The 72,089-nt window shown below is 38.5% G+C and overlaps 1 protein-coding gene across 2 annotated transcripts; it reads left to right on the top strand.

Moving 5' to 3' along the window:
* The first annotated feature begins 3,764 nt into the window (after positions 1-3,764).
* LOC133608566 (para-nitrobenzyl esterase) lies at positions 3,765-59,534 on the top strand. Of its 2 annotated transcripts, none has more exons than XM_061963877.2 (10): positions 3,765-3,902; positions 4,867-5,137; positions 17,782-18,202; positions 23,211-23,318; positions 23,888-24,084; positions 29,135-29,334; positions 29,408-29,466; positions 35,472-35,639; positions 40,467-40,694; positions 55,071-59,534. In XM_061963877.2, exons 2-10 carry the CDS (start codon positions 4,874-4,876, stop codon positions 55,211-55,213), a joined length of 1,788 nt encoding a protein of 595 aa, XP_061819861.1. In that variant the 5' UTR covers positions 3,765-3,902; positions 4,867-4,873; the 3' UTR covers positions 55,214-59,534. The 2 variants fall into 2 exon arrangements, with proteins under 2 accessions (XP_061819861.1, XP_061819860.1); XM_061963876.2 differs by having other exon boundaries at positions 3,819-3,960.
* The last annotated feature ends 12,555 nt before the right edge of the window (positions 59,535-72,089 follow it).

Consider the following 72,089-nt stretch of genomic DNA (forward strand, 5'->3'; position numbering starts at 1 on the left):
TCTGCCTCAGATCGCCCTCTCTGGAGGCAACTCTGCCATGCAGGCCTTCAACATTTTGAAGAGGAGAGAAGCGCAGCGAGGGAAGGGAAACGCCAGAGGAGGAAGATGGGCCCTGCAGCCAACACCACAACAAACACTAACTTCATATGCCCCCATTGCAATAGACCATGTGGCTCTCGTATTGGACTTTTTAGTCACCTCAAAACTCACCAATAGAAGAAGTGGAAGTCATCATCGGATACGATGGACTACCATAAGCAAGTAAGCAAGTATGTTACTCATCAGTTACTCAGTACTTGAGTAGTTTTTTCACAACATACTTTTTACTTTTACTCAAGTAAATATTTGGGTGACTACTCCTTACTTTTACTTGAGTAATAAATCTCTAAAGTAACAGTACTCTTACTTGAGTACAATTTCTGGCTACTCTACCCACCTCTGCAAATATGTCGATGTCGTCACTTTGCAGGAAGGAAACACATTATCTAGTCAACAACAGCTGCAGTTGCTCCTTCTGGAGACACTGCCACCTAGTGTTTTGGAAGAGAAATACGAGTCTGGCGCCACACCCCACTGAGGAACTATAAGGTATCTAAAGTATCATTATTGTAGCATGTTAAGTAAGTATAATATTTTGGATTTAGATCATTATCAGATATTCATGGATGCTTGCCTCATCTTTAGAGTTCTAAATAAACTTGCTCCCCCTCCCTTGATAGATGTTATTAATAAAAAAAAAAATAGCAGTCAAGTAAGTAAACACCAGAGCAGTGACCAGAGGGGACTGCAACGTACAAAGGCGCAGGTCTAAATTTGGCCAAATGGTGGAGTATATCAGAGGCATACAGTCATGGAACAGGCTGCCAGCCCATGTCAGAAACTGTGACACCTATTTAACATTTAAAACTGCACTGAAACAGTGGTTGAAAACTAATCAGACATGCGCGCACAATTAGATTATTCACTTGTTTTTGTTTTGTTTGTTGTTTGTTTGATTTTGTTGTCCTTGGTCTGTGCTTATGGTATGCTTGTAATGTCTAATGTCTTGTGATTTATGTATTCTTTTGTATCATGACCTGTTGAATGTTTACTGTATTAACCTGCCTTAGGACAACGGATGAAAATGAGCTATTGTGCTAATAACTCCGGCATATTTACATTGTTGCTCTATGTTGATGAATATGCATTGTCCTAATTCAAATAAATAAAAAATCAAACAAGACACTGTGGGCGGGAACGCAGGCTACGCCACGCAAGAGTATATTACACCTGAACAAATTATACCATGCACCAAACCAATGCAGACATAGAAAAGCAAGGCTTCCAGCTCAAATGCAGCATATACATGACAACAACTCACATTGTTTGACCCGCCACATCAATCTATGTGGCCCGCGAAAGCCTGGAAAAAATAATATACTTTTATTACTAAATGCATTCGTTCTTTCACTTTTGACCGAAAAAAATGCATATTTTGAACTTCAATATTATCTGATCATGCCAATTATATTATTATATACTGTATTGCAAAACCATTTTTGAGAGACAAAAACAAATCGATAAATATATGCTTGTCACCTTTATTTATGATTTCAAAGCAAGTTATACATAAAAAAAAATGTAATAATCAAATGCATGTGCATTTTGATTATTCGTGATTAACCACAGGTTATTGCCCGCATGCATAATGTAAATTAATTTTTAAAAAGCGACCCTCTGAAAGCAGCTATTACTGCGATGTGGCCCTCAATGAAAATTAGTTTGACACCCCTGATTCAGAAGAAGACTTGCCCCAGGGGGAAATGTTGTCACGTATCGAAACACCCAAACAAAAGCACAGAAACATTACTGGAACAAGTCACTGCAAACAATAGGTTTTCGTACAATAATGCATAGACTGGGCAGGGGGTCAAACTTTGTGCCTCCAAAGGCCAAATTGAAAATGTGCCGATGGGCTGCGGTTTATGACTGATAGGCTGGGCTCAAAAAGTTGGTAATCACTGGACAGTATAAACACTTAGTTTATATAACAAAGACAAGACTGGTACATTCAACTTCATGGCAAAGACTTCTTTCTGACTATGGCAAGAAAACAAGATACATGACAGCACAGTTATAATTATCAACTCACTGTTAAATGTTACATAAACTGTTTTTTTATTTATCTATTTATTTATCTAATTATCTATATATGTATTTATTTTCTTTCATTAACACATGAACACACACAAAGTGGCCAAAATTGGTACCGATGAGTACCGGTATCAGTTGGCATGCTCTCCCCGGACTGCGTGGGTTCTCTCCAAGTACTCCAGCTACCCACCTCCAAAGACATGCAACTGGGGATAGGCTGACTGGCAACACTAAATTGGCTCTAGTGTGTGAATCTGAGAGTAAATAGTTGTGTGTCTATCTCTGTTGGCCCTGCGATGAGTTGGTGACGTGTCCAGGGTGTACTGTGCCTTCCGCCCAAATACAGCTGGGATAGGCTCTATTTTGGGGAAGTTAAGCTTCACTTACAGTCTTAGAGCAATCGCCACTGTCTTACACGGAAAGTACTTGAGATAACTCTCCGGTGTCTAGCAATGCAGCTAATGGGAGCAATCAATTCTACCACTAAATCACTCTAAGAATGTATCCAATACTTCATTTACGTTTCGTAGCCTGTATCGTAACCAAACTGTAGAGACATTGTTATCGTAAAAGCGAACACTGAGGAACTCTTTTTCCAGCGGTGTAACACATCGGTGTGCTTCGGTATTAGCCGTGAAAGCTCACCGGAGAGTGAGCTTTCACAAAGAGATATCAAAGAGATAAGCTAGTTTCTACTACAGCACAAATTGTGTTTTAGTTTGTAATGCACAGCACTGCGATAGGACACAAATCAGTACTGACATATTACAGTATATGTGAAGTACTAGCCTACATTTTATGTTTTGTTTGTACACAGCTAGCCAGACAGCGTATGTACTGTAGTTTTAATAATTTGCTGTGTGTATCATGATTGATATTGAAGTTTGACTCACTCGATGGACAGTTGAGCGTTTCTCAGCTGGCCAGGGATGTTTTTTCCAGTTTATTTGGGGAAGCACTCCATTTATGTCGAAATGGCATGGCTCTAAATGTCCCATTTATCGCATCAAAGTCACTTTCACCTCACTCTCTCAGCTTCTGTCTGCTCCAACGTCTCACCCTTCTTTCATGCTCACTTCTATAAGCAGCAGTTCATCCTCCAGATGTACAGCTTCAAAAAGATTAGGTTGTGAAACCTCATTTGTCCAAAAATTGGCGTCTTCGTTGTCTGTTATCGATTCTGTCATGATTAAAAGACACACGCGCGTTTGTTTCCGGAAGTAGGAACTCACATTTGTTGCCAGAAGTTGGACGTGTGCTGCTATGAAAAAATCAATGCACAAAGGAAATCAGTCCCAGCAATGATTAAAATGATCAATATACGGTAAATACTGTACATATTGTTATGAACCTGTCTGTCGTTACTAGATTATATATATACTTGCAGTGTGTATAAAAAAGGTAGATGGAGGGTTTTGACGTTGTTTTAGAGGGCTTTGAGGCTTACAACGGTGACTCCTATTAGCCGTTTTTTCACCATCTTTAAAATAAATTAAAAAAAAAAAAGACGTGTGTTCTTGTCTCTCATGATGATTGTTTACGATAGGCAACATTCCCGAAAAATTGCAGTTTCCCTTTAAGTGTGCATGCTAAGAGCGTCCGCCTTCCCCTCAAGGGGGCAGTATAATACACTATCCACGTCTTATCTACCGGAAATGTAGAAGAAGGTTAACTTTTCGGCCTGTCTTGTCTTCCAGTAGTTTGTCCTAAACTTTAAAAAAAACGTGTTTACTAACAAACCTCCTGCTATTTTCAAGTCCTTTTCAATGGTGAGCATGAAATATACGAAGATAATTATGACCTTTGTGGACTATAGACATGGAATGAGTAAGTGCGTGCAAGAGCGTGGCTCAAAATGTTGACGTTGTAAACAACGTATTTTTGTATAGATGTCGCAGCAATGAAGCTACGCGAATTAACAGCAAACTCGGACTTTTAAATTTTACGAGGTATATTTTCATGTTAACCATTATTTTGTGCTAGTTTTTTGGGAACATGTTCATAAAGTATTTCAAATGTACTTTGGCTTCAAGGGTAAGGGTTCACAACATAACAATTATGAGTCAGAATGTAAGCAGATTCACTACGCCATACTTTTGTTTTCATGTTAACTTACATACTTTTTTTCCACACACATATTTTTATTATTTAACTTTCTGCTTAAATTACTTATACATTCTGTACCTCAGTTATTATTTAAGTTATAAATATACAGTGTAACTGTGTGGACCCTATCATGTCATTAATTTAATTTGTTTGATGTTTTACTGCTGGTATGATGTCATTTATGCAGATTGTAAAATTTTTAAACTAGTGACATGTATATAATGTCAATAATGCAGCTTTTGTTACATTTAATTGATGCATTTTTACAACAAGTAACATACACAATGTATATTATGCAGTGATTAAAAAATAAATAAATTAACAAAATAAGAAAGTGTTGCTACAACCTAAGAGTAAAAATGTGTAAGTGAATAAAATGAGAATACAAAATGAATACATTCGTAATAAACGCATTTGAAATAAAGATTTTAGAGATAAATGCATGCATAATAAATGTAGGATTAAATAACTGAGAGAACCATTGTATCATGCATGATATAAACGGAACAATTCATCAATAATGAATTTATTAAGTGAATTTGAAATTGGCTTACAATGTCCTGCAGTTGACATAATTTATGGGGACAGAAAGATAGTGATGTTGTGTTTTGTTATATTGTGTCCTAGATTGAAGATGAGTGAGGACGTATATGAAGTCCCAGAAAGGACAGAGTACCGCTACCTGGTGCAAGAGGAAGATGAAGAAGAAGTGCAGTATGTTCGACACAGACATTACATCAGCCCCTTCTTGGTGCTGTCCAGACGTTGCATTGTCCTCATCTGCATCGGTGTGCTCACTCTCCTGGTTCTGGCCACCTACCTGGGCTACCTTGCCCAAACACTCCCACCTGGCCTAGCCCAAGTCACCACTGACTGTGGTGACTACCGAGGAAGACGTGTGAGTTTTTCACGTGCCTTCTATCTGTCTCTCTATCTGTCTATTTTCTAATAAACTATTGTGACATGTTAGCCATTTGGTTTAGTATAATTCCAAGTCGCTGTGTTATGAAAGAAAACATTCATGTTAGCTACATGGTTGTGAAAAGTTTTGTTGATTGACAGTTAGTTGTTTTGCAACCTACATTCCATCATAGCCGTGGAGAAATTAAATACTAATTGGAGGCCATGCTCATTCTAAACCAAAGCACACAGGATTTTGCGCTTAGCTTTTTTACTAACAGCACTTGTGGTACTAAATGAAAAAAAAATAGTAGCACAGACTATTTTTCAGTTTCACTGAAAACATTTAAAACTATGAAGTGTCCTAGCTTACACAATTGTATAATTAACACTCAAAAAACGTACAAAGTGACACACATGTGCACCCTTACAGATAAACGCAGTGCTATCATAAGCCCTAATGCAACCCTCAATTAAAGATCCCTGTCCTACAGCTTTTTGTAGTCAAGTCATACTACGTCATGCAGTACACACATGTACTAAGCTACACAAACAGTTATACAACATGACTGACAGCGCATCACATGCATTACATTACAGATCATATTGTTACTTATATATGCCAGAGTGACCAGTGATGTTAATACAAACCCCGTTCCATGAGTTGGGAAATTGTGTTAGATGTAAATATAAACGGAATACAATGATTTGCAAATCCCTTTCAACCCATATTCAATTGAATGCAATACAAAAACAAGATATTTGATGTTCAAACTCATAAACTTTAATTTTTTTTTGCAAATAATAATTAACTTAGAATTTCATGGCTGCAACACGTGCCAAAGTAGTTGGGAAAGGGCATGTTCACCACTGTGTTACATGGCCTTTCCTTTTAACAACATTCAGTAAACGTTTGGGAACTGAGGAGACACATTTTTGAAGCTTCTCAGGTGGAATTCTTTCCCATTCTTGCTTGATGTAAAGCTTAAGTTGTTCAACAGTCCGGGGGTCTCCGTTGTGGTATTTTAGGCTTCATAATGCGCCACACATTTTCAATGGGAGACAAGTCTGGACTACAGGCAGGCCAGTCTAGTACCCGCACTCTTTTACTATGAAGCCACGTTGATGTAACACGTAGCTTGGCATTGTCTTGCTGAAATAAGCAGGGGCGTCCATGGTAACGTTGCTTGGATGTCAACATATGTTGCTCCAAAACCTGTATGTACCTTTCAGCCTTAATGGCGCCTTCACAGATGTGTAAGTTACCCATGTCTTGGGCACTAATACACCCCCATACCATCACAGATGCTGGCTTTTCAACTTTGCGCCTATAGCAATCCGAATGGTTCTTTTCCTCTTTGGTCCGGAGGACACAACGTCCACAGTTTCCAAAAACAATTTGAAACGTGGACTCGTCAGACCACAGAACACTTTTCCACTTTGTATCAGTCCATCTTAGATGGGCTCAGGCCCAGCGAAGCCGATGGCGTCTCTGGGTGTTGTTGATAAACGGTTTTCGCCTTGCATAGGAGAGTTTTAACTTGCACTTACAGATGTAGCGACCAACTGTAGTTACTGACAGTGGGTTTCTGAAGTGTTCTTGAGCCCATGTGGTGATATCCTTTACACACTAATGTCGCTTGTTGATGCAGTACAGCCTGAGGGATCGAAGGTCACAGGCTTAGCTGCTTACGTGCAGTGATTTCTCTAGATTCTCTGAACCCTTTGATGATATTACGGACCGTAGATGGTGAAATCCCTAAATTCCTTGCAATAGCTGGTTGAGAAAGGTTTTTCTTAAACTGTTCAACAATTTGCTCACGCATTTGTTGACAAAGTGGTGACCCTCGCCCCATCTTTGTTTGTGAATGACTCAGCATTTCATGGAATCTACTTTTATACCCAATCATGGCACCCACCTGTTCCCAATTTGCCTGTTCACCTGTGGGATGTTCCAAAAAGGTGTTTGATGAGCATTCCTCAACTTTATCAGTATTTATTGCCACCTTTCCCAACTTCTTTGTCACGTGTTGCTGGCATCAAATTCTAAAGTTAATGATTATTTGCAAAAAAAAAAAGTTCATCAGTTTGAACATCAAATATGTTGTCTTTGTAGCATATTCAACTGAATATGGGTTGAAAATGATTTGCAAATCATTGTATTCCATTTATATTTACATCTAACACAATTTCCCAACTCATATGGAAACGGGGTTTGTAGATTTTTAATATAGTGAGTCCCGAGGACCCACAGGTGGTGATTTTAGTTGGTCCTGGGAAAATTCAGTGGTTTCCACTAAAAGGGGCTGTTTGCTACCTTTACGCAGATGCCTTTGGAGTGATAACTTTCCAAATGATTTTAAGCATTATATTCTGACCACTTACAGCGCTTAGCATGTATTGACGTATTTACTGTTGGTAAAATGGGCTAGTTAGTGGTATTCTTGTTATTATTTGTGTTTGAAAAATATAACTGAGAGCAAGTTGCAAACAGCTGTGCCCTTTTAAAAATATGTATTTCTTTTTAGTTCTTATATACTACTTGAATAAATTAGTAGAATTCAAAAGAAAACAAGTACCAAAAAATATCAATAGAAGTGCAGATTTTTACACAAACAAAATATTATCAACCGCAATCGATGTGCCTGTTTTGTTGAGAGTCAATCAATCAATCTTTATTTATATAGCCCTAAATCACTAAATCACAGAGTGGTGCAATTGTTGCAGTACACAAAAGTTGTCACCTGAAAGGTGCAGATGCCTGCGTACAGCAGCATGTACACGCAGACCCTGTCTTAGTGTAACATAACAGCAACTGTCATTCCAAGTATTGTAACATTCCAAGGAATGAAGGCACGGACACATTCCCAGTATGTCTTTCTTTATATCACAAAAATGCAGCGTTCCACCCCAACAAGTGAAAATTCTGGGTCTCTTATTTTCCTGGCAACTCTCAAACAACCTTTAACCCCCACAACACACATCACTTCGCATCCACGTCTCTGAAGTCCCAGCTCCAGTCAAAGCCATGTAGCCCCGTAGCCAACCGCTACAAGGCCAACGAAGTATGTTTACTTATTTCATTACAATATGTCCCCTAAACGTTAAATCCCTATCAACATGAATGAGCACAACATTTAGTATTGGAAACTTAGGTTTATTTACTATCAAGTTTGTATCTTTAGGGATTGAAAGGAAATCCTCGGTGACTGGCTAGTTGTTTTACTAGCAGCTAAACTAGCATGTCGCGAGAGCAACGATGCTGTGTACACGTGACCAGGGCTGCGCTGAACAGATGATCAGAGAGTTGATATAATGCTAGCATGGTCTGCTGACAACAATGTTTCTTTCCCCTAAATCTTACTCTATTTGATTCACTTTCTATGGATTTATTTTAAGGGTTGAAATCCGGATTTACACAAGTGCTACTGTTTTATTTTTCTTGTCCTACAATCTATTTTTAGTCGCAAATGCGAGTAAATTGGTCTCACTGTAGAACCCTGGCTTATTATGCAGTCTCACAAAATCTACCCCTGTATTGAAAGTTGTTTATATTAGGGCTGCAACTAACGATTCATTTGATAATCATTTGGGGCGGTATAGCTCGGTTGGTAGAGCGGCCGTGCTAGCAACTTGAGGGTTGCAGGTTTGATCCCCGCTTCCGCCATCCTAGTCACTGCCGTTGTGTCCTTGGGCAAGACACTTTACCTAGCCTCCATCCATTGGAGGCTAGGCCCAGTGCCACTCACACTGGTTTAAATGTAACTTAGATATTGGGTTTCACAATGTAAAGCGCTTTGAGTCACTTGAGAAAAAGCGCTATATAAATGTAATTCACTTCACTTCATAATTGATTAATCTGTCAATTATTACTTCGATTAATAATCGGATAAAAGAGACAAACTACATTTCTATCCTTTCCAGTATTTTATTGGAAAAAACCAGCATACTGGCGCCATGTTCTTTCAACTTGCCAAATAAAACAAGGAAAATGTTACAAAAATGCACACTTTTGATACCCCTGCTATAGATAATAAAAAATTAAATCTGATAAATCTATCGATAAAAAGCAGAGCCTGATGACGCATGCGCGTTTATCACAACTCTCTCGCTCTCTCTGTCTCGCCCCCTCCCTCACGAATGCTGCTGCGCGCACAATTTGTTGTGTTTTTAACCTTCTTAACCCTGAACGTACATTGAAAATACACGCAACCCTAACTCAAAATGCCAGACATTTGAGGCATTTAAGAAACACCGCCCGACAGCCCCGCAAAAGAGGACATGTCCGGTGAAAAGAGGACGTATGGTCAGGACCTAGCCCGGTCGCTGCTAGTGACATGTTCTCTTTTGCTAGCATGCTAGCAGCTAACAGGCTACGATTGACTGACCATACGTCTTTTCACCGGACATGTCCTCTTTTGCGGAGCTGTCAGGGCGGAGTTTCATAAATGCCTCAAATGTCCGGCATTTTGAGTATTGTTTACACAACGTGCAGTACGCTACTTAATATGTCCGTGTGGAAACTCGTTCGGTACACCTCTGCACCGAACCGAAACGGTTTGATACAAATACACATACTGTTATACCCCTATTATTTTGATTATTGTTTCTCAGCTGTTTGTAAATGTTGCAGTTTATAAATAAAGGTTAAAAAAAATAATAAAAATGTAGCCTCAGCGCATGCGCATAGCATAGATCCAACAAATCGATGACTAAATTAATCGCCAACTATTTTTATAATCGATTTTAATCGATTTAATCGATTAGTTGTTGCAGCCCTAGTTTATATATGTACAGTCGTGGTCAAAAGTTTACATACACTTGTGAAGGAGATAATATCATGGCTGTCTTGAGTTTCCAAACATTTCTACAACTCTTATTTTTTTGTGATAGAGTGTTTGAAGCACATACTTGTTTGTCACAAAAAACATTCATGAAGTTTGGTTCTTTTATGAATTTATTATGGGTCTACTGAAAATGTGACCAAACCTGCTGGGTCACAAGTACAGGTATACCTACAGCAACATACATTATCAATTTTGGTGATGTAGAAAATTTACAATCAAATCAAATTAGCTTCATAGCATGGCCTCTTAACTTCATGTGAGTGATTATGATTGACGACATCTGTTGACTTCTCTAAACCCATTTAAATGGGGCTCATGTGATGCAGTCATTTGACTCCGTTACAAACGCGACTATGGGAAGGAAACTCAGCACAGATCTGAAAAAACGAATCATTGACTTGAACAAGTCAGGAAAGTCACTTGGAGCCATTTCAAAGCAGCTTAAGGTCCCAAGAACAACTGTGCAGACAATTGTTCGTAAGTCTAAAGTGCATGGCACAGTTTTGTCACTGCCATGATCAGGAAGAAAACGCAAGCTATCACCTGCTGCAGAGATAAAATTTGTCAGGATGGTCAAGAGTCAACTGAGAACCACCAAAAAGCAGGTCTGCAATTAATTGGAAGCTGCTGGAACACAGGTGTCAGTGTCCACAGTCAAGCGTGTTTTGCATCGCCATGGACTGAGAGGCTACCATGCAAAAAGGAAGCCCTTGCTCCTGAAACGACACCTTAAGGCTCGTCTAAAGTTTGCTGCTGATCACATGGACAGAGATAAGACCTTCTGGAGGAAAATTCTGTGGTCAGATGAAACAAAAATTGAGCTGTTTGACCACAATACCCAGCAATATGTTTGGAGGAGAAAGGGTGAGGCCTTTAATCCCAGAAACACCAATCCTACCGTCAAGCATGGTGGTGGTAGTGTTATGCTCTGGGCCTGTTTTGCTGCCAATGGAACTGGTGCTTTACAGAGAGTAATGGGACAATGAAAAAGGAGGATTACCTCTAAAATCATCAGCCCGGAGTTGGGGTCTTGAGTGCAGTTGGGTGTTCCAACAGGACAATGACCCCAAACACATGTCAAAAGTGGTAAAGGAATGGCGAAATCAGGCTAGAATTAAGGTTTTAGAATGGCCTTCCCAAAGTCCTGACTTAAACCCCATTGAGAACATGTGGACAATGCTGAAGAAACAAGTCCATGTCAGAAAACCAACAAATTTAGCTGAACTGCACCAATTTTGTCAAGAGGAGTGGTCAAAAATTCAACCAGAAGCTTTCCAGAAGCTTGTGGATGGCTACCAAAAGCGCCGTATTGCAGTGAAACTTGCCAAGGGACATGTAACCAAATATTAACATTGCTGTATGTATACTTTTGACCCAGCAGATTTGGTCTATTTAAAACGTCGATTTATACCTTAAGACTGTTGTCCTCACCTCCATCGTCTTTCACTGTATTCTGTATTAAATATAGGTGAGGAAAATATAGATGCATTGCAATTCAGACATAGGCGGTTGTAAAATTGATTAGTAAACATCAATAATCAAATATTTATTCATTGTAAATAAAGTAATGCAGACAGTTCTAAAATTTGGCTGACTGCAGCGAACCACCTCATCAAGAGATCCGACCAGCTCCTTACTGCATTTAAGGGCACTTATGTTCCAGTTTTGCACACATTTCCATTAATTTGATATATGTCATGGAAATTATTCAGCTGTATCTTATTGCAAATGCACTGTTTTTAAAAGTTGCAAGTGATGAATGCTTATTTAGTAAAACAAAAAGAAATGTAAAACGGCATCAATAAACATAAATCAAAGATGCATCAATAATCGATTTTTAATCGAATCCTAGCTCCTGAATTGTAACCGCAATCAAATTGTGAGGTGGCCAAAAATTCCCACCTCTACGATTACCGGTACACATTTTCTATTGGATGACAATAATCACACAAGCCTGCGTTACGTTTCCCTATTAATTTCAATGAACTATTTAGATATTTGGCATAACCTCATTCTAGTAACAATATCTTCCTCTTTCCTAGTTCTATTACCTCCTCTTATTACTCCTACACTCGTCTGGACTTTGTAATACTGCTTACCTTTTCTTTCTTTATTACAATTATCCTGCCATTTTTTTAAATCGATTTTACCACACTTCCAGCTTTATATGTTCTAAAGATTTCCGATTCTATTTCATATATTAAATCCTGTCTTGTTTCTGAAGCTATATTTTATGCTGTTTAAATGCACTGCTACAGTCTGAGCACACAACTTATATATAGCTCGGTTGGTAGAGTGGCCGTGCCAGCAACTTGAGGGTTACAGGTTCGATACCCGCTTCAGCCATCCTAGTCACTGCCGTTGTGTCCTTGGGCAAGACACTTTACCCACCTGCTCCCAGTGCCACCCACACTGGTTTAAATGTAACTTAGATATTGGGTTTCACTATGTAAAAGCGCTTTGAGTCACTAGAGAAAAAGCGCTATATAAATATAATTCACTTCACTTCACTTCACAACTGTATTTACTTTATTTTCCACTGTTCATTTAACTGCTATGTAAATTGTAATTAATTTCTACCTAAAAAACGATAACTTGTCACTAATTATTGTATTCAATACTATGTTTTCTTGTGTAATAACCGCTGAAGCTCCCACCTTTTTTTTTTTTTTTTTTTTTTAAAGTTTTAGGCATCTGTGTACATTTTCACAAATTCTGAATGATTATAATAAATTCACTTTTCTATCTGATAATGATTTAAACTTCTATTCTTTAATAATTGTATATCCACATCTGGAATGCCGTATATCCACTGCGGTATGCCAGGATTTGGTAAATTTTCATCAATTAGATTTTTTTAATACATATCTCGTGTTATCCATTCAATCCAATCCTTGTCCTTTTTTTCCTTGCAATTTAGTAGTACTTGAAGAAATTCGCCACTATCCTCTTCCTCCATCTCGATCCAGTCACAAGTCAGATTATGCCTTACCGCCAAAAGAGTCAAGTTGATTCGCTCACAGATCGTAGCAATGATGATTGGTTTATATTGTGTGGTGCCTTTCATGGTTTGTTAGATTTAGGCTCAAGGGACTAATAAGATTGGTCAGCTCAGTCAGTGACGGCAAGCCACGAAAGCCAAAGTTTATGTTAATGAAAAAAATACATATAGAGTAATGAATGGGGAAATACATGCGTGAGAAATGTCAAGTGTGGCGTGTGGTGTGAGAGAGTGTTAAATTGCGTGAATTTCCAAGTGTGGGGCTTGGCAGCCCTGGTATTACCGGTATGTAATTTCCCTTTTCATCTCTTGATCCACCAACCTGGTATGCTGTATTTGACCGGCACCTTATCCAGATAGGATGATGAGGAAGAATTGGGTGAACGGGTCTTTGAATGCTCTCATTCATGCAGGTCATTGTAATCTCCGGGCATTCAATCGATCGCAACTGTACTGTTTGGTTTGTCTTAGAAGACGTTTTGCCTCTCATCCGAGTATGCTCAAAGACTTGGTCAGATCTAGTCTTAGACTTAGATTGGTCAAATCTAGTCTAACCCTGGTGCCAATACCTCAGTAGGCTTCATCAGTTCATGCTCATAGACAGATTGGTCAGATCTATGATCTGACCAATCTAATGTAATTCACACATATTTCCAATAGAAAGTCTTAAAAATGATCCAAAGTCAAAATAAATAATCGGACATTGATCCCTCCTCCTCCATCCATTGGAGGCTAGGCCCGACTGAAGTTACAAATCTACTGGATCTAATGTATATAAAATACAGTGGTACTTCAACTTTCGAGCACTATTTGTTTCACGACGGACCTCGTGCCTCCGAACATTTGTACTTGCATCTTATTTGTCCAGTGTTGCCTACTCCGCTTATTATCCGCTTATAATAAGCAAACGGTTCTCGTAGAGCTGATTGCTTGTTTCTTTCGTGAGCTCTGGCCATACTGTCTGTGTAGGAACTAGGAAATCGCTGTTTATCTTGCACACACACATATTTGAATGGCAGACCGGAGAAGTCAGCTAAATTATATGTTTGTCTCTATACCAAAGGTAAAGGCCGATCGTCCATTTTGTTAAGTCAAGATGATACAAAACTAATTGAAACATATGAAACACAGCATCTGCAGCTCCTCAATATATGTATGGATAAATGTTTGTTGTTTTGATGTTTGTGGTTGCATGCTGAAGACTTACTGCAGCTTGTGTGATGTAGACAGACAGCACCGCGGGGCTGACTCGCCGTGTAGGCCGTTTACAGGTAGGACATATTTTTGATAGTTAGTTTCTCTGATTTGGTCGTTCACTTTTCCTCCTTTGCACTAACTTTCTTTGTTCGAATGGTTGGAGGGCAGGATGTCGATCTTGTGTGGTGCTCACGCGCACACTTCAACTGTCTAATCAAAGCTTGTTTGTTTGTTGTGTAAAAAAAAAGCAGGAACAACGTGTAACACTATATTAATTCTTTGTCGCTCAAATGACAAAACTCTGTTACAAATATTACCGACAGTGAAAATGCTTATAACAGAAGGTATGCTCGCTATTTGAGGCATAACCAAAAGCTGAGACAGATCATATTTCAAATTACTCGTAAGTTAAAGGGCTCATATCACAATTTGTTTCCCTATTTTTAAAACACTGAAAGGCTAACACGTTTGTGTAGTGACTTGTGCTGGTTACGGCAAACAAACAACAGAGCATTTTCCTTCATTTGGTTTCATCGTTGACATGATATTGTAGCACAGCCAGTTTTAGATTGGCTGACTCGCTCCAGGATGTTTGGGTAAATGTCTACCGTATATGGATAATCCGCTGAGGTCACACTTGAACAAAATTCCAAACGGACTGTTTAGAGGAAGTGAGAAGAAAAGCAAGATTGTTTTATAAATATCTCTGCAATGCCTTCACGGCTTGATTTCAGGTTTTCGGGACTTATGCAGATCCCAAATGCACAGGTACTACCAGGTAAAAAAAATGTTGGTTTTGCAAAGGTGGCCCCTTTATAAATTAAGGTACTTGTAAATTGGGATACCACTGTATAGTATGAACGTTTGTGTAATTTGCATGACATTAAGTTTGTAAACTTGTAACAGCAGCACCACACGGTGACGTTATAGTTTTTCTACAAGACAGCGGTCTGTTTTCAGTAAACGTAATATATGAATGAAAAGGAACAAAAACTAGAATTTCGCTAGATGTCTACATTTCTGGCCAATGTTGACTTATGTGACATGATAATATGTTAATATTAATTTGATTTACATGACGTCATGTCCGACTCATTAAGTATGTGTGGTGGTCCAGTTAGCGTCTGTTTTTCAACTACGCGGGGCCATTTAGCCTTTCTCGAAGAAAAATGCCCTATGCTTGTGTTGTTTTCAGCTGTACAAACCTTTCAAGTCATGAAAAGGATAACGTTTCTTCAGAGTTCCTCGACAGGTAATCAAGAAGGGTGAAAGAGTACAATATTATATGAAAAATGACGAGAAATTGGCATTCATTACAGTCCAACCGAGCAGAGGCCAATAATGCACAAGTTTGCAATGATCACGTCATTAAAGGTTTGTTTGATATACTTTTTGCATTTAGTATTTACTGTTTAATATTTGTATTTCTTAAAACACATTTCGTAAAACACCAACTGGGCGAGTCTAAATAAAAGAAAGCAAATGTGAGCAAAACCTTAAAGAGTTAAGTTTTTACCAAAGGCAACAATCATAAATGAAGCTTTGAACAATGTTGAGGTGTAAAGTTATGTTTTGATAAAGACGAAAAAAACGTGCGTACTCGTAAACGGCACAGTCAACAGAAAGGCAACAAACGTGGCAGTAGACGGGAAGTTAAATCTTGAAATGCAACCTTACCCAAGCAAAAACGATGCATGATTTATCCGGGAGAGTATTGATACCAATTTCCTTGATACACAAGGAAGTTGTAGGTCTCCATGCTTTTGCAAGTTTTTATCTATTTTGTCATGTACAATGAGGTCTGGAGTACAGGATATAGTTCAATATGGCTGGGAACTCCACTGACAGGTAATACTTGACATCACTTAACAAATCTTTTTTTGATAATGTATGGGGATCTATTCCATTGCATAGTTCAATTTATTGCTCATATCTGCATTTTACAGGAAGATCTGGGCCACTTGCGTACTCAAATAGTTTGCACGCTGCATGCTGCACAACTTCCGGGAAGAAGTCACGTGACGGAATAGAAGCAATTACCGGTAACAGACGTGCCAATGAAAGTTACTTTTATAAAGCTCCAACAAGCATTGTGCAGGCATGTGATTTTTCCGTATATAGTCGGAAATCCGTCTTTTTTATCTCTGTAAAAATATAAACAATTATTTTCCATTTTTCTTCGTTTTTTGCCGACCTACAATGTGTGTTAAAATCTTTATCCGTCTCTTTGCCATACCTGCCAACAACTACGGTTTTCCCGTAATGAGTACGGTTTTTGATAATCCAGTGGTAAAAACTACGGTTTTCCATTAAAAATTATTAACTTAAAAATCATATTCAAGCAGGCGATTTATATATTAAAAAAAGTAGTGGAAGATGGCAGAAAGATTATCTTTCCTAGGTTTTTCTTTTAGCGATGTAGACGACATTTAGGAAACCCACAATGCGTCTACTTGGCCACATTTGGAAAATGTATGCGTCTGGTTAAAACATTAATTTGATTGTTTACCATCCATCCATCCATTTTCTACCGCGTATTCCCTTCGGGGTCGCGGGGGGCGCTGGAGCCTATCTCAGCTACAATCGGGCGGAAGGCAGGGTAAACCCTGGACAAGTCGCCACCTCATCACAGGGCCAACACAGATAGACAGACAACATTCACACTCACATTCAGACACTAGGGCCAATTTTTAGTGTTGCCAATCAACCTATCCCCAGGTGCATGTCTTTGGAGGTGGGAGGAAGCCGGAGTACCCGGAGGGAACCCACGCAGTCACAGGGAGAACATGCAAACTCCACACAGAAAGATCCCGAGGCCGGGATTGAACTCACGACTACTCAGGACCTTCGTATTGTGAGGCAGACGCACTAACCCCTCTTCCACTGTGCTGTTTACCATGTAAGCCCAAATCAAAACTAACTCGACATGGAAGACGTGGAATACACATTTAAGAACACACATGATTGTGGCAGACGTGATGACTTTTACTACAGAATAGCCTGTCTAAATGCTACATTTCATTTTCATTAGTGTTTTAGAACAAGACAGTAGCTGACATGTTGTTCTACTGTTTATATTTTGACATTGAATAGTTCAATCATTTTGAAACATAAACAACATGACTGAAATATATTTGTTATTTCATGCTATAAATCACAAATGGCTATTCAGATAAAGGAACTTAGCTAATAGAATAAACATTGTTTGTACTCTTTATGATTTTTGCATTTGTAGCAGTTAGAAGTGGAGAGGGAGTCGAAGAGACAGAAATTGGCTATAAAATCCAAGGCAGAATCCACTAAAGCAGAAACAAAAAGGAAAATGCAAGCTGCTTAGAACTTTGCCAGGAAGGCTCATGTCAGAGCCAAAAATGCCAAAGTAATGTGTGAATGAACCACTCCCTTGTCCCCCCACCCTGGACTTGGCCCACAGTTTATTTTCATTGTTTTTCATTAAGTTCAAATCACATGCCTGATTGTGGTCTCTGGTGCTAACGTAAGTCGTGTCCGCAGGGTCTGTTGGCTGATTGATTGTCTCAGCTCTAAACTATTCATGTAATGACTGAATTAATTGTGTTTTAATCTTTTGTTTGACAGAAAAATGGCGCCTACTCCTTTAAAGGCATTCCATATGCTGCTCCACCAGTTGGTAATCTGCGCTGGGCACCTCCAGCTGACCCGGTGTGTCCGGATGGAGTCACTGACGCCAGCCGCTTTCGTAGCATGTGTACCCAGGTGCGGCCTTTATCAAGTGAAGGCAAGCTGATGGGCCAGGAAGACTGCCTCTTCATCAACGTGTGGACTCCAACGCTGCAGGCCAACTCAAAGCTGCCAGTCATGGTCTGGATCCATGGAGGCTACCTGCACATGTTAAGTGGTGGAGAACATGGCTACTCACCGACAGAGAAGCTTGCAGCAGAAACACAGATGGTGTATGTCAGCTTTAACTACAGACTCAATGCATTTGGCTTCATGGCACTGGAGATACTAAGGGAAGGTTCTCTCAAAAACACTTCAGGTGAGTTTGATTTATGTGCTTCGTACTTTAAATATGTGACAGGGTTTCCCCTTAATGTAATTGAATGTGGCAGATCGCCACGGCTCTTTTTTTACCGCCACACCATGAAAATATATATATTTTTTTTTTTTACTTGAAAACGAATTAAAGTAATATATTGTAGCCCCTCAGAAGAAATCAAGACGCACGTCATTGTCTGGAGCGTTGTCAGCATGTCTGCGATGTGGACGTAACCAGATATACCCGTGGACAGCAATATACAAAATGTGCAAATATAAGGATGACAGTGGCGGCTTCTAAGAAGTGAAAGGTCAACTGGAGCAGCGAGAAGCAAGTGTGATGTCATGCTTGCCATAGCTCGCCTCTTTCGTCAGGGACATCGAGGGACAGAAGTTAGGATTCTCTAAACACAACTGCATTTTATAATAACATCATAAGATTAGATTTGTTGCTAGCAGTTTTTGATTTAAAAAAGTCATTATAAGTCTCAAGAATGACACTTGAAAAATTCTCAAACTACATTGCACATTAGCAACAATGTAAAAAAATATGGCGCCAAAAATATATATCTTAATGTTAATTAATACCAGATTTGTTTTTAAATGTATGTATACATTTTTTTGCCTATTTTAATCCTATCCGTTGTATTTATATAGCACATTCTATAAAACAAAAGTTTCACAAAGAGCTACACAGGAGTTAAAACACACATTTAGAAGCAGGATAAAAATAAGGAGTCAATTGTAAAATAGACTAGTAAAAAAAATGTTTTTAATGAAAATCATAGCAGTTAAGGCAAATTACTCGATGATGTCATGGTTACCATGCCCCTAACCATGCCCCTTTTTTGGATGTTTTGGAATGAAAAGCGCGTATCACTGTAATTCTGTATTCTCTTTGTCTATTTACATTCTCAAAGCTGAAATGACCACAATCACCCCCTATTGTATGAAAAGCCCACGGGGTACGGCCAGTCGAATTAGGGAGAGAGCATGGACTTCACATGTAAGTGTAAAAATAGAAGAAACCAAATTCCTTGAGAAATCAGACTAATTTAGTGCATGGAAACGTACTGAGTGTGATGATGCAGTTCTGTATTACTGCTGTCTTTGACTAAGGAGTTAATTCTAATTTGTGGTATTAATATTTTTATGAGCACAGCTAATGGGGATACCCACAAATAAACAGATTGTGATGATATCTCATAATACACACTGGTCGCTAGGTGTCAGTAATGTCACATGGATGTATCAATCAATCAGCTAATCAACCAATCAAATCTTTGATTGATTGATGTACGGTAGTTATTACAGGAAAAAGGACTGATTGATGATATGATCGTGATCTTAGACTGTGATGAAATCCAGATTGATTATGGTGGATCAGCTGTGAGCATATTAATCTGATCAAACATGGCAGAAATTTCCTTGACAACAACCAATCAAAATTGACCTTTCACATTCAACTTGCGGTGATAAGGTACCGCAAAAGTGAACAGAGTGAGCAAATTTGGGGTTGAACGCGCAGCTAAGGGCAACAAATTAAATGTGAGTCGGGACACTTGTAGTCCATCCATCCATTTCCTACCGCTTATTCCCTTTGGGGTCGCGGGGGGCGCTGGAGCCTATCTCAGCTGCAATCGGGCGGAAGGTGGGGTACACCCTGGACAAGTCGCCACCTCATCGCAGGGCCAACACAGATAGACAGACAACATTCACACTCACATCTACACACTAGGGCCAATTTAGTGTTGCCAATCAACTTATCCCCAGGTGCATGTCTTTGGATGTGGGAGGAAGCCGGAGTACCCGGAGGGAACCCACACAGTCACAGGGAGAACATGCAAACTCCACACAGAAAGATCCCGAGCCCGGGATTGAACCCAAGACTACTCAGGACCTTCGTATTGTGAGGCAGATGCACTAACCCCTCTGCCACTGTGTAGTTGGCCTCAAAAATGAGGCTATTGTTAAGAAAAATGATATATAACTCAACGTCGGTTGTGTGATGGTGGTTCTGGTTGCCAAAGTTATGTGGAGTAAATCAAGCCGATGTACAAGGTATGTGAAACGCAGCCGGCAACACAACAAATGAGTTCATTCACTTTAGAAAGTACCACCCAAGTGAATATACGAAATGCGTAAAAATGTCTATGATTTATTGCTCATATCTGCATTTTACAGGAAGATCTAGGCCATTTGCGTACTCAAATAGTTTGCACGCTGCTTGCTGCACAACTTCCGGGAAGAAGTCAGTCACGTGACGGAATAGAAGCAATTAACAGATGTGCCAATGTATTTACTTTTATAAAGCTCCAACAAGCATTGTGCAGGCGTGGGATTTTTCCGTCTATAGTCGGAAATCCATCTTTTTTTATCTCTGTAAAAATATAAACAATTATTTTCCATTTTTCTTCGTTTTTTGCCGACCTACAATGTTTGTTAAAATCTTCATCTGTCTCTTTGCCATACCTGCCAACAACTACGGTTTTCCGGTAATGAGTACGGTTTTTGATAATCTAGTGGTAAAAACTACGGTTTTCCATTAAAAATTAGTAACTTAAAAATCAAAGCTACGTAGCGAAGCAACTCCACGGGTAGGGGACAAAATATACCGGAAACATAAATGATGATTCGTTGGTTTACGTATAAGAACATCCATGATTGGTTGGTTGGTTTACTATGATGAGTCACGATTGGTTAAGACTAGGGCAAAACATTACGGACAGGCCAATCAGAGGCAAAATAGGGCGGGTCATCGAACCACAAAGGGAAATCACAATAGACGCGCTCATCCCATATGGACCTGGAATCCAGGCTGGACCGCTCGCCTGTGCATCGGTTGGGGACATCTCTGCGCTGCTGACCCGTCTCCGCTCGAGATGGTCTCCTGCTGGCCCCACTATGGACTGGACTCTCTCATGTTAGATCTACTATGGACTGTACTTTCACAATATTATTTCAGACCCACTCGACGTCCATTGTATCCGGTCTCCCCTGGGGGGGGGGGGGGGTCACCCACATATGCGATCCTCTCCAAGTTTTATCATAGTCATTCACATCGATGTCCCATTTTTCCTTGCCCTTATGTGGGCTCTGTACCACAGATGTCGTTGTGGCTTGTGCAGCCCTTTGAGACACTTGTGATTTAGGGCTATATAAATAAACATTGATTGATTGATATGACGACAAAAGAGTCGGAGAAGAGAAGAGGGAATATTCAAGCGGGCGATTTATATATTAAAAAAAGTAGCGGAAGATGGCAGAAAGATTATCTTCCTTAGATTTTTCATTTAGCGATGTAGACGACATCCAGGAAACTCACAATGCATCTACTTGGCCACATTTGGAAAATGTATGCGTCTGGATAAAACATTAATTTGAGTTGTGAGGCAAGTGAATACACGGAATGCGTAAAAATGCAAGTGGAGTATGCACAGCTCGATACTGCTGACAGCACACATAACATGAGCAGTTTAGTAGCTACTAGCAGTGTGACCCCCGGTTTTAACTTGAAAACTATCTAATCTGTATTGGTATCAAAGATGATACATGTTTGCAAGTACCGAGTTAACAGGTTATAACTTTTTGGTCTTCATTCAATTTGTTTATTTTGGGTCTTGCTCCCCTGCCCAAACATTCAGGAGTCAGGACTGTAAATTAGTTTTGTGCAGTGTTAATTTTGTTGACTTAAAAAGTTTTTCTTAATTATCGTAAAAAATATTTTCCCTGACTAAAACAGGTCTTGTTGTGAATTTCGTTTTTGAGATGCTCTGCAATATCCTTAATAAAAGTGGTTTCAAGACAACTTCAAATATATGTTAATTTGTATACTTAAAGGAGCCAGATCTAGGATTGTGGCCAGAAATGGTACTGCAATCACAGTCAAAATTCTGTTGTCCCCTCCCACTCCTCATGACTGAGGTTGCCAGATACACAGTCGAATCCAAATCCTACTCCAAGGAACTTCAAATGGCAATTGACGAGTCCTACGCTGTAAGTTTATCTTGTTTATGCTTCTTGCAAGATTGTTTACTAAGTAATTACGGTACGGCGTGGCGAAGTTGGTAAAGTGTCCGTGCCAGCAATCGGAGTGTTGCTGGTTACTGGGGTTCAATCCCCACCTTCTACCATCCTAGTCACGTCCGTTGTGTCCTTGGGCAAGACACTTCACCCCTTGCTCCTGATGGCTGCTGGTTAGCGCCTTGCATGGCAGCTCCCGCCATCAGTGTGTGAATGTGTGTGTGAATGGGTGAATGTGGTAATACTGTTAAATCGCTTTGAGTACCTTGAAGGTAGAAAAGCGCTATACAATTATAACCCATTTATCATTATTTATAAATCTGTCGTCATGTCAGTGATTGTAAACGATAGGTAAAATGTAAAACAATTGCAGTTCCCCTTTATTAAAAGAAAAGTATACAAAGAAAACAAGGCAAGGTTTTTGTATCACTACCCCTGTCTTCCACATGTGGGGTCAAATATGACCTCAAGCAGTTTCTATTCAATCTTCTATGAACATTTTATTCTTAGAAACTCTGGCTGTCCCACTTTCTTAAAATGAATTAAAAAATAAATACAAATGCAAGTGGTCGCATGTCACAAACATGTTTTATGAGAAATACCTGGAATATGAAAATATTACAACTCTTCGTTTAAAGATTTTGAAAAAATTACCCAGTTATTGTGTTGAATTGAGTTTAATTGGGGTAATTTTTGACCCCACTCCTGGAACAGTGTAGGTATTGGTAGGTTGTGCAACCAATGTTAATATATATTTTGAGCTGAAAAGAGCTGTTTTTGTGAGCTCTGACTTGGAAACGGTTATGGTTTAAGAATAGGTTGGATGTAGAGACGCATGTACAAAATACTAGTAGCATTTGAATGATTTGCTCACACAGAACAGCAATATTCAGAACACAAAGTAAACCTTAGGGAAGAAGTAGTTACAAGAATAAAACAATAGTTATGCAGAACATTACAAACTAATTGCTCTAATTGTTTCTTAGGAAACTATGGCTTCATGGACCAAATTGCTGCATTAAAGTGGGTCCAAAGAAACATCCAAGGTTTTGGAGGGGATCCTGAAAAAGTCACCATCTTTGGGCAGAGTTCAGGTATGAAAATAAATGATGGCTTTTATTTGACCACAACATTGACTTTGGGCACCTCACGATTGGATTACAATTCAGAGGCTACGATTCGATTATAAATCAATGTATGCATCTTTCATTATTATATTGTATTATTACTATTATTACTAGGGATGTCAAAAAAATAGATTTTCTAATAAATCTCAATTCTTATTTGTAACAATTTTTAACTGATCAAATTTTTGATTGATTTATTTTTTATCAGTCCTGTCCAGCCTCTCAGGTAAATCATATTGTTGATGTAGATGCCCATATCTGCTTTACTTTACAGATTTACTTTAGAAAAGAGACGTGTTGCATACTTCTCTTGTTGCCTTATTTGTATTTGACTTTATTAAATGTGCATACTGCCACATAGTAAGGTATTTTTGATCTGTTGATCTGTTAGCTTACGAGGGTCACACATCCATGCAAGCGATTGTAACTGTGGCTTTCACTGCATTATAAATCAACCCAGGCCACTGGTCAAAGTTTGTTTTTGACATATTTCTTTCAAGAACACAGCACTGAATGAAATATGATTTTTTTCCAAGGTGGCACGTCTGTATGGACCCTGATGATGTCTGCGCTTGCAAAGGGTCTTTTCCAGGCGGCCGTGGATATGAGTGGCTCGTACATCTACAATTCAACACTGGAACAGGCTGAGTCTGCCAATCTGGTCTTCCTGAAGAACACAGGCTGCAAAGACCTCTTGTGCCTTAGACAACTCCCTGTTAAACAGATACTACAGGTAGCAACATTATCATATGAGCATGGAGGTGTTCTCTTTTATTTGGAAGTATAGTCAAACCTGTGTTAGCGGCCACATGTCTATGGCGGCTACTTACCGATAGCTGCCAGAACTTCCCTCGCAGAGACAAATAGTGTTATAAAATTCATATTTCTTGGACATTTATTTAATATCCAGATTTTTTTTACTCTGTGTAGAGGCCACTAATATCAAAATTTGTAGCGATGATACATGATGTTGATTGATTGGCAGGGCGATATGGCAAAAAAATTATTGCGATTAATTTTTTTAACATCATCTGATCTTGAATAATCTCACATTTTTTGATATTGTTTTAACCTGTCAGTTTTAATACATCTGTACAAAAAACAAACTGTAGCGATTAGTTTAAAATGATATCAATATAAAGTAAACAACAAAGCAAATAAAATAAAATGAACATATTATTTAATTTAAAAAAAAGTCCTTAGTCAACAGTTAAACAAATATAAAATAACACAGTAAATTATTTTACACGTGCAGTGATGCAAAACCCAAAATTAACAAATTACCCCACTGGGGATAATAAAGATGTTTTAAATTGTAAACATTACCATTTTCAAATTATGATGCTACATACACTAAGCTGTTAACATTCCTACTTGCAAATCATCTTTAATAACAATACAGATTAGTTTAAAGTAAAATATCAGTCCTATGGTTAGAGTTGGGAAAAATTATCGATTAAGGATCACAATTAGAACGTGGGCGATTCATGAATTGATGGACAAATGTCTAAACATATGTTATTCACATATGTTAAATAAAGTAATACAGACGGTTCTAAACGGTTCTAAAATGCGGTATTACTGCTAATGTTCTCTAAACGTTAAATGTAGGTTTGGTTCTAGCTAACCGTATGAGAACCATGAGCTAACTTTCTTTTATTGTTATGTGTTAGCTTGGTTAGCGCAGACACACACAGAGTGAGGAGGAGAGGACAAGTTATGCTAGCCTTTGCTGTTTCTCCTGACTTATATTCTACTTTTTAATTTCCTTTTCTTAGCTGGTTATTCTTTGCTTTAACACGGGTTCAGTTAGCCTTTTGTTAAATGTACTAATAATTTATTATTAGTACATTATTAGCCCTCTCTTTTGTGTCCGCGCTAACACACAACGTTATAAGAATGTTAGCTAATGGTTCTCCTATGGTTAGATAAAACCGAATCTAGAACTAACGTTTGAAGAACGTTAGCATTAATACTACATTTTAAAACCATCTCTATTCCTTTATTCAACATACGTAAATAATCAACATTTGGACATTTGTCCATCGATTCAGAATCATCCACATTCTAATCTTGATGCATCAGAGAACTGATACTTTTTCATACCTCGAGTAATCGACTTGAAATGTATCATAATCATCAATCTTAATCATATCATTCCCCAGCCCTTCCTGCTTGTATGAGCTTTGGAGTATTAGAGATGTGACGACATACACATGCAACACAGCTGAGCTGTTGGAAGTTGACAAATGACTAGAGTGGAAATGTATAGTATCGGCTCCAAAGCCGCAACGCAAGCACACTTGGTAGAATCTAGAGGTCAATTATTATTATTCAATGTTTTACTCTTTTTTTAGGATAAACTTGCTTTGATACGAATTGTTTTATGTTTTCTTCCATATTGTTTCGCATGTGAGTTTGTATATAGTAGCTGTTTCCCTTGAGTGGTCTCTCTAGACGTTTGACTGTACTCATGTGTCAGTGGCGGCTGCTGGTTTTTCAAGTAGAGGGAGTTTATTTCAAGGTAATTTCTAAACTCAAGTACAGTGTCCATTAACAAATAAAAGTTATAAAGATGCACGATATTACAAATAAAACGCCACTTAGAGGATTTTAAAATCCTCCTATCGAAAATGGATGGATGGAACTTGGAACAACGGAATGAAACTTGAAAAATGTTTTTGCAGTGTTTTATATTTCAAGATCACTGATTCGCTCATTTTGCTGTCATTCAAAAATGAATTCAGCCTCAGACAGATCATCTAATCATGCAGCAGTAAAGTCCAGGCCAGCTGAAGCCAAGCCAACTTTTCATTTATTTTCAGGGATGCTGAGCGTCCGGTGGGCAGGACAAAGACGAGTATTTAGCCAACGACTGTCTAATTTGGCTGCAGTGGAACAACCCACTCTATGCACCCCCGTTAAAGTCAATGGACGTTCAGCTTCAACACTGTTTAATGCACTGTGACGCTGCCACAATGAATGAGAAGTCGCATCAGCTGTCGTGAAAGTAGCTGATTCTGAACAAAAGTTGAGCGCATTCTAGTGCATATATATTCAATGAAATGTAAACAAAAAATACATATTTGACCACTTAGTGTCATTTTTGACATTTTAGGGAAAGCTTAGCTTCCCTTGTAGTCTTACATCAATCGCCATCGATATGTGTATGTGACATTAATTCATTAATAAAGTAATAATTAATAAATTGCTGTTATTTATAATAATTATCATTTGAAATGATTATGTAGTACAATATTATTATCATTATTATTCTGTTTGCACATGAAAACATATTTGAAATACATTAAGATAAAAAGATCATAACTAAAGCTGCAATAAAAATCACCATCTCAATTTACACTAACATGCGATCTAATTTCCTTATAACAAATGTTTTATCTGTATGACGGACAACACTTCCTCGCTCTTTTCGTGCTCCAGCAAGTCTTTCCAGCTAGGGCGAGTTGGCCCTAATGCTTGGTTTCACTCGCTGACGACGACTGATCATTCATCTACTCAAGGGAGGAAGGATTGCAATAATTTGTTTTTCTTGACTTGTGTTCACTGTTAAGTGATTGTGCCATGTTTGTGACTTAATGGGTTATTTTTAGTCTTTCTATTCATTTTTGTTAAGAAAGTCCCCCATCAACTGTCTTTTCAGGACTTCCTATGAAGAGCGACAGAAGACAAAATGCCTTATGCTTGTGTTGTTTTCGTCTGGACGACTTGTTCAAATCATAGAAAGGATAACCGCTTCTTCAGAGTTCCTTGAGAGATTATCAAAAAGGGCGGAAAAGATTTGTGGAAACAACGGATGACAAAATCATGCAGCTCACACTCTAGTTCAAGGGAGCAGAGTTGTAGAATGCAATCATAAACGAAGCTTTCAGCACATACACAATGTTGACATCTATATCAAGGGTGATGGGTCAAATGCAGAGAATAATTTCGCCACACCTAGTGTGTGTGTGTGTGACAACCATTGGTACTTTAACTTTATAGCTATATTTTGATAAAGACGGGAAAAAACACACTACTCTTAAACAGCGTGTGCAACAGCAACAAACATGGCAGCTTAGATGCAAAGTTAAATCATGAAATGCAACCTTACCCGAGCAAAAACGAAGCATATTTACTGTATCCAGGAGAGTCTCGATACCAATTTTTTTGACCCAGCCACACACAAAGAAGTTGTAGGCGCCTGGAGCACAATAGTTTGATTTGTCTATGAACGCGTCCGACGTGTAATCCCTGATATCAGTCGACCAATCTTTTTTTGATAAAGTATAGATATCTATTCCATTGCATAGTTAGATTTTTTTGCTTGTATCTGCTTTTTGCAGAAAGGTTTAAGCCCACTTTGTAATCAGATAGTTTGCGCGCTGCTTGCTGTAGAACAGCCATCTTGCTTGGTCGACCACCACTGGTTTTCACTTACGGGAAGAAGTCACGTGTCCAGCTATACTGGAGGCTATAGGATAGGCTGCTGCTGTTCTTTTTTTAATGTTTGAAAAAGTCGTCGATAAAGTAGTGAATTTAAAAGTACATTGGTCCATTTTTTTTTACTTTTATTGTGTTATTCAATAAATATTGAACATCGTGAGAATTCACAGGTGTCAGTATTAACAACTTAGACTACGTTTACACTGCAGGACAAATTGGCCCAAATTGGATATTTTTTAAATCAAATTTTTTTCCAGCTGACTCTTTACTCTGCAAGTAAACTGCGATCTTTATCAGACTCCAGTGTAAACGCGCACAGGCCCCAATTTGGCCCCAATGTGGCCTCGACGTCACTTGCATGTACACTTGAAAACAAAGGTACTTGACCGGGAGGAATCAAAATATATATTCATATATTACATATAGCCTATTATTTGTGCACTATTGACAAGTGATGCACCAAAAATTAGATCGTCTTAAATAGACTTTGCTCTCCGAAACCGGATGTTGTGATAAAATATGAAATGGAATCAAGACAATAAAAATACATTGAATACCCTTAATAGACTATGTTTAATAATGTCTGATTACAATAGTCTAATACTAATGTTAATAATTAAAAAAAAACTTGATTAGATATGTTGTTAGATCACAATCTTGTCCTAGAGCAAAACTTGTCTTGAGCTAAAGTGCAATGCAGCTGCATTACAAAAATACAAGGATATAAACATTGTCATAAAAACACACAACACTGTTAAAGTGCAGCAAGTGCAATACAACAAGACATGACAAAACACACACAATAACTTAAAAATAATAATTTTAAAGCAACATTCCAGAGGTTTATGTTTGTTCAGTAGATAATACATAGGAAAAAAGAGTTTTCAAGTCTATTGGTTTGAATTTAGCAGCTCTGTAGCGCTGCCCGGAGAAAGGGTGTGAGAGGGGTGTCATTAGTTACTTATAAATGCACTGAAAGATTGCATTTCTTGTGTGTCTATTATCTTCATAGCACCTTTACCATCTTAACCAGTTTGGTTTTATGCTGGTGCAAATAAACTGCACTAACATCAGACCATTATGGATACATTGTCAAGCTTCTGCTTTGCTAAAACCATGAATGCTTTACTAAATCTACATTGAATACAAATGTAGAAATAGTTTCTGACTGCTGTGTCTCGCCATTATTGTAGACTGTGTAGATCTATAGTTAAGCTTAGTTGTAAAATGTTAGCCGCCGATTGCTTTGTTACATTATGGAAACCAGATTTTCCTCTTTGCATTCATCTACTGCTTTTAGCTCTAAGGGTATACATCTGCTCTTTACCACTTCCTAGGCAATCCCATGGCAGAAGTACCCTTCTTGGGCTGCTGATGATCTGGTGGACCTTCCCACCTTAGGGCACTTCTGTGGCCCTGTTGCAGTGGTGGACGGCTATGTCCTGCAAGCGTCACCCTTTGAGATTTGGGAAAAAAAAGGAGCCTATAATGATGTCCCCTTGGTCATCGGTACAACCGAGCAGGAGGTGGACTTCAGGTGAAATTTTACCTGCTTCGCATGAATTATTCACACCTTTGTTATCGTAATCAATCTCCTGCTTCTTCTGCAGCCCTCAAGCTGAAAACATCTCCATGTGGACATGGGAGGATTATAGGTGGTTTGTGACAGGTAACTACACCTCAACAGCTGCTTGTTAGATTGAGCATGTATACAAATGTCAAATAGGAACATGGAGGTGGATACATTTTACAAATGCACATTCACAATCAAGTCTAATGCCACGTGCATGTGTCCAGTGTGTGTGTGTGTGTGTGTGTGGCATGTGTTGAATTAGCTCAGTCCTTCTCAAATAGTGGGGCGGGCCCCGCTGGGGGGGGCGCAGTGCCATGTGCGTGTGACCTCGGGGAACATGCTTTTTTTGCCGTACCAGAATATGATGAAGCATATTTAGCACTTGACTTTACTGACGTGATTGTATCTTTAAAATCAATGTCATTATATACTGTATTAGATGTACAATGACGTAAGGGTGTAACGGTACACAAAAATTTCGGTTCGGTACGTACCTCGGTTTAGAGGTCACGGTTCGGTTAATTTTCGGTACAGTAAGAAAACAACAAAATATAAATTTTCTGGTTATTTATTTACCAAAATTTGTAAACAATGGCTTTATCCTCTTAACATTGCTTTAAAATAGCTCTGTGTGTGATGGATGTGAGCCACCACTAGGCTGATCAGTGCAACATCAGGCAGTCATGAATGCTAAGCATAACAATAACAAAAATATACACACAGGGTCGATTGCCAGGGTTAATTCAGTCAACATATATTAAATAAAAATTAAATAAGATAAGGCTCAGAATTGGTTTCGTAACAAAACCTTTCTACAAATAAAGTGCAACATTTCCACATATAAAGTGCAACATTAAACTGCTTAAAGTTGTTGCTCTGATTAAATAAAATGACAAAACGTTTCTTCTACATACAAAAAGTGCAACATTAAACAGTTTCAAGTCAACTCAGCCTCAGGTTAACTTTTCTTTTCACCCCCCAGCCTTTAACCCTGGTGACTTTCACTCAATTTTCATGTTTTCTGCCAGAAAAATCAGTTTATCCACATAGTCTGCAGAAAGAGCAGACCTGCTTGCAGATAAAATGTCTCCAGCTGTGGAAAATACCCTTTCACTGGGCACGGAGCTAGCAGGTATGGCGAGGTAGTGCCTGGCTAACTTGACAGTAAGAGGATATATGGGCTCATTGTTCTTCCACCATAGAAGTGGGTCAAAATCTAGTTTTTAATGCAATATGGTCTCAAATCTGCTGCTATAAAAACACCAACGGCATTTGTTATTGCTTTAACCCTGCCTGACTCGCCGAGGAGAGACTGCTTGAATGCGGTGTTTGCACGACGCTTGTCTTTATCTTCGTTGAAGCGATGTTATCCATTGTTGTATCGCACCGCGAAGCCAAAATGTTCCCAAACGGGAGATCTTTACGAGGCAGGAGGGTCTTCCAGCTCTGGCTTTTTGCATTTTGTAGTAGCCCGGTCATTGCTAGCATGCCGTGTGTTGTGCCTCGGTGTGCATTGTTTACACAACGTGCATTGCGCTACTTAATATGTCCGTGTGGAAACTCATTCGGTGCACCTCCGTTCCGAACCGAACCCCCCTGTACCAAAATGGTTCAATAAAAATACACGTATAGTTACACCCTTACAATGACATGTATATTATCTTTAAAATTAATACAGTGAAACCTTGATTTACAAACTTAATTGGTTCTTAAACTGGGTTCATAAATCGAAAAGTGCGTATAGAAACAATGTAAATATGATAAATGGATTCCAGCCTTGACAAAAGTCCATATTTTAGTTAAGATTTGTACACTTTGAACACAATATAACGTGCTGTACAGTACTGTCTATCAAACAAACATAACAAGGGGGTGATGAGTCAATGATCTCTGTATGAGCAAGCCAAAACAAAAACACCAAGCTGCTGTCCTATATGCATTGCTCTGCCAACAAGCGCACACACTCAGATTTCCCTTTGGTGCCCTCACAAACGGTCACAAATCACAAACATCCTTAACTTAAACAGTCATATTGCTACAATAATAAACATTGTAAAAGGTAAAATCCCCCTACATTAATATCGGCAAATGAGCAGCAAACGAAAGGAGAGAAAGGAAAAAGGAGCAGACAGAAGCAAAAGGAAGGGGGCTGAGGGAAGGGCCGAGTGTGTATGTGTGCTCTTGGAAAAGGCCCTGCTGAATGAGAGGAAGTCTTCTCTTTCACTGTGAAATACACTATATTGGCAAAAGTATTTGGCCACCCATCCAAATGATGAGAATCAGGTGTCCTAATCACTTGGCCCGACCACAGGTGTATAAAATCAAGCACCCAGGGGGTGATCAAGGATGATGGTTCAAATGCAGAGAATAATTTCACCACACCTAGTGTGTGTGTGACAATCATTGGTACTTTTACTTTAACTTAGGCATAGAGACTGTTTCTACAAACATTTGTGAAAGATTGGGCCGCTCTCAGGAGCTCAGTGATTTCCAGCGTGGAACTGTCATAGGATGCCACCTGAGCAACAAATCCAGTCGTGAAGTTTCCTCGCTCCTAAATATTCCAAAGTCAACTGTCAGCTTTATTATAAGAAAATGGAAGAGTTTGGGAACAACAGAAACTCAGCCACCAAGTGGTAGGCTACGTAAACTGACAGAAAGAGGTCGCCGACTTTCTGCACAGTGAGTTGCTAAAGAGTTCCAAACTTCATGTGATCTTCCAATTATCCCACGTACAGTACGCAGAGAGCTTCATGGAATAGGTTTCCATGGCAGCTGTACCAAAGCCATACATCACCAAGTCCAATGCAAAGCGTGGGATGCAGTGGTGTAAAACACGTCGCCACTGGACTGTAGAGCAGTGGTGACGTGTTCTCAGGAGTGATAAAATCACACTTTTCCATCTGGTAATCTGATGGACCAGTCTGGGTTTGGAGGTTGCCAGGAGAACGGTACATTTGGGACTGCATTGTGCCCAGTGTGAAATTTGGTGGAAGAGGAATTATAGTGTGGGGTTGTTTTTCTGGAGTTGGGCTTGGCCCCTTAGTTCCAGTGAAAGGAACTTTGAATGGTCCAGGATACCAAAACATTTTGTACAATTCCATGCTCCGAACCTTGTGGGAACAGTTTGGAGCGGGCCCTTTCCTCTTGCAATATGACTGTGCACCAGTGCACAAAGCAAGGTCCATAAAGACATGGATGACAGAGTCTGGTGTGGATGAACTTGACTGGCCTGCACAGAGTCCTGACCTGAACCGATAGAACACCTTTGGGATGAATTACAACGGAGACTGAGAGCGAGGCCTTCTCGATCAACTTGTGTGACCTCACCAATGTGCTTTTGGAAGAATGGTGGAAAATTCCTATAAACACACCCCGCAACCTTGTGGACAGCATTCACAGAAGAGTTGAAGCTGTAATAGCTGAAAAAGGTGGACCGACATCATATTGAACCTAAGGTTTAGGAATGGCATGGCACTTCAATTTCATATGTGAGTCAAGGCAGGTGGCCAAATACTTTTGGCAATATAGTGTAAATCCACTTTGGCATATTTTTCCAGAAAAGTCCGTTTTCATCCAAAACCTGCTGTAATCTGAAGCGTGCTTTGTCAGTCTCTTCAATACAAGCAAGCACAAAATGGCTGCAAGCAGGACACAAAATGAATGAATGAAGTGTTCGTACACAGAGACATGGTTCGCACACAGAGGCATACTAGGCTCGATCAAATAGTTGGTAAATCAAAAAGTTAGCAAACTTAGGGTTTAATAATTTAAGGTTCCACTGTATACTGATGATATATTAAATGTACAATGACATGTACAGTATATTATCTTTAAAATCAATATTTTGATTACATTGATGGGCTAATGTTGTCTATATTATCTTTAAAATCAATATAGTGAGATATTAGATGTATGATGCTGTGTATATTATCTTTAAAATCAATAGAGTGATATAGTATGTGTACAATATATGAATCATCTTTAAAATCAGCATATACCGTACTTACTTGCATATTTTTTTAAAGGATGGATTAAATATATATATTATTTTCTGTTTGGCCTTTGATGAAAAGTGTGCTTTGAGTGAAACTGTCTAGTAACCGTGTTTAGCTGAGTGTGCCTTTTTGTTTGAGGTGGAAAAAGTGGCACTTTAAATTTCTCTTTTGTTTTTTCAATGAAACTGTTCCATTTATATGTTTATTTTTTCAACTTTTGTTTAATACCATGGATTTTCTCCTTTCTTTAGTGGCTAGATGTACAGTACATCCATGTGAGGTTATGACACATAGTGGATGTATAAATGGAGATTGCAGTCTTTTTCACAGCTTATACATTATTTTCATTATCTTTTGATTATTGATTTGACAATTAATGCTTCTGTATTGAGCCGAGGAGATCTTGCCCGAGGTGGAGGACTTCAAGTATCTCGGAGGGAGTGTTGGAAAAGTGTGGATCGTGAGATCAACAGGTGCATCGGTGTAGCGTCTGCAGTAATGCGGACACTATCAATCCGTTGTGGTAAAGCATGAGCTTAGCCGCAAGGCACAGCTCTCAAATTTAACGGTCGATCTAGTTTCCCATCCTCACCTATGGTCGTGAGCTTTGGGTTATGACAGAAAGGACAAGATCAAAATTAGCTTTCTTCGTCGTCTGTTGGGGCTCTCCCTTAGAGATAGAGTGAGAAGCTCTGTCTTTCAGGAGGAGCTCAAAGTAAAGCCGCTGGTCCTCCACATTCAGAGGAGACAGATGAGGTACTTCGGGCATCTGGTCAGGATGCCGCACGGACACCTCCCATGGCAGGCTTATAGGGCATGTCTGACCGGTAGGAGGCCACGGGGAAGACCAAAGACAAGTTGGGGAGACTGGCCCCGTAACGCCTCGGGATCCCCCGGGAGGAGCTGGACAAAGTGGCTAGAGAAAGAGAAGCCTGGGCTTCTCGCTTAGGCTGCTGCCCTCGCAATCCGACCTTGATTAAGCGGAAGAAGATTGATAAATGGATGGGCTCCTGTATGTCACAGTTAGTTAGATGCTTAGAGGGTGCTGTTACCTGCCCTCATCCTCATTCAAACCTTCACAATATGCACAGGCACAGAAAAAAAGTACACCACGGCACAGGGGTGGCGTTTTGAGTAATTTATGGTCTCGCTCCGTGATTAAAACACTGCCCGGCGGAAATTGCATCCATTGTTTAATCCTTTCATATGTGGCGATCTCTCTTGTGGTTTGGCACGTGCCGCAGGTATTCCCGCATGTACGGACACGAAAGATGAAAGCCAATCAAAACCAACATTTCATTGAATCTTTGCGGTAAAGTTCTACAACGTTAAACTTATAATTGTGACAATTATAGACATCTATTTATTAAATTTGTTATCTTAAACCACTAATGGTTCGTCTGGTATTTTTTTATTTGAAAAAATTACCTTGTGAGCAAGTTGAAAATAGCCCCTTTGCCTGGACAAATGAACATTTAACATCACTTGTACCTTCATTAAAGACTCTTGTTTACAAACGCAGTGATGAGTGAAGAAAGAAGTGGAGGGGTGACTTCGTATTTGGCTACGAGTTCTTTCTTGAATTGAATAATGTTTCTAACCTTCTTTACCAAAGTGCTGGCAACCACAAATTTCTTTGGCCCCATGGTGGGTTATTTCAAAATTGTACTCAATGAAAAACATGTAGGGGATTGAAACATGGGCAAACAAATGTTACGCCGTTTGACAACCTAGAAGGTACACAAAGTTGGAGCAAAATTTGGCAAGCGTTTTTGTCAAAAACTGAATCATCCGCAAAGTCGGCCTCTGAAAATCGAGGTACAAATTTGTATTTAGTTTGTTTAATAAAATAACAATGTATGGCACAAAAAAGCAATAGAAAATGGATGGAAGGATGGATGGTATGGATGCATTTTCTATTTGAAAATGATCTATATAACTTCTGTTGTGTTCTAACATTATATAAAAAATACAATTCAAATAAATAAACCTGACCCTCTTCGGGGACTGGAGGGTACCCTTGCAATGTAAAGGTAGGAAACACACTGAAACGTGTAGTGTATTAGTGAATGTTTTAATTTATGTTTTTTTGTCTTCTCTCAGAAAAACTGAAGACTTTTAGTGTAAATCTTCCTAAAGAGGCGTTGGATCTGTATCCATCTTCTTCCCCCTGCCCCACCAAAGACCGCTGTCCAGAGAGAGCATACACTACAATGGTTTCTGACTTGAGAATCACTTGTCCCAATAATGATCTGGCTCAGAGGGCTGCAGGTAACTTCCCTGTCACTGCTTTGACCTGCTGGAGTTTTGTCTTGTCAGGTATAGGGGATGGGTACCGAATTTGTATAGGTACTGACAGTATTCCGTCAGTGCTACTGAGTACCGATTCATGTTAAATCAAACAGTACCATATTTCGATACCTCTGTTGAACGTGACATCACATCAGGTTGCAGACTCAGTACCAGTTTAAGTAATTGGCGGGCATGTACTTTACGTAGAGGATTGCCACTCGGTAATGGTGCAATTTTCCATGCCAATAACACTAACATGCCTGATAGAAAGCACTCAAAAGTAATGCTCCACTTTCCTAAATGTGCTAGCTCGATGCTAAATGACATTGGATATGTCATATACATGCTAAAGATTAGCATTAATGATTATACATGGTGATTTCAACACCTCCAAAGTTGGTAATCAAAACTACAACTGAGATGCACTCTACAATCAAACAGCGTGTGTGTAATAAACATTGTGCTTTTTTAAACAGCTCAACAAAAAATGGCCACTCTTTTACACGCACACACACAAACACACTATTTCTCACACAAACAAACATGCTTTATCACAGAAGCTGGCGACAGGATTAACAATACTATTTTTAAACTATTATAAGTCTGAAACAATTTACTCTATCAAAATAGTTTGATAGTTTAATGGTTTTTGAATTGCTGTAACCCAAATGTTTGGAAAACCGCTTTTACATAATATATTTTTTTTCTCTAGTAATGAGTAATCTAATTTATTACGATTGTGTACGTTACAACACTGTTACCGATATGTTTGATGTAACATGACACACTGACCACTGTATGTCAACAAGACAGTGTCAGAAGCACAACAAGTTTCCTTTAGGAATTCGTTTTTTACAAGTGTAAGCAACAGCCACCACCACACTCCAAATTAACTTGATATTATATAGGAAAAGGCAATACCACTCATAAAATTTAACACACAACATGGTTTCCCCGATACTCGTGGCGGTGGCATGGTCAGGGGAGTGGTTATGGGTGTGGCCACTATGATGTCATCGAATAATTTGCCTAATCTGCTTTGATGATATGATTTTCTTATTAAAAAAAAAAATGTTACGAGGGTTTTTTACAATTGACTCCTTATTTTATATCCTGCTTCTAAATGTGTGTTTTAACTCCTGTGCTGCACTTTGTGAAACTTATTGTTTTCCAAACTGTGCTATATAAATACAGTCGATTGGATTGGATAAAAAGGCAAAAAAAAAATGTATACATACATTTAAAAACTAATCTGTTATTATTAAATAATATTATATACTTTTATATTGTTTTGCCGTATTTCAATTGTTGTTGCTTATTGTACAATGTACTTTGAGAATTTTTCAAGTGTCATTCTAGAGACTTTTAATGACTTTTTTTTTTTTAATTTTAATTCAAAACTACTAGCAACAAATCTAATCTTCTTCTGGTGTTATTATAAAATGCAGTCGTGTTTAGAGACTCTTAACTTCTGTCCCTCGATATCCCTGACGAAAGAGGTGAGCTACCGCAAGCATGACATCACACTTGCTTCGGGATGCTCCAGTTGAATTTTCTCTTCTAAAAAGCCACCACTGTCCTCTTAATATTTGCACATTTTGTAGATTGCTGTCCACGGGAATATCTGGTTACGTCCACATAGCATCTTGTTTACATCCGGGTCTGGTAACACTGTTTTCGGTAATCAAAGTCTTCTTTCGGTGGTCGAGTTTTCGCTACATCACTTGTCAATAGTGCGCAAATAATAGGCTATATATATATCAATTCATACTGTAACGTCCTGCTGGTGGTAATGTTTAATGTTTGTGTGGTTTGAATTTAATGTCAGTTTTTCCCATGTGTGCCAAACACCGTCCGTGCCTGAAAGATGGATGATTGGCGTAGAATGAGGAAGTGTTGTTGTGTGTACGGGAGAACACGGACACACAGAGATGGAAGTGTTTTACGGGAGGTAAAACCTGTTGGAATTGTGCCATTTTTCTATCATAAGATTGGTAATAAAAGTTGAAAATAGCGTCGGACGTTGTGTAATTTATTCTGGGGGCTACAATATATTATATTACTTTAATTTGTTTTCAAGTTAAAAAAATAAAATTTTCAATGTGTGGCGGAAATAAAAATGCAGTGGCGGTCCGCCACATTCAATTACATTAAGGGGAAACCCTGCACAACATGCACGCCTAACTACTACTACGGGGGGAAAATTAACAACAATTCAATGTTTTGTTAGCCACGTAATCCTACAATGCCTCATTTGTGGACAATAAGCAACACCGCCACCAAAGCACATTCAACCGTTTTATTAACGAGCGCTAACAATTGAGTAAACAAATTCAACAGGAACGGAGCTGCTGACACTCCCGCGGACTGCCAATGCTGACATAACACATCCACTGCTAATACTCTGCTCTGACGCGTCACTTGGCAACAGGCACAGCCTTTGAGAGCACACACTCACGCATTCTGACCTAGGAGATTTTCAAAGGGGTCTTATTATGTAAAACCACCTTTTCTTACCTGTTGGTACCTGTTTTTGTGTATATGGGATACCCATAAGTGCAGAAAATTTTACACTAAACCATGGAGACATGGCGGAGATATTTGTAAAACAATTTTGCTTTCTTCCAAAAGAGGCGTTAGGACTTTGAGACTTTATTGGCTTATTTTGCCTTTGTTACGTCAAAGGATATCTCCATATACAGGACTGTCTCAGAAAATTTGAATATTGTGATGAAGTTCTTTATTTTCTGTAATGCAATTAAAAACATGAACATGTCATACATTCTGGATTCATTACACATCAACTGAAATATTGCAAGCCTTTTATTATTTTAATATTGCTGATTATGGCATACAGCTTAAGAAAACTAAAAAATCTGAATATTTCCTCAGACCAAGTAAAAAAAAAAGAAAGATTTATAACAGCAAAACAAAATCAAACATTTGAAAATGTCAATTAATGCACTCAATACTTGGTTGGGAATCCTTTTGCACGGATTACTGCATCAATGCGGCGTGGCATGGAGGCAATCAGCCTGTGGCATTGCTGAGGTGTTATGGATGCCCAGGATGCTTCAATAGCGGCCTTTAGCTCATTTGCATTATTGGGTCTGGTGTCTTTCAGCTTCTTCTTCACAATACCCCACAAATTCTCTATGGGGTTCAGGTCAGGGGAGTTGGCAGGCTAATCAAGGACAGTATTGCCATGGTCAGTACACCAGTGGTTTTGGCACTGAGCAGGACCCAGATCATGCTGGAAAATTAAATCATCATCTCCATAGAGCTTTTCAACAGATGGAAGCATGTAGTGCTCTAAAATCTCTTGATACACAGCTGCATTGACTCTGGACTTGATGAAACACAGTGGACCAACCCCAGCAGCTGAAATGGCTCCCCAAACCATTGCTGACTGTGGGAACTTCACACTGGATTTCAAGCAAATTGGATTTTGCTCCTCTAGCGCCTCAACTTCCAAATAAAATACAAAATTTGCTTTCGTCTGAAAACAGGACTCTGAACCACTCTGCAACTGTCCAGTGCTTCTTTTCCATAACCCAAGTCAGACGCTTCTTCCGTTGTCTTGAGTTCAGGAGTGGCTTGACCATGGGAATATGGCTATTGTAGCTGTATCTGTTGAAAAGCTCTATGGAGATGATGATTTAATTTTCAAGCATTATCTGGCACCTGCCCACAGTGCCAAAACCACCAGTAACTGGTGTACTGACCATGGCATTACTGTCCTCGATTGGCCTGCCAACTCCCCTGACCTGAACCCCATAGAGAATTTGTGGGGTATTGTGAAGAAGAAACTGAAATACACCAGACCCAATAATGCAAATGCGCTAAAGGCCGCTATTGAAGCATCCTGGGCATCCATAACATCTCAGAAATGCCACAGGCTGATTGCCTCCATGCCACGCCGCATTGATGCAGTAATCCGTGCAAAAGGATTCCCAACCAAGTGCTGAGTGCATTCATTCACATTTTCAAATGTTTGATTTTGTTTTGCTGTTATAAATCTTTTTTGTTTACTTGGTCTGAGGAAATATTGAAATTTTTTGAGATGGAATTTTTGAGTTTTCTTAAACTGCATGCCATAATCAGCAATATTAAAATAATAAAAGGCTTGCAATATTTCAGTTGATGTGTAATGAATCCAGAATGTATGACATTTTCATGTTTTTAGTTGCATTACAGAAAATAAAGGACTTTATCACAATATTATAATTTTCTGAGACAATCCTGTATAGTCGAGGTTTACCCAAACAGCTTTGCGCAATTCCAACATATTTCTTCAGTTGTAGTCAATAAGTTTCTTTTTTTCATCCTTTTGTTGTGGGGCAGACTGTCTTCATACATCTAAAATCCTCGCCGTTGCCATTTCTAATTAAAGTAGCATATAGTTATAACTTATATCTGTCAGTAGACTTAATAGGGAAGTAGAAAAAATACAAAAGGGCTGTCGAAGGGGGCTGGGCCTGGAGGAGGGCTTTGGCATGTAAATAAGACCTCCCACAAAATGGCGCATTCTGAAGAGGCCATCGGAAGAGACAGTCAGAAAGCGACTTGAAGGTGATCTGTAAAACATAATCCATGCAAAATTTTGACCAAAGAATCACCATTACATTTTATGTAGTGGAAAGTGTTTGTAGAAAAAAAATCCTAATATGACCCATTTAAGTGTAATAAACTAGGAGCACCAGTATGTACATCTTTGTATATGATTTAATCTTTACTTTGTATGATTTGGGATTTTTGCCTCACATTAAAATCAAAATCACTGACTTTAGTTTTTCTTGTCTGCAGTGGCCCTTCAGAGTCCTGTTTATCGCTATGTGGTCACACACACACCTTCTGGACCAGTCAATGCATCTGCTGGGCTGATTCCTTTTAATAGCCGCTTCTCTTTCCACTGCTTGGACATTGTGGCCTTCTTTGGTGGACTCGACTTCATTTTGGAGACACCACCATCTGATCAGGACAAGCAATTCCAGGACCTCATAACAAGACACCTTGTGCACTTCGCCAGAACAGGTGTGTGTTTACGTAAACCGCAAGTGAGTGTCATCGTCAGTTAATGTTTTTTATACAATTATTAAACTTTAAATATTATGGAAGATAACAATTCATAACAAGAAAATAGAGCTGAAACGATTCCTAGAGTAACTCGAGTAATTCGATTACAAAATATATTCGAGGAATTTTCGCTGCAACGAGGCGTCATTAAGTAATTGTATTTTTTTTTAACGGCATTTTGCCTCGTTTAGTAGTCAAAGCTTACGTTTAGGCCTCTTGTCCACACGCAGACGCATACTTTTGTCTTTAAAAAGGCAGACTTACAAACGTTGGCCCAAGTGTTGAGATCCAAAACTCGCTTAGCGTATGGCGTGTACACGGCACAAACTGAGACTTGTGATGACGTCACGGTTGTGCGCTGTCATTTCCAAACTCAATAACACTGCCTTGCTGGCTTTAAACACACTATACGATGACTTTAGTGTATGTTTGAACGTAAACATGCTGCTCTTTTCACTCAACATTAATAAAAAAAGACACATCAAAATGGGCTTTGTGCAAATGACAGCCAGCTGTTTTGGATATGATCGCTGACAGACCTTCACCTGATGGAACAACTTTGACAAGCAAGACTTTTTGCTCTGTATCATAAGAAAGATGCAACATTATCTTATGTTTTTTGTCCTTGTTTAACGACAAATCTTGTAGTTAACTTACGTGTCTTGCTTCCACGAGCCGGGCGCGACCCTGCTCGCGCGTAAAAAGCAACCAAGCAAATACAAACCCTGTTTCCATATGAGTTGGGAAATTGTGTTAAAAACGGAATACAATGATTTGCAAATCCTTTTCAACCCATATTCAATTGAATGAACTACAAAGACAAGACATTTGATGTTCAAACTCATAAACTTTTTTTTTTTTTTGCAAATAATAATTAACAGAATTTCATGGCTGCAACACGTGCCAAAGTAGTTGGGAAAGGGCATGTTCACCATTGTGTTACATGGCCTTTCCTTTTAACAACACTCAGTAAACGTTTGGGAACTGAGGAGACACATTTTTTAAGCTTCTCAGGTGGAATTCTTTCCCATTCTTGCTTGATGTACAGCTTAAGTTGTTCAAAAGTCCGGGGGTCTACCTTGTGGTATTTTAGGCTTCATAATGCACATGTTCAATGGGAGACAGGTCTGGACTACAGGCAGGCCAGTCTTGTACCCGCACTCTTTTACTATGAAGCCACGTTGATGTAACACGTGGCTTGGCATTGTCTTGCTGAAATAAGCAGGGGTGTCCATGGTAACATTGCTTGGATGGCAACATATGTTGCTCCAAAACCTGTATGTACCATTCAGCATTAATGGCGCCTTCACAGATGTGTAAGTTACCCATGTCTTGGGCACTAATACACCCCCATACCATCACAGATGCTGGCTTTTCAACTTTGCGCCTATAACAATCCGGATGGTTCTTTTCCTCTTTGGTCCGGAGGACACGACGTCCACAGTTTCCAAAAACAATTTGAAATCTGGACTCGTCAGACCACAGAACACTTTTCCACTTTGTATCAGTCCATCTTAGATGAGCTCAGGCCCAGCGAAGGCGACAGCGTTTCTGGGTGTTGTTGATAAACGGTTTTCGCCTTGCATAGAGTTTTAACTTGCACTTACAGATGTAGCGACCAACTGTAGTTACTGACAGTGGGTTTCTGAAGTGTTCCTGAGCCCATGTGGTGATATCCTTTACACACTGATGTCGCTTGTTGATGCAGTACAGCCTGAGGGATCGAAGGTCACGGGCTTAGCTGCTTACGTGCAGTGATTTCTCTAGATTCTCTGAACCCTTTGATGATATTACGGACCGTAGATGGTGAAATCCCTAAATTCCTTGCAATAGCTGGTTGAGAAAGGTTTTTCTTAAACTGTTCAACAATTTGCTCACGCATTTGTTGACAAAGTGGTGACCCTCGCCCCATCTTTGTTTGTGAATGACTGAGCATTTCATGGAATCTACTTTTATACCCAATCATGGCACCCACCTGTTCCCAATTTGCCTGTTCACCTGTGGGATGTTTCAAATAAGTGTTTGATGAGCATTCCTCAACTTTATCAGTATTTATTGCCACCTTTCCCAACTTCTTTGTCACGTGTTGCTGGCATCAAATTCTAAAGTTAATGATTATTTGCAAAAAAAAAAAATGTTTCAGTTTGAACATCAAATATCTTGTCTTTGTAGCATATTCAACTGAATATGGGTTGAACATTATTTGCAAATCATTGTATTCCGTTTATATTTACATCTAACACAAATTCCCAACTCATATGGAAACGGGGTTTGTAAAAAAAACATAATGTAGCCTCCTCCTTGTAGTTTGTACTGATGTTAAAGACAATATACACTTCATTACACATGTACCATATCACTATATCCATGATTAAATGCTTTATAATTCCATAAGAGTTTTGCAGCGGCACACACACGTCTGTGCACTTTATATGGGCACTTAAATATACAAAATGGTTTCCTTGGCTCGTTAGTGCGTGCTGATTTTAGAAATAATGTACACTTCACTGCACATGTAATACATCACCATGTTGCTGAACATGTTATAATTCTATGAGTGTAGGGTTTCAGCAGCAAAGGCGTGCATTCACTCTTTAATAATGTTCCCAGGATTCTGTGTACGTGCAGGCAGGTTTTAAAGATAATGTACATGTCATTTTACATCTAAAGTATATCAAAATAAACATTATATGAGGTGTAATGCTGCACCAAGTCAGCTATTGCTGCTTTTTTCAGGCTTCTGATTGGACAAAATGTGCATGACAGCAGGTGTATGCGTTTGTGTGTAGACATAGACCCCCAGGGATCAATAAAGTACTTTCTATTCTATTCCATTCTATTTTAAAACTACACTTGTGTGGATGGAGATTGATTTAACCCCAAATGTGTTTTTGAAACTCTCCGTGTTTGTGTGGACATGGCCTTAAAGGCACTACCTAATCCACTTTATATGTTTGATATAATGGAGACTGTTCTTATTGTTTTATTTTTGATACTAAGAATATCGTTTTATTTTAACTTTCTCAGGGAATATTAATTTTGAACTAATTTTATATATATGTGTTTTCATCTCAAACATGTTATGATGGCAAAATGAACATTGATTACTATTTTGCATGCAAAGAATGCAATGAACTCTATTGCATTCTTAAAATTTTAAACTGTTGTCGTCATTATTAAGTGGTTTGTCTTTTTATATTGTTTATGTTGGCAGGTTGAAAACAGCTCAGCGGATTTGCGTGGAGAAACCACCATTTAAACACCGTATAATAATCATCAAAAACGCACTTTGTTTATGCGGTCACACCACACAGCACATAGGGCTGTGAGCGCACCTGTTTTTATTAGCACACACAAATTGGCATGATCAACCACGAACGCATTTCAGCTGTGCGTGTCAGCCTTCAATAACGAAAACAGGCGTTTAGGAAATAAAAGACAATTAGGCCAAACGCAATAATTGAGGGCACATCTTTACATGTATAATTAAACCTTACTTAAACAAAAATATTGCTGCACCAAACAATAATATAAATCCATTTAATAAAGTCAAAATACAATAAGGCAACAAGAGAAGTATCCCACACTTCTCCTTTGTAAAGTAAATTTGTACAGCCGATATGGGCATCTACATCAACAATATGATTTGCCTGAAAAGCTGCAAAGGACCAAAAAATTAAATATTATTATGATTTTTTTTTAAAGCACAAATATGATTTATTCGATTACTCGGTGCACGGTGGAAGAGGGGTTAGTGCGTCTGCCTCACAATACGAAGGTCCTGAGCAGTCCTGGGTTCAATCCCGGGCTCGGGATCTTTCTGTGTGGAGTTTGCATGATCTCCCCGTGACTGCGTGGGTTCCCTCCGGGTACTCCGGCTTCCTCCCACCTCCAAAAACATGCACCTGGGGATAGGTTGATTGGCAACACTAAATTGGCCCTAGTGTGTGAGTGTGAGTGTGAATGTTGTCTGTCTTTCTGTGTTGGCCCTGTGATGAGGTGGCGACTTGTCCAGGGTGTACCCCGCCTTCCGCCCGATTGTAGCTGAGATAGGCTCCAGCGCCCCCCCGCCACCCCGAAGGGATTAAGCGGTAGAAAATGGATGGATGGATGGATACTCGATTAATCGATCTGGATATTCGATAGAATACTCGATTACTAAAATATTCGATAGCTGCAGCTCTTTAAGAAAACAATTATATAAGTTTATCCTAAAAAAGACTAAACAAATAATACCAACACCTGAAACTTCATCTATCAACAACACCATGCATTATTGCAGAAACCTTTGATATTAGTGGCTGCAATACACGGTGTAAAAAAAACATTTTGGGAAGCTAAATAAGTGGCCCTGGGCTGCATTATACAGGTGGCCGTTATAGATAAAGTTTATAATACTACTTTTCTGTGTAGTGGAAATGTTTGTGGCCACTATAGACAAACAGCCGCTAACATAGGTTTGAGTGTATGTGTGTGTGTGTGTGTGTGTGTGTGTGTGTGTGTATTAGGGCTGCATCTAACGATTATTTAGATAGTCGATTACTCAACGATTATCTTAACGATTAGTCTGATAATAAAGCGTACACATTTAATGGCTCTAATTTTTCCATCAATTTATAAATGCAGCTTAAGTTATTTTCAGGCATGTGCTTATGAACAACAAAGATGACTAATTCATTTATAAATATGTATTTATACTGTAACTGTGCTGCTCATTCAGCTGTTACAAAAATGTAAATGACTTAAAATGTTGTCCATTTAAAAGAAAGGAACGGCAAAGTGTTAAAAAAAATAAAAACATAACCTTGTGTATGTATTTAAAAAACCCAGTTTAAATATCAGCAATGAAAACAAACAACAAAAGACAAAATCTAACTTTTTACCTAGCGATCAAGGCATAAGCTAACAATCTTACCAAAGTTGAGACCGCATTCTCCCTCCAAATGTCTGACATCATGTCTCCGCTTTAAATGCGCGTTTATCACAGATGTACTGCCATAAAAACAAGGTTTTCTTTGCAAAATGAGCAAGGTATTCATGTTTTTAACAAGAATAAGAGGAAATATCCTCAAACTTATCCCTAGCAATGTTTTGGCGAGTGACCCACTTCTGCCCGGAAAAACATGAGTGATGACGTCACGACTATTGTCGACAAATATAATTGTCAGCGGAAAATTTTACTGTCAACATTTGTCGACAGTGTCAACTAATAGTTGCAGCCCTAATTTATATAAGGGATGAACAATTTAAACAAATTTAAGAATTTTGCACAGTGGAAGAGGGGTTAGTGCGTCTGCCTCACAATACGAAGGTCCTGAGTAGTCTTGGGTTCAATCCTGGGCTCGGGATCTTTCTGTGTGGAGTTTGCATGTTTTCCCCGTGACTGCGTGGGTTCCCTCCGGGTACTCCGGCTTCCTCCCACCTCTAAAGACATGCACCTGGGGATAGGTTGATTGGCAACACTAAATTGGCCCTAGTGTGTGAATGTGAGTGTGAATGTTGTCTGTCTATCTGTGTTGGCCCTGCAATGAGGTGGCGACTTGTCCAGGGTGTACCCCGCCTTCCGCCCGATTGTAGCTGAGATAGGCTCCAGCGCCCCCCACAACCCCAAATGGAATAAGCGGTAGAAAATGGATGGATGGATCGTTAAGAATTTTGCAAGATGGCACCTGATGGCCATGAGCACTTTTTGTCTATATAGATAAAATTAGTGTTCATATATGAGATCTAGTCGTACACATAGAACTGCACAATTATGGCCAAAATAATAATTGTGATTATATTATGTTAGGTAAATTAGTGTTGGGGTGGGTTGTGAACGCGACACCATCATCAGGTTTACCCTAGATTGACACCGTCTATGTCGTGCCAGGAACTTAAGGGTTCCAGGTTCAATCCCCGCTTCCGTCATCTTCGTCACTGCCGTTGTGCTACCTGCTCCCAGTGCCACTCACACTGGTTTAAATGTAACTTAGATATTGGGTTTCACTATGTAAAGCGCTTTAAATCACTAGAAAAAAAAACGCTATATAAATATACTTAACTTCACTTCATCACATATATGACATGATAATTTTGATTTGCAATGATGCAAATATTTTCTTTAAAAAGGCAACAAATGTTTTGTGTTAATTACAAAATATTAGTGATATTAGTTATTAATAATACCATTAATAATATTAATTAAAAAAAATTCTTACATCATCAGAATCATCTTTAACACAATGAATTTGACTTGGTAGACTGTGCTGTCTTTGGTCAATGCTTTTTCCATTGTTGCTGCTTATTGTAAAAGGTAACAGAGGCTACACTAGATTCCTCCCTCTGTTGCAATTTAGCGAATGAGGTGTTTTGTTAATATTCTTCACAATGAAGTCACTGTAAAACTAACCACACTAAAGAAAGTACATTATATATACACATGAAGTGCACATACAGTCATGGTCAAAAGTTTACATACACTGGTAATGAACATAATGTCATGGCTGTCTTGAGTTTCCTATAATTTCTACAATTCTTATTTTTTTGTGTTAGGGTGACTGGAGCAAAAACATTCATGTAGTTTGGTTCTTTTATGAATTTATTATGGGTCTACTGAAAATGTGACCAAATCTGCTGGGTCAAAAGTATACATACAGCAATGTTAATATTTGGTTACATGTCCTTTGTCAAGTTTCACTGCAATAAGGCGCTTTTCTTTTGGTAGCCATCCACAAGCTTCTGGCAAGCTTCTGGTTGAATTTTTTACCACTTCTCTTGACAAAATTGGTGCAGTTCAGCTAAATTTGTTGGTTTTCTGACATGGACTTGTTTCTTCAGCATTGTCCACATGTTCTCAATGGGGTTTAAGTCAAGACTTTGGGAAGGCCATTCTAAAACATTAATTCTAGCCTGATTTAGCCATTCCTTTACCACTTTTGACGTATGTTTGGGGTCATTGTCCTGTTGGAACACCCAACTGTGCCCAAGACCCAACCTCCGGGCTGATGATTTTAGGTTGTCCTGAAGAATTTGGAGGTAATCCTCCTTTTTCATTGTCCCATTTACTCTCTGTAAAGCACCAGTTCCATTGGCAGCAAAACAGGCCCAGAGCATATTACTACCACCACCATGCTTGACGGTAGGATTGGTGTTTCTGGGATTAAAGGCCTCACCTTTTCTCCTCTAAATATATTGCTGGGTATTGTGGCCAAACAGCTCATTTTTTGTTTCATCTGACAATGGAACTTTCCCTCAGAAGGTCTTATCTTTGTCCATGTGATCAGCAGAAAACTTTAGACGAGCCTTAAGGTGTCGCTTCTGGAGCAAGGGCTTCCTTCTTGCATGGTAGCCTCTCAGTCCATGGCGATGCAAAACACACTTGACTGTGGACACTGACACCTGTGTTCCAGCAGCTTTCAATTCATTGCAGACCTGCTTTTTGGTGGTTCTCAGTTGACTCTTGATCATCCTGACCAATTTTCTCTCAGCAGCAGGTGATAGCTTGCGTTTTCTTCCTGATCGTGGCAGTGACAAAACTGTGCCATGCACTTTACACTTACGAACAATTGTCTGCACAGTTGCTCTTGGGACCTTAAGCTGCTTTGAAATGGCTACAAGTGACTTTCTTAGTTTTTTCAGATCTGTGCTGAGTTCCTTTGACTTTCCCATTGTCGCGTTTGTAACCGAGTGTAATGACTGCATCAAATGAGCCCTATTTAAATGGTCTCAGAGAAGTCAACAGGTGTCGTCAATCATAATCACTCACATGACGTTAAGAGGCCATGCCATGAAGCTAATTTGATTTGATTGTAACTTTTCTACATCACCAACATTGATAATGTACAGTATGTTGCTGTATGATTTAGATTTGGTCACATTTTCAGTAGACCCATAATACATTCATAAAAGAACCAAACTTTATGAATGTTTTTTGTGACAAACAAGTATGTGCTCCAATCACTCTATCACAAAAAAATAAGAGTTGTAGAAATTATTGGAAACTCAAGACAGCCATGACATTATGTCCTTCACAAGTGTACTGTATGTAAACTTTTGACCACGACTATCATGTAGGAATCACGTTAGATTAATAACATAATCTGGAATAAACTGAAAAAAGCAATACAATTACGCAGGATGAAGGTTGAGCTCTAATGCCGCTAGCTTAATGCTAACGTACAATAGACTACCTCTTAGACAAGCCAAGTCAAATTAGCCCTGGTCAATCACAGGGACACATAACAATCCTTCACACTAGCATTCATATCTCTGAAAAATGTACAGTCTCCAATGATATATATGTTCTTCGGCAGAGTTTTATTAACTGGCAAAACACACAGAGAGCAAGTGCATACAAAGAATGAAAATGATAAACAGTACAACAGTGCCATCTATTGGAAAAACTACTGCATTACAACACTCCCACTTAGTTTTTTCAATGACAAAATCCCTTTAAATAATATTACAGAGCCGTGCTCTTCTTTACAATAATATGTCAAACAACAAAATATTTTTTGTTTTTTTACATTGTTTTCACAGGAACTCTTTTAGTTTGTTTACAATAATTTTACTTAAACTCTTTCACACGTTTTTGAATTTTTTTTATTTTTTTTAACTTGCTTTGATCAGGCAGCGTTCAGCGTACACCTGTCAAGCACAACTAACCACTTTGTCTAAATAGGGAAAAGTCCAATCTCACCCTTGAGATATTCAAATTTCTGTCTAGGCAGTGGTTTGGTAAAGATATCCGCTTTCATGTCATTTGTTGGACAATATTGCAGTTCTATTTGTCTATTCAGCACACATTCACGGATGTAGTGATAGCGAATGTCTATGTGTTTGGTCCTGGAGTGGTTCACAGGATTCTTCGCGATTGCGATGGCTCCTTGGTTGTCTTCCAGGATCACTGTGGACATAGTTTTCATTCCGAGATCACTCAGTAATCTTTTCAGCCAGATTCCTTCTTGAGCTGCTTGACTGAGTGCGATGTACTCCGCTTCTGCTGTTGAAAGTGCAACTGTTGCTTGTTTCTTGCTGAGCCAGCTCACTGCTCCTCCACTCAGTAGAAAAACGTTGCCTGTTGTTGAGCGTCGGTCATCCTGATCTCCAGCCCAGTCAGCATCTGAGAATCCAATCGAGGCTCCAGAGTCTGGCTGCTCATACTTGAGAGCAAAGTTCACTGTCCCTTTCAAGTATCGAAGTATCCTCTTCACAGCGGTCAGATGTGCAACATCTGGATTTGCGTTGAACTTTGACACAGCACTCACTGCTTGAGCTATGTCTGGTCGTGTGGCCATTGCAGCATACAGTAGACTTCCCACCATTGACTGATAGGTATGCTGGTCCACTTGCTTACTGACACCATCGCTCTTTCTCAATTTGACATTGGCATCAGCGGGAGTTGTCACAGGATTTGCATTATCCATTCCATATTTCTGAAGTATGGCTTCAATGTAATGCTTCTGATGAAGAATTACACGATTCTTCTCTTTATCTTGGATCACAGAGATGCCCAGGATATAGGACAGCTCTCCCATGTCTTTCATCTTGTTGCGCTCCTTGAGAGCCACTTTGAGTTTGTTCATGCTCTCAGTTGACTCTGTTATCACAATCAAATCATCGACGTAAACTGCAAGTATCTCAAGCTCTTTTCTTGATCTCACGAACACACAGGGGTCTGATGTGCTCTGCTTGAATCCGATTTCCATCATGAACTCAGTGAAAGCCTTGCTCCAGCAGCGAGGAGACTGCCATAGATTGATTTTTTTAGTTTGCATACCAGGTGTTCCTGCCCTGGTTTGATGTAGCCCTCTGGCTGCTCCATGTAGATTTCTTCTTCCAGGTGCCCATTAAGGAATGCAGTTACAACATCCATCTGGTGTACATGTAAATTGTTTTGAATGGCAAAGGACAATAATGTACGAATAGAGCTGAAACGTACCACAGGTGAAAATGTTTCATCATAGTCAGCACCATACAACTGTGAGTAGCCCTTGGCAACAAGCCTGCACTTGTATCTCTCCACTCTTCCATCACTATGATGCTTGACTCTAAACACCCATCTCGATCCTACTGCCTTTCTTTCTCTTGGTAAATTCACCAAGTCCCACGTCTCATTTTCAAGCAGTGAGTCATATTCCAAGTCAGCCGCCTCCTGCCAATCTTTTGCATTAGGACTCACCAATGCTTCTTTTAGTGTGATTGGCTCTGTCACACGAAACATATTGGCATGATGATCAACAGTCACTATATCGACAAACTCATCATATCCAAATCTCCTTGGAGCATTTCTGATTCTTCCACTTGTTCTGACAGTGCTGTCAACTGTGACTTCATCATGTTGTGTTTCATTCTCATCGGTTATCTCGTTCTCTGAATAGAGTACTTTCATTTCCTGCTTCCAGCTGAAGTTTGATTCATCGAAGATGAGATCACGACGGATTAGAATCCTCCTCTTCTCTTCATCATACAGGCGATATCCCTTGGCATTGTTTGCATATCCCACAAAACGAAGCTTCACAGCCTTTTTGTCCAGTTTCCTTCTTTCTTCATCTGGGATATGTGCATAAGCAATACAGCCAAACACCTTCATGTGACTCATGTCAGGTTTCTTTCCACACCATTTCTCATAGGGTGTCTCTTCCTTCAGAACAGCTGTGGGCAGCCTGTTCTGTATGTAAGCCGCGGTGGCTACAGCCTCTGCCCAGAACATCTTTGACAACTTTGCATGTGACAGCATGCTTCTAGCTGCTTCAACTAATGTCCTGTTTTTTCTTTCTGCAACACCATTTTGCTGTGGTGAGTGAGGTACAGTCATTTCATGGTGGATGCCTTGAGACTTCAAATATTCTTGAAACTCCTTTGATGTGTACTCACCACCATTATCTGTCCTCAGCCTTGTGACGCTTAGACCAGACTCATTTGAGAATGTTCTCTCAAATTCCCTGAATTTGATTAGCACCTCATTTTTCTGTTTCAAGAAGTATACCTTGCAGCATCTTGTGTAATCATCAATGAAAGTCACAAAATGTTTTGCTCCACCTATAGATTCAGTCTGCATGGGACCACAGACATCACTGTGAATCAGCTGCATCTTGCGTTTGGAACGAATTCCTCCAATCGACTTGAATGGCTTCTTAGCCAACTTGCCTTCCACACATCCTTCACAGAAGGGAATCTCTTTTTTTTCAACAAAGTTCACTCCGTTCACCAGATCTTTGAGTTCTTTAAGCTTGGTAGTGTGACCAAGGCGCTGGTGCCACAGGCTGGCCGCTACAGAAGCACTGTGACATACAGTTTTACTTCCTTTAATATCCAGCTGATATAGTCCATCAGCTCTTTGTGTTCCCATTCCTTGAAGTGTTCCACTTTTTCCACGTATGTAGCAACGAGACTTTCTGAACTGCACTGTATTCCCTTTCTTGGTAGCAGCTCCCACTGAGAATACATTCCCAGACAGCTTTGGAACATACAGCACATCATACATTGTGACATTTTTTACATCACTTAATTTGAAAGTCATTTTCAGGTTGACATTTCCAATTCCTAGGGCGTCAACCACCCTGCCGTCACCCAGTTTCACAGAATGTGATTTTGTGAACTGCTGGTATTCTTTAATAATGTCTTTATCACACGTCATGTGTTTTGATTCTCCAGAATCAATTAACCACTCAGCTTGTTGTGGTTTGTCACTGTTTGCATCCCTGATCACAAATGCACTTTCAGAGGAATCTTCTTCATCCTCACACATCATGTGCTTGGCCTTGTGGATTTTCTTTTTTGGTTTGTTTTTCAAGGTTGGACATTCGCGCTTGATATGGCCTTCTCTACCACATTTGTAACATCTCCACTTGCTTTTGTCTGCTGCTCCCACTGTCTTGGAGCTATCCTGCACATTTCCCCTAAATTGTGATGACATGGCGGATGCACCACCTGACGTAGCACCACTGGAATCATTAGCATTCACTCGCTTTTGCTCTTCATTTATTAATGCTTGCTGAACAAACTTCAGTGTCAAGTTGTCAATCTTTGTTTCTAATGCAGTGACAATTGTAGCATAACTTGGTGGCAAGCTACCCAACAATGTTACAATTTGGTCTTCCTCTTCAATTACAGATCCAATTGCTGATAGCTGATCAGTTAGCTCCTTCATTTGTTTTAAATGATCAGTTAAAGCCTCTCCTTCCTTCATTTCACATCTGAAATATCTTTTCTTCAGGAACAGTTTATTTGCCAAAGTATCCCTCTCAAAATGGGCTTTCAGCGTGGTCCACGCCTCTTTGGGAGTTTGACAGTTTGTTATCAGGTACAACTGGGGTGTACTTACATTTAACACTAACATAGAGAACGCTTTCTCTCTCCGTCTTGTGAATTCCGCCTGTGCTGCTGCGTTAGCATCTGCGGCTAGCGTCTCCGTCTCCATTAGCATGCCCCATAGTCCTTTAGCCTTTAGCAAGTGTTCCATCTGAAACTTCCATGTTGCCCAGTTCTCTGGTCCGCTCAGTCTGTCAATAAACATTTTATCCTCCATTGTGAGTTCCCACAATACCGTTTATCTTCACACAAAGTCCGTGCACAACAGCTTTTTAGCTACAATCTGGGCCCATAACCTGTTCTTCGGCAGAGTTTTATTAACTGGCAAAACACACAGAGAGCAAGTGCATACAAAGTGGAATGAAAATGATAAACAGTACAACAGTGCCATCTATTGGAAAAACTACTGCATTACAACAATATACACATATATATATATATATATATATATATATATATATATATATATATATATATATATATATCATACATATTAATGGAATGTGGGAGGAAACTGGAGTGAGAAAACCCAAACACGCACAGGCACAAATGCACACTACACACAGCAATGTCCAAACTGTGGTTCGAAGTTGCACACGGTATAAAGTTGTCGGTAGTAATGTCAAAAGATTTATGGTAGTTTACACAGGCTTGAAATACATACATTAAATGGTAAATGGGTTGTACTTGTATAGCGGGTTTCTACCTCCAAGGTACTCAAAGCGCTTTGACACTATTTCCACATTCACCCATTCACACACGCATTCACACACTGATGGCGGGAGCTGCCATGCAAGGTGCTAACCACGACCCATCAGGAGCAAGGGTGAAGTGTCTTGCTCAAGGACACAACAGACTTGACGAGGTTGGTAGAAGGTGGGGATTGAACCAGGAACCCTCAGGTTGCTGGCACGGCCACTCTCCCAACTGCGCCACACCGTCCCCATAATTAACCTAAAATACCTTTTCCTTCACCTTTCTCTCCTTACATTTGCTGGGTGTCAACTCCGTTTAGGTGCGTGACCAGCTGACAAGCGTCTCACAGGCAATCAAGATGCACGTTTGTTTTTTCAAAATAAAGCAATGAGGAATGTTTTTAATGATATTTGAGCTGTTTTTCAAACTTATTATAGCCAATAGTACATCAATAATAGACTATATACGGTACATCCATTCATAGAATATATCACTTAAATTTGTTTAGGTGTTAAAAAAGTGTTTTCATGTTAAAAAAAAAAAAACTTATTTTGAAGGTTTGGCAGCATTAATCTGGCTGTGGCGTTGTGCCACGCTCATTTACATGTAGGGCAAACCCTGATCATGTAATTTGTAAGGTGTAATAAAAAGGCTATAGATAAACCTTATCCATATATTTAAAGACACATATTTGTGTTTTTGTTCATTAATAGTATTAATGTGTCATCTTTTTTTTCCATTACATAATTCCTGTATCTCTATTTTTACATTTTGATAGAGGGAGCTATTTTTTTGAGTTATGCACATTTTGTCTACATTGACATGTACTAATGTATGTACATGCTGTATCGGGACAGATCTATTAAGAGTTTGAGCAGGAATTGTCGGATAGTAATTAACTATACAACATAAAACATTAACAAGCTATGTCACGTGAGTGATTTTTTTTAAGTATTAACTTTGTGATATGAAAAACCCACAAGTAATGTAAAAAACAGAGTGTTTACTTTTTGATATATATATAAAACACAAAACAGTTTGGTTAATGAAGATAATGTCAAATAAACAAGCTTTGTTCTTCTCCAACAACACCATGTGGTTAAGTGCAACAGTTTGGCCAAAAAAATAAACCAACTTCCTGAAAAAAAACCAAGCGACACCATGTTGGCATGTGCTGCTTCATAAAAAAATGCAACCATTTGTCTAATCCAATAATTATCAACATAACTAATGGACAGATTTGGATAAAATCATCAGAAAATGTCCGAAATATGTCCTGGAACAAGTGCAACAAATTTCACTGGTGTGGATTGAGAATAAAATGAGAATGTCTCCCTCTTGCAGGTAAAATGGAAGACTCATGGCCAGATTATCCAGCAGCCACAGCACTCTTGTCCAGCAGCCTCGTTGTTGCCAACAACTATTCGGCTGCTCGTTGTCAGTTATGGAAGGACAATGGTCTGTATAAGTACGCCTGGATAAACTGATGACAGCAACCGTCATCTGACACCTTGTGGCTTTAAAAGGGAAAGGTTTAAATTTTAACAACCAATCTTGTTGTTTAAGGGCGTATTCACAATCAGTTGATCGATTCCCCCTCCCTTGAGGTCCCCTGCTGGCTTTTGTTCATTGATCATTTGTGTTATAACCCGTTTACTTGTCCCATTACTTATATTCATTTATTTTTTTCTGCAGTTTTTCTGACTCGGAAGATTTTTTACTTAAGTATTAGGGGTGTCCACTGAGGGTGGCATATTGAAAAACTAAAGAATGCACAGGGCCACTTTACATGATTTTTACATGAAATATGCTAAAACCAATGCAGTGCTCATCAGTATATGCTAAATGATTTGAGGAAAAAAAAAACATTATCTTAGCTTCTGTGTTATTGGTGACAAAGCAAATAGATGTTATATCTGAAATAATTCCTTAATAACTAATTAATTGGATTTTTAGAGCAGGTCGTGGTCCAATAAAAAACTTTGGACACCCCTGTCCAAGATCAAAGTTACTTGCATCCTGCCATGATGAGCATGTGTACAGATGTCCTGTCGAGCCGACACTTGTGGCAAGTTTTTCTCACTCGCCTTTTGTTAAAGTTTTTTTGAAGGGGGTGTGTACATTTTTTAATAACGTGCTTGCAAGATTTGAGTTAGTTAGAGTTCGAAAAAATATTACTTAACATAATAATAATAATAATAGTAAACAAAATTAATGAGAAACAACAAATCCAAGGAGGTTCCTTTTGTGACTTGACGTGTATACCTGTGTTGGATTGATTTTAGCATGTATAATAAATAGAAATATGATTTGTGGCCCCACACTAGAGGTGTCCTGATCCAATATCAGCACAAAAACAACTATGGGATTGCAAATACATCAATTATCAATTTAAATACAGCATAAATCTATTCTAGATTATTCATAAAAAAATAAGTTAGTAATTTTTTATACCTGCCATTAATCTCTGAGTAATTTCACTTGATCAAGCCTTTTCTAACAAGCCACACTACAAAATATTACAAGTATATAAGTAAGCATTATTGCTGATAGCGTATCAGATCAGTAGTGGTATCAGCCAATATTCAATGCGGCAATATTAGCATTGTGTCAGATGAAAAAGTTGTATCGATACACCCCTTCCCCGCATCAATTTTTCTGTGTGACCCCATTGTGTAAAAGACTTGAACCTCCCCGGCTTTAAAGAAAACACTTGTGAAAGTAAACACAGACACAATACATCGGCTTATGAAATACTGTACCTGCTGACATGTAAAACAGTGGATGAGCTAAAAATGCTGACACATGCACTTTACGTTGGAAAATGGTGAAGTGAAAGCCCTATTTTTTGTGAACGTTTTATTTTCACTTGGACAAATAAATACTCATTATTTTTGGTAGCTAGCAGAATACTCGTAGCATTACACTGCATCGAGTGAAAACCATATGATAAATGATGGTTTGTAGCCACTATTTCATTTGATTGGATCATGAAGGTGTACTGAGCTACACACAGCTAAGTGTGAAGCTTCTGGGATGAGAATCAGCACGTCGAAATCTAAGGCCATAGTTTGCAGCTAGAAAAGGGCGGATTGCACCCTTTGGGTTGGCGGGAGTTCAAGTATCTCGGGATCTTGTTGAATGAGGGAATGTCGGAGCAGGCGGATGGACGCAGTGTCTGCAAAAATGCAGGAACTGTATCGGTATTGTTCAACATTTTGAAGTGTCTTCAACTGTTGATTCGCTTATTTCTACTCTGCCTGTGCTCATGAAACCTCTAAGACACTTTTCACTAACTTTTTACTTTTTTCATCTAATCTAATCTACACTAAGGAAATAAATATTTGATCTCCTGATTACCGACAAAGTTTACTCTTACAAATATATGAATACCACATCTTTTTTGGGTTAGCTTTATTGTTCCAAGTAATGGATTTAAAAAAAAAAAAAAAGTTTATTAATTAATTTGTATTGGATTGCAGTAAATAAGTATTTGATCCCAATACAAAAAGTAGTTTTTAGTTGGTGTAAATTAATTGCTGTCAACGACAGAGATCCGTCCGACTGTATTGTAGTTGTAGAAGTGTATTGTAGTTTTTTTTATAGATGCAGTATTGCTTTGCAGTGTTTTTGTAGTTGAAGTAGTGTATTGTAGTCTTTATAATAGATGCAGTAGTGGTTTGTAGTTTTTTGTAGTTGTAGTAGTGCATTGTAGTTTTTTTTTATAGTTGTAGTGGTGTATTGTAGTTTTTTTAGAATTGGTCTGTTCTTTTCTCTCGTCCATGGTGGTGAAGCGTTTTGAATGAAGTGTTGCTGTGACAGGTGTATTTTGTACACACAACGGGTGGAGATGAGGAGTACTTCCTTAATTTGTGTGTTTTGTGAACACTCAGTGGGTCTGTGCCTGCTGGTCGGTAGTAATTTGATACTTATTTCCTTATTTCACTCAAATGTAATATGTATTTCAATCAAACACTAATTATTTTATAAACTATTTTTTTAATTACCAACCGGCATGGCTCGTTTGGTAGAGCGGTCGTGCCAGCAACTTGAGAGTTCCAGGTTTAAATCCTCGCTTCCGCCATCCTAGTCTCTGCTGTTTTGTCCTTGGGCAAGATACTTTACCTACCTTCTCCCAGTGCCACCCACACTGGTTTCAATGAAGCGCTATATAAATATAATTCACTCTACTTCACTTCACTAAAATAAATCTACCATAAAAATTATATATCTTTGTAAACTTACAAAATCAGTAGGGCTGCAAATACTTTGTTTCCTCACTATGCTGTATTATTTTGTGTAATTACAATGAACATTGAAGTGTTGGGACTAGGAGTGGAATGAAGCTTGCGTTCCTTTGTATAATGTATAATATAATTTTATAATATAATGCTATAATTGGAGAAGTCAGTTTTGTTTTCTAGAAAGAAAGAAATGTGATTTTTGTAATACACAATGTGCTATGTATGCCTTTTTATTGTTTTGAAACATATGCCTGTGTTACTTTGAAGTAGGGATAGGGATTGTGTTGCCAACTACCTGAAAAATAAGGAACACCGCGCAGGGCCGGTTAACCCACTTTTTTGTTTTTTGCCGTTTTTATTTGACTGAAAGGCGTTTTATAATATTTTCAAAGGTCCAAATGGAAGCAACCGGGCTTTTTTTGTTGAAGATGTTTCATCGATTCAACCTTTGTGGATTATATGACCTGGACACCAACAAACACAAACGTGTTTTTATACTATTTGGCACCAACCAGAATTGAATTAGATGTGCAGGTTTTGGAGTAAAAATGAATATGTGGGAAACAAATTGTTCAATAATCCATTTTATGATCTCTGTAATTTACAATTTTCCATACGAACAAAGTGAGTATGCCTAATAGAAAGCACTCAAAGTACGGCTCCATGTTTCAAAATGTGCTAGCTTGATGCCATATAAATCCTACCAATTAGCATTAGCAATTTTACATGGCAATTTTAACCCCTCCAAATTTGGTAATGAAAACTACAACTAAGATGCAGGTTACAATGAACCAGCTGGTGTGTAATAAGTACAATACTTAGAGTATAAATACTTTGTAGGACTCAAAAAAGACAAGACTGGCACATTCAACTTATTGGCAAGACTACTTCCTGACTAGGCAACACACCGTAGTCCATACACTACTGCCATCGTTCGTCTTGGAATTGCAACTGCTTGCAAAGTCTACTAGATAATACACAGAAAAGTACCAAAATTTGGTACCGTTTATTACTGGTATCTATTTACAGGTACGGGTAATCGGTACCATATTGGTTAAAATGTGAAAGGTACCCATCCCTACTTTGAATGACTTACTTTTACATTTTTATTTGCTGTTCATCTTTCTTATGTGCACATTTTGTAAAAGTGTTGTTGGTGGTATTGTATCCAGTTAATCTAGTTTATTATATTCACAAGTCAATTCAGGCAACTAAAACATGCAGGGGATGGAGTTGAAGACGTCCAAATGTAAACAGATGTTTGTTAAGGATATAATTGTTGCTGAGTTGACATTTATTGCTGAATCTGAAAGATGTGTTCTGATATGGGGATTATAAAAATGCAGGTTTTGTGTTTTTTATGTTTGCTCTTTTTAGGGAAATAAGTGAGCCACTAGATCACTAACTCTGTGCACTGACTACTAATCATACTAATTGGCTTCAGCCATCATTTTATCATTGCACTTTGTGTTCAACCAATGTTTTTGTTTCACATTGCATTTAAAAATCAAATGTGTCTTTTAAGCTGTTATTGCCATATTAAACTTTCACATTATGTGGTGTACTTTTTCATTGTTTATAATTTAATATTGTAGTATTTATAATATTGAACAGGTATACATTTGATTCATAGGCTGGTTCATTGAAGAGATATTTGGGTCTTTGTAGTATTATGTATTGCTATAATGATGGTCGATATACCACATAGAACATGGGTTCTTAACCTTTTTGAGCTCAGGACTTAACATTTCCACTACAGAAGGCCCAAGGGCCCAATTAAATATCAACATTGAATTTGTAAGTTTCCTCTTGATTTTAATCGTATTCCATAATCATATCTAAACTAATTACAGTTTACAATCTTTTCAAATTATATGAACCATGTGTTAATCTTAAAGATTATTATATATTTAAGACAAAAACCTTGAGTATAGGTCAGGCTGATTAGAAACTTAAATATTAGCCAAATATACCGCATAAAAAGGGACTTATAAATAACTGACGAAAAATACATTTACATACAATTATTTTGAACCAAAATAAATAAACACAATTAATAATGGATATGTTTCTTAACTAAACTGCCAATAAAATGTAATTGCAAAATGAAAATATAACTTCACCAAGTTAGTCATAATTTTTTGCGCTGAATAAACTTCTTTATGACTTTAGCTCCAAACTTCTGTTTGTTTGAGATTGTCATTAGTACTGTCACAAGTAGTGGACAAGCGTATTACAAGTGAGTACCGCTGCAGCCCATACAAACCACAACTGGGAAACGGTTATTTTTTGGTGGCCCCTAGGGGGCGCTTGTTGCCCAATAATGGGCCCTGGCCTTATGCTTAAATAGCACTGCCGTAGAATGCATTTAAAATACTACTAAACAATGTGAACAATGTTTAGTATAAATATATAAACATGTGTTATGTGTTACATTGTTCATGCTAATTGTTTTCTTTTTTTAACTGTCGTTTTTGGAGTACATTTTGTAGACATTTATTACTATTGTGACAAATACAGACTTTTCATTTTAAGTCTATTAAAAGATCCAACCTATTTTCAATTAATTCATGAAACAACCATAGTAAGAACATATTTCCTGTAAGGCAGTAGTGTGTATGAGAGGATTTCACTTAAAACGGAAGACATTTGACTAGGGACTTTCCGGTTCCAGTCAACAAAAAGACAGCCGAATTGTTCGCAAATTTGAATCCCTGCCTAAAGTTGATTCCCTTCGTGGGAGCGTGCACCGCTCGCTAAACCTGCATTGCTTTGCTTCGTCTGTCCACAGCGGACTAATACATGTAAGACAACACTTTATTTTCGTGGTTATTGTAACGCTATGTGTTTGACATTATTTAAGTCTTTACCGTGTCCGAAAAATGACAGTTTGTCTTTTCTGTGGCATTAATGAGATTTAAGGGACTGTTGTTAGTTCGATATTGATGTGCTAAAACATATTTCTTGTTTAGAAGCTACATACAATTATAACTATTATTTCTTCCTGCACATAATAAATATAAAATGTTTGGATGTATTCTTTTCATTAAATGTATTATTGCCTGCCAAAAAGTGATTCAACATAATATTTGATATTGACACATCTCATCTCTGCATATTTTACTAGAATACCCTTATAAGCATGGGTCCCCAAACTACGGCCGCCAGCATCCAAAATCCGGCCCACAGGAAGTCCCAAGTTAAAAAAAGTTATTTTTTTATTTTTTTAAATTCATTATTATTATTTTTTTCATCTTTCCTTTCTAATCCATTTTCTACCGCTTGTTACTCTTGGTGTCTCCTAGCCGCTCAGGCAAATCATATTGTCTAAAAATGAATTTTCCCATCGATAACGTGACAATGTTAAATGTTGATGTACATCAATGTTAATTGATGTTAAATGACAAAACGGTATGTAAAGACAATGTATGTATGTGTGTGTATATATATATATATATATATATATATATATATATATATATATATATATACATACAGCCTGGCCCCCGGCCACATTTTTTTAACCCAATGCGGCCCCAAAAAGTTTGGAGACCCCTGCTTATGAGCATACATTCATCCAAATCAAGTATCTACTTTTTACTTACTGAAATACCCTTTACAAAGCTAAAATCTACCCAAACGACCACTTCGCTGCTGCTGAAAATTGATTCCAAGAAATATTTTGAAATTGACACATCTCATCTCTGTATATACACAATGAATAGTTTCATACTTCTAGAAGGCTTTAGATGTTATTATTTTTTCAAATTAAAATGTATAACGTTGTATCAGACTCAGTGGGACATGTAAAATACAAGTAGTTACCCAGTGTGTGTCGTCTTCTTCAACCAATATACAAAGTGGTAAAAAATGTGTCACTAGCTATTGATAATATCTTCGAATGTATCACCATTGAAATATGTCATGAAAAAAGCAAAAATATACTGATCAGTTGTATATATAGATCACCAAAGTCAAACATTGATATGTTTGAGAACTGGATTAAGGCAACTTTTACTGAAATCTGTCAAAAAATAACCTTCTTATGTGGAGACTTCAACATTGACATCTTGAACCCTAACAAACTCAGGCTGTACATTGTGTCAATAAAGTCATCTATGGACTTTTATCCTAAAATCACAAGGCCAAGCAGAATCTCAGGACACAGCACCACACTTATTGATAATATTTTACTAATGATTTTGATAATAATACCACAAAGGGTCTGCTAATATCCAACATCAGTGATCATCTTGCCAGTTTTCATAATCTATGACGGAAACTACAAGAAGAGGAACAGTGATGACAAAAAGAGTTTTCGAAGAATATGTACAGAATCAAGTACGACAGCTTTCAAAAATGATCTGAGAAAACAGAGTTGGGACAGTGAAAATGATGTAGATGATGCATATGGTATTTTTTTTTAATACCTTCGAGATGCTTTATGACAAACACTGTCCATTGAAACAACTTAGAAAGAAACAAAAGAAAAATAATGGATGACAAAAGGACTGAAAAATGCTTGCAACAAGAAGAATACATGATATAGAACATATAGAACACAAAGATCCACACAAGCATTAAACAAGTACAAAACGTATACGAACAAGCTAATTGGCATACTACGAACATGTAGAAAATAATATTACAGTCAATTAATAGACCGGAACAGAAACAATATGAGAGCAAGATGGGGCATCCTAAATAACATTATTAAAAATGGTGCGAAGAAGTATTATTCTAAATACTTCTTAGATGGAAATGTAAAAAATGACAATGTGAACAAAGTCGTTGAAAGCTTTAATAAGTACTTTGTGAATACTTGGACCATATCTGGAGGAAAAGATTCCAGATCCCGAGTCAGTTGAGAACTTGAATGACACCATAGATAGAAACCCCAACTCTATGTTCCTCGAAGGTGTGACAAAAGAGGAAATAACCAATATTGTGAAAAAAGGTATATCCAAGACCTCAACTGATTGTAATAGAATTGATATGGATGTTACGATCCGCTGCCCGGATCAGAGTTTGTTTATGTTTGTGTCACGTGTTTTCAGCACCTTGAGTTTAGTTTGTTTCTGTTGCCATGACGGCAGATTGTACGCACCTGCCTCTGGTTAGTGTTCGGGACGCGCACCTGTTGCCCGGGCGCTAATCAGAGGGCTATTTAATCTTTGCTCTGGCCTCACTCTGTCTGGCTTCGTAGTTTGTTCCCATACAACTGTTAACGACTACTTTGATTCTGCTAGCTTTTCACGCTATGCTATTTGTGCCTGCTAGCTCCCACGCTAGTCCTTTTGTTTTTGCCTTTTGCTATTTGCACGTCTTTTGTTTGATCCCCGTACGATTTATATTTTCAATAAATCATTTTCCTACCTGCAAGCTGTGTCCGAAGCCGTCTGCATCCTTGGGAGAACCACACCCGCATCACTATGCGACCCAGTCGTTTCAATGGAAACGATAAAAAAGGTTATTGAAGAGATTTCCGAACCTTTAACATATATCAGCAACCTATCACTTCAAAGAGGCAAATTCCCAGATAAAATGAAAATAGTAAAAGTCGTACCAATTTATAAGACTGGAGACAAACACCGGTTTACAAACTACAGACCTGTTTCCTTACTTCCACAATTTTCTAAAATGATTGAAAAACTGACAAATTCATAAATAAAAATGAAATACTCACAGACAGACAACCAATACGGATACAAAGCCAACATCTCAACATCAATGGCATTATTTGAAATAATGCCATACCAATGCAATAGATAGAAAAACATGTGCTGCTGCAGTGTTTATGGATTTAACAAAAACATTTGACACAATCACAGCATTTTAATAAACAAATTAGAAAGGCATAGAATCAGAGGGTTGGTCTTGAACTGGGTAAGAAGCTACTTAACCAACAGGAAACAATACGGGAAGATAGGAGAACACACTTCTACAGAGCTAAAAATATCATGTGGCGTACCTCAGGGATCAATACTTGGACCAAAATTGTTCAATCTCTATATAAACGGCATTTGTAAAGTTACAAAGGACTTAAAGTTAGTATTATTTGCAGATGATACAACTGCGTTTTGCCCAGGTGAGAACACACAAAAGCTAATACAAATAATAACAGGAGAAATTAACGAATTAAAAAGATGGTTTGACAAAAACAGACTATCTTTGAATCTCAGTAAAACTAAAATAATGCTATATGGTAACAGTAGAACAGAAAGTCAAACACAAATACAAATAGACGGAGTAGATACTGAAAGGGTAAATGAAAACACATTTTTGGGTGTAACAATAGATGATAAAATGAACTGGAAACCTCATGTAAAAAATATACAAAATAAAGTAGCAAGAAACACGTCAATAATGAATAAAGCAAAATATGTTCTAGACCAAAAATCACTTCATATTCTTTACTGTTCACTAGTGTTACCATATCTGAGTTATTGTGTAGAAATATGGGGAAACAACTACAAATGTGCGCTTCATTCACTAACGGTGTTACAAAAAAGATCAATTAGATTAATACATAATGTTGGATATAGAGAACATATAAACCCTTTATTTATTGAATCAAAAATATTGAAATTCAATAATTTGGTGCATTTGCAAACAGTTAAAATTATGTATAAAGCAAACTATAACCTGCTACCCAAGAATGTACAACAGTTATTCTCAACAAAAGAAAATAAATATAACCTTAGGAGGAAAATCCTATTTAAAAATAATTGTATGCGCGTACAACACTTACACAGACCAATAATTATGATGAACATCTTGAACCCTTTTTTTTTTTCTTTTGAGATGAAGATTATTTATGTATTTAATATTTGTTTACTTACAATGGTATATTATTTATTTATTATTTATGTATTCACTGTTCTGTTACAGAGAACTAAGAAATGGGATAAAATTGCTATGGTATGAAAAGGGGTAGGATTAAATAGGATCAGCTTCTTCCTACTCTTTTCGGACGTGCTGTAATGAAACAGCTAGAAATATGTGATGAATTACATTGTATCGTATGCATGTTCGAAATAAACTGAAACTGAACTGAAAATCTACCCAAACAATCACTTTGCTGCTGATGAAAATTGATTCCAAATTTTTTTGTTGAAATTGACACACCTCATCTCTGCATAGTTATGCACAATGCACAGTTTCATACTTCTAGAAGGCTTTAAGTGTTATTCTTTTTTCAAATTGAAGTGTTTAACATTGTATCAGACTCAGTGGGACATGTAAAATACAAGTTGTTACCCAGTGTGTGTCGTCTTCTTCCTCTCCGCAGAAGTGACAGAGGTGAGTCAAGTCATCTACAACTGCATGCAATAACAGTTTGTTTTAAATGACATGTCATGTATTGTTTATGTAAATAGAAATTCAGTAATTATATTACTTATTTGCTTTGTTCCTAAACCCTGTACTGCAAAATATGTTTCTAGTCACTCAAAAAGCATGGCACATGCACAGTATGATATTAGGAACTGAAAGAGATACCTGCATTTTCCAAAAGACACAATTATTTGTGGTGTGGTGTTATACCCTCGTTCAGAACCATGGAATGTCATGGCACCAGCCAACATGCACTCAGCAAACTGTTAATAGAAAGTAAGGGAGAACATGTGTATTATGAAAGAGTCATGTGTGATTAAGACACTTGGAACCTCCAAGAACTTCAACATTTTTTTAAATCAAAAATAGAAATATACTGTTTGTGCGGAAGATCAACATTTTATCTTGTTTCCATAAATGTATTTTATATTTTAGACAGTCACAAAAAACAGAGCACTCATGTTGTGTAGTTTTCAAACAACTTTAGTTTAATGTCTTTCTGCTGATGATAAAATGGTTAAAAGAGCTGCCTTCGTCCTCGGCTACCCACTAGTTCGGTGGCCACGGATGAAGCGCTCGCTGGCTGTCCAAAGTCGAGACCCAGGGTGGACTGCTTGTCTGTGCATTGGTTGGGGACGTCTCTTCGCTGCTGACCTGTCTCCGCTCGGGGTGGTCTCCTGCTGGCCCCACTATGGACTGGACTCTCACAATGATGCTAGATCCACTATGGACAGGACTCTCACAATGTTATGCTAGATCCACTCGACGTCCATTGCACCGGTCGCCCAGGGGGGGTCCCCACATTTGCGGTCCCCTCCAAGGTTTCTCATTGTCCCATTGGGTTGAGTTTTTCCTTGCCCTGATGTAGGATCTGAGCCGAGGATGTCGTTGTGGCTTGTGCAGCCCTTTGAGACACTTGTGATTTAGGGCTATATAAGTAAACATTGATTGATTGATTGATTGATTGATAGACAGCATTGAGGAGGTGACCAAAAGATGGATGTTGACATCCATAATGTGCAATCCCTCTCAGAATCAGAAATACTTTAATAATCCCTGAGGGGTAGTTAAGTTTTTCAGCACAATCCAATTCAAGATCAGACAAACATTACAGGGAGACAGAACAGGATCGTTGACGGGTCCGCCAACTTCCAGCGCCCCTTACAAAAAAGGTGAGAAACAAGTAAACGCTGGGGAGTGGGTGAGGGGAGAAAAAAAAATTCTGTCTAAGCTTGGCCCCTGGAGAGGGGGTCCAGGCTGAGGCCAAGGGGGAAAAAAACTCATATCCATAGCACACATAGACATGTGTGTAAGAGGGAAACATCAAATAACACAAAGGACATTAAAGACATTAAAGAGCAGAGCTAATGCGATCAGCCACTTCTACACACAGCCACAAAAGTAAAACAACTAAAAAAACCAAAATGACATATACACTGTGGTGGCCTCTGCGGTGTTCCACGCCATCGTCTGCTGGGGTGGGGGGAGCATCGCCAGAGACAGGAGCAGACCCAACAAAGCAACCAAGAGAGTCGACTCCACCCTCGGCCGCCCACCAACTCTCGGCCAGTGTCCAGTCTGCATGGGTGAGTGAGGATGCGTCTCAGGAGACTGAGTTGTCCGATACCTGCTCATTCAACCAAGACACTGTGAAGCTTGTCCTTCCCGGCGCTCAGTGCTAGCTCTGCAGCCCTGTCTCTTCATCCGCATCTCCTCCAGTCTCCTTAAATGGATTCTGGTGTGGCAGAGACCCAGCAGCTGGTCTCCATGGCCAAAAGTCTCCCGGGAGGCAGATCCAGAAGTTCACAAAAAAGCACCGCAGAAGTCGCACAATCTAAAAGGGTCCCGAACCAAAAGGCAAAAAAAAACCCACATGAAAACAAGAGGGAAACATCAGAAAGACAAAAGGATGACACAAGAGCACTGAGCTTCTGCCAACAGCAGCCACTACAACGGCGCCATCTTGGGGAAAAAAACAAACAAAAAACCCCCCAAAAAAACATGCACAACGCTTACTTTTTTTTATTGTACAATCTGCACTGCAACAACATTACTTCCCTTTTGTCCAATAAAGTCTGTTATTTCCTATCCCATTCACAATTGTCTTTCGTCTACCTCTAAAAGCGAGTTCTTAGTTTAAGTAAATTGAACATTTCTTTCTATCAAAACATTTGAATGAACCCTTCCAAACATTTGCAATACATACTGTACGTTTACCACAAAAACACCGCAGGAAGTAGCATCCTGTTGCAGAGCGTGTCACAATGTGCTGCAAGCCCATCGTGAGGCATTCAGTCCTATCTGTCTCATGAAGGATCTGAATTCAATGAAATCATATTTGTGTGAATGCTCCAAAGCAACACAACACTGAAGGGCTTTCTTGTCATTTAAAAATATATAACATGTCATCATGAACTACATTTTGCTGATGTTTTGTGCCTCACAGAAACACACCTTCAAGGATCTTCTGTAAGTGTTCCACTGGAAAGCTACACAATGTTTAACAGGAATCGAAGTGTTTCTTATTCAAACTGTCCTAACTTGGCAAGCAAACTTGGTGGAGGAGTAGCTATTATACAAAATCCTGCCGGCGCCCCTGGGTTGTATTGTGACAACACAAAGTAGGTACTTGTCCATTACATGTGCTTTAGCATTGGTCAGGTCAGTGTATCTTGAAATTGTACTCTATCCACAGGCTCTACAGTCTGGAAAAAGGCCCTCAGTCCAGAATGGAGAACAGAGGTAGGTCAACATGCTGAGTTTGGTCACTTCTACAGTTGCAGAACCCTGCTCTTCATTTGCCCGTAACATGATCACATATTCTGCGATGAGGTGGCGACTTGTCCAGGGTGTACCCCGCCTTCCGCCCGATTGTAGCTGAGATAGGCTCCAGCGCCCCCCGCGACCCCGAAGGGAATAAGCGGTAGAAAATGGATGGATGGATGGATGATCACATATTTGACTTGGTTCTCTCATTACCCTTTTTGCTACAAACAGATTGGAGAACTGGTGTCAGCATCCATGACATAATGATAAAGTGGAAATTAACTGAACTTAAATCATCTGTAACTAGTGTACAATAACATTGTCACTACTTTATTTTCAGTAATTTTACTCATCTGTGTACTCCTCATCTCCATTGCCCCTCAAATACTACAAGTCCTATGGCTCCATGGTTCTCCACTCCATGCTCCATCCGTGACAACCATATTTATTTATCCTTCCTTTCTGTTCTGACCAATCATTTAACTGATATAAAGGCGGACATCACTTCATTAATTAAAATGTTTTTTTTACCGTGTGATACATCTGAGTGGTATAATGCTACACCATCATCATGATTTGATATGTGCTTTGATTCTAAAGTCATGGTTGGGGTCATTTTATACAAAGTAAGTAAGCTAAATATGGAACTTAAAACTGCTTAGCTCTTGTGTAGTTTTAATTATTTAAAAAAAAAAAAAAAAAAAAAATTCCCAGCCAGCAGTTAATTTGCCATTAAGTAATTACATAATACTTGACAGCATGGTTTATATAAGTCAAAAAATACAGACAATCGCAAAAGTAAGAATTACAGTAGTAAGAATAGTTCCAGCTTGTAGTCCCGTGTCCTATCTCTATTGAACAATGGGGACAGTTTGTGTCTTTCACAACAGGAGATTTTCACTACAGAATTTTTTTTCAACATATATTATTTTTACTCATCACGATTGCAATTAACCATGACTTGCATTAACTAAAGGTGGAGTTGCACTGTAATTGTTTATCAAATGTATGAGTCATAAACATAAATATAAACATTTCCTGTCTTTTAGGTAATATTTACCGCGTGAAAAAGTCAGTACTCCTCTGTATCAAACTAACTGTTCCATACCAAAAAAAAATTATGTTGCCAACACATGTACTTCTACATGTCAAGACTTGGACTATGGGTTGTTTGTTTTCCCGAGATGCAAGTAAAGCTGGATCGGACATGGCTTGGAGGTGAGTACATATTTAATTAAACACTAACAAACTACAAAAAAAGAAGCAAACAAAAGGCGCACACAATGGCGGAGAACAAACTTGACTAATGAAACCAAAAGACTAGCACAAAGACAATTAACTATGAACACGAAACTAAAACACTTACTGTGGCATGGCATGAAGCATGAACTACAGTAAACAGGAATTTCATGGGTAGCAGAGGTAGTATGAATAGATAATGTCACCAGGACGATCAACAGAAAAAGACAGGTTTAAATAACAGTGGCATGATTAGTGACAGGTGTGTGAGTTCAAAGCGTGAGACAGGTGCGTGACATGAGGACAGGTGAAAACTAATGGGTAGTCATGGAAACAAAAACAATGGAGCGTAAACAGAAACTAAAGAGTCCAATAACTAAACAAAACAAAACATGATCCAAAAGACATGACACTACACCACTGGTAGCTCCTCTACTCGAGTACAACAACCATTTTTGTACAACTTTTGTTTATTTTTTAAGTTGTGTAAGTTTTGTTGTGTGTGTCTGAACAGCAAATGACAATGCGTCAGCACCATGGATAGCTCTTTAACGACTAGTATCAGTATTTGCTTGCTGTTGGCTTGTTTAATACCAGTCATTGCTGCTACAGTTCATTTTAAAAAATACTCCCATTGCTGATTATTCCTATACAAAGTAATGTACCGGTAGTTACTTTAATAACTAATGTATTTTAAAAGTAATCAAGTTATATTACAAGTTACTTTGTTAGTTACATTTTGTTGCCAGCACAGAGTGTATGACAAACTCTTAAGGTTATATTGAGATTTTTTTTCGACATGTAAACACTTCCTTATGGTCTACATAACATGTAATGGTGGTTCTTTGGTCAAAATGTTGCATAGATGATCTTTTCAAGATCATTTTCAAGCTGCTTTCTGACCGTCTCTTTAGGATGTGCTGTTTTGTGGGCACTTTTATTTACGTGCCTCCACCTTGACTGTCTTCACTCTGCCGTCTTTTTTTTTGGTCGTATTTAGCACTTCCATAGCTAATAACATATAAGTTCAAGCTATACGCTACTTTGTGTTAGAGATGGCAATAGCAGAGGATATATATATATATATATATTTTTATGAATCTAGAAATCTTGCGGCTGCAGGTAACTTCCTGTTTGCCAAATGGTATGCCCCTGGGTTTGATAACCGCTTTACACATGAATTGTCTTGGTGCTGTAAACATGTCCTTTGGCACACGTGTAGTCAGTCCGTGAGACACAAAAGAGAGAAAATACACATTTTTTTCCAAGGAAAATGACAAAAATAGTAATTCAGTGACTTTGGTAAGTAATTTTAATATGATTACTGGTTTAGAATTAGTAACATGTTAAATAACTTTTTGCTAAAAAACATGGTCATGTCAGTGTTAACATGTTACCTGGTAACACATTACACTGATAGCACTTATAGCACACCTTGCATTCCGTGCTTTGAACTTAGTTAAAATGTATACTGTAAGCCCTCGGGTACTGCATTGATGCCTCTGTCACATTGTAACATTCTAAGACAGCCACAGAAAAAACAAACATCCCAGCAAAAGTGTGCAATATAAAATGTGTGTATTATAGTGAGTCCTCCGACTTACAAAGCTGGACCGCAAACATGTCCAACAAATTCTTAAAATGGTAGCTGATGACACCCCAAATTTATGACAAAAATGTTCAATCTGAATGAAAGGTCAGGGTACTTTATTTTAGAATCAAACACTCAAGCATTGTGAATAGCAGTGTTGGGTTAGTTACTGAAAAGCAGTAACTAGTTACAGTTACTAGTTACTTCATTTCAAAAGTAACTCAGTTACTAACTCAGTTACTTACACCAAAAAGTAATGCGTTACTGTGAAAAGTAACTATTTAGTTACTTCTTTTTTCCCCCTTTTTTTAAAGCTCCAATTAATGCCCTTTTAGCCTTCATTTCAGTAGTGTTATTGCACTGGAGAATAATACAATGTGTTGATCAACTTGACATGCATTTGCATCACTCAACTCTGCTAAGCCATGTGGTCTACATACAACACACAAAGACAAAGATATGTTACAAAGGCCAATTTGTTTCTGGCCAGAACAAATTAACAAAACTATTTTAAATAGCTGCAACATAACATACATAAGTAACAAACAGCATAATAACAGCATAGCTGTAAAGCAAGAAAGGCACACACTACATACACAAAGTCTAACCAGGCATTTTCTTCCTCAAGTAATTCTTATACAAAATCATGTCTGAAACCCAGAACACTACACATTTCCCCAGTTTTAGTTTAGAGATAAGGAAAGTTTGGCCTGGCCCACCAGCATCCCTCTTTATGTTTGTGAACTTTATAGTCTATACATTTAGAGTGATGTGATAATCAAACACTCTAGAAGTCTAGAATGAAAGAGTATATACGAGAATTGACAGCAACGTTCCCTCTAAGGAGTGCGCATGTGCAATTGCGCACTGCTCAAGCGTCCTCTGCGCACGGCAAATCTATGCCATGCACAAAATCAAATAAAAAAATAAGCGCATAACAATTTTCGACACGACATGGACACGACAGAGAAAACCGTTTTCGTCATCATTGTTCAAATATTGTAACGTCTGTCGAGACGCTTTGAGGACATGAATTCCATCCATCACTTTACTGAGCAAAACTCTTTACTGTCGGCCATAAACACATGACCAAAACATTAGTAAAAAAAATTATATCTAGCAAAACTGGTCATTTTCTGCAGTACAAACCAGACCAAAAGCAACTTTGTTATATCAACAGCAGCCGCT

This window comes from Nerophis lumbriciformis, linkage group LG06, assembly GCF_033978685.3.
Source record: "Nerophis lumbriciformis linkage group LG06, RoL_Nlum_v2.1, whole genome shotgun sequence".
In the NCBI taxonomy this organism is placed as follows: domain Eukaryota; kingdom Metazoa; phylum Chordata; class Actinopteri; order Syngnathiformes; family Syngnathidae; genus Nerophis; species Nerophis lumbriciformis.

What these genes read in the sequence shown, in the direction of transcription:
- LOC133608566 (XM_061963877.2), top strand. Translation starts at nt 4,874, where the DNA reads ATGAGTGAGGACGTATATGAAGTCCCAGAAAGGACAGAGTACCGCTAC. An exon ending in CTGTTAAACAGATACTACAG is followed by an intron (nt 24,085 to 29,134) that starts GTAGCAACATTA and finishes ACCACTTCCTAG; the next exon opens with GCAATCCCATGGCAGAAGTA. An exon ending in TCTGGCTCAGAGGGCTGCAG is followed by an intron (nt 35,640 to 40,466) that starts GTAACTTCCCTG and finishes TCTTGTCTGCAG; the next exon opens with TGGCCCTTCAGAGTCCTGTT.